This window comes from Bufo bufo, chromosome 9, assembly GCF_905171765.1.
Source record: "Bufo bufo chromosome 9, aBufBuf1.1, whole genome shotgun sequence".
Taxonomy (NCBI): Eukaryota; Metazoa; Chordata; class Amphibia; order Anura; family Bufonidae; genus Bufo; species Bufo bufo.
In genome coordinates, this window is record NC_053397.1 from 226,478,422 (window position 1) to 226,550,510 (window position 72,089).

At 48.8% G+C, this 72,089-nt stretch overlaps 3 protein-coding genes across 6 annotated transcripts; 1 reads left to right on the forward strand and 2 right to left on the reverse strand.

Moving 5' to 3' along the window:
* Positions 1–3,318: 3,318 nt before the first annotated feature.
* Positions 3,319–18,339, reverse strand: BTBD19 (BTB domain containing 19). 2 transcript variants are annotated; one of them, XR_005774284.1, is made up of 9 exons: positions 18,031–18,339; positions 14,557–14,770; positions 13,462–13,515; positions 6,626–6,685; positions 6,250–6,318; positions 4,787–4,918; positions 4,592–4,717; positions 4,100–4,516; positions 3,319–3,934 (listed from the first exon to the last, which is right to left on the reverse strand). XR_005774284.1 is itself a non-coding variant. In XM_040408202.1 (8 exons), the coding sequence occupies exons 1-8, from the start codon at positions 18,132–18,134 to the stop codon at positions 4,379–4,381; spliced, it is 897 nt and encodes a 298-aa protein (XP_040264136.1). In that variant the 5' UTR covers positions 18,135–18,339; the 3' UTR covers positions 3,319–4,378. The 2 variants fall into 2 exon arrangements, 1 of the variants encoding a protein (XP_040264136.1); XM_040408202.1 differs by having other exon boundaries at positions 3,319–4,516.
* Positions 13,836–28,459, forward strand: DYNLT4 (dynein light chain Tctex-type 4). 3 transcript variants are annotated; one of them, XM_040408208.1, is made up of 2 exons: positions 13,836–13,943; positions 26,948–28,459. In XM_040408208.1, exon 2 carries the CDS (start codon positions 26,957–26,959, stop codon positions 27,617–27,619), a length of 663 nt encoding a protein of 220 aa, XP_040264142.1. In that variant the 5' UTR covers positions 13,836–13,943; positions 26,948–26,956; the 3' UTR covers positions 27,620–28,459. The 3 variants fall into 3 exon arrangements, with proteins under 3 accessions (XP_040264142.1, XP_040264141.1, XP_040264140.1); XM_040408207.1 differs by lacking the exon at positions 13,836–13,943 and adding an exon at positions 20,180–20,683; XM_040408206.1 differs by lacking the exon at positions 13,836–13,943 and adding an exon at positions 26,581–26,710.
* Positions 28,460–28,936: 477 nt separating this feature from the next.
* Positions 28,937–41,962, reverse strand: PLK3 (polo like kinase 3). Its single transcript, XM_040408176.1, has 15 exons — positions 41,762–41,962; positions 38,546–38,653; positions 37,806–37,922; positions 36,951–37,080; positions 36,783–36,870; positions 36,511–36,606; positions 35,877–36,075; positions 35,668–35,794; positions 35,206–35,315; positions 34,710–34,824; positions 34,536–34,619; positions 34,286–34,448; positions 33,813–33,942; positions 31,153–31,263; positions 28,937–30,508 (listed from the first exon to the last, which is right to left on the reverse strand). Exons 1-15 carry the CDS (start codon positions 41,918–41,920, stop codon positions 30,314–30,316), a joined length of 1,932 nt encoding a protein of 643 aa, XP_040264110.1. The 5' UTR covers positions 41,921–41,962; the 3' UTR covers positions 28,937–30,313.
* Between the last annotated feature and the right edge of the window lie 30,127 nt (positions 41,963–72,089).

The following is a 72,089-nucleotide window of genomic DNA, read 5'->3' on the forward strand; positions in this document are numbered from 1 at the left end:
AACCAAAAGCTTATCAGATGAACACACCTTCCTAGTTTGGAACTTTCCAATCATTGTCGGATAGGTGTGTACATCGATAAGGAATGTGCTGTCATAACACGACCCAGAATGCACTTTTGCTACTGGTGTAGTGTTACCTACTCATACCTAGGTGGAACTGTTGTATAAGCTATAAGCATCATACCATTATGGGTTAATTCATACATGTCTGACATCTTCAACACTACACATACCTGACATCTAGAAGCCTTATCTCATAGCTGAGGGACAAACTTTGATACATGAACCGACTATAATATAGATTCAGAGGAACATCTTGACACTTCTCACATTGTGGAATTTATGTTCAGATAAGAAATCCAATGAAGCCTCTACTACCACAGGTGGGGTGTATCTTCTAACTGTCTAAATGACGATTGACTATTGGTTACAAAAACACAACTTCCTCCAAACAAAGTCTCATTCCTAAAAGTCCATACAAAAATAGTGACTATAAACTATCCATCATAACTAGAATAAGTAGATTTAACTGTTTACACTTCTGAAAAGGCACAACAGATGTCAAGCAACTCAATGTAGAGAACACTTCACAGTCAGGCTCCGCCTCCTGGACACTTGCAGGAGCAGAATCTGGCAGAATAAAACTTCCTATTCTCACTACTCCTGATGCTAAAAGCTCCACTAAAGGTATGTTTGTCTTAGGCCCCTTTCACGCGGGCGAGATTTCCGCGCGGGTGCGATGCGTGAGTTGAACGCATTGCACCCGCATTGAATCCGGACCCATTCATTTCTATGGGGCTGTGCACATGAGCGGCGATTTTCACGCATCACTTTTGCGTTGTGTGAAAATCGCAGCATGCTCTACTTTGTGCGTTTTTCACGTAACGCAGGCCCCATAGAAATGAATGGAGTTGCGTGAAAATCGCAAGCATCCGCAAGCAAGTGCGGATGCGGTGCGATTTTCACGCACGGTTGCTAGGTGACGATTGGGATGGGGACCCGATCATTATTATTTTCCCTTATAACATGGTGATGAGGGAAAATAATAGCATTCTGAATACAGAATGCATAGTACAATAGGGCTGGAGGGGTTAAAAAAATAATAATAATTAAACTCACCTTAATCCACTTGTTCGCGCAGCCGGCATCTCTTCTGTCTTTTTTTTGTGAGGAATAGGACCTTTGATGACGTCACTACGTTCATCACATGGTCCGTCACATGATCCATCACCATGTTATAAGGGAAAATAATACAATCTACACAACCTTTTTTTTAAATCAGATAATTTTTATTGTTTTTTCAAGAAAAATTGTAATACAATTACAATATAAACCCCCCCATTGGATCCGGTGCACTGACCCTCCAGACTCCCTGCAGTAAACCTGCTGCCCCACTCCCTTTAAGGAGTCAGTATACATGGTGTAAATAACATTGGATCCGGTACACTGACCCTCCAGGCTCCCTGCAGTAAACCTGCTGCCCCACTCCCTTTAAGGAGTCAGTATACGTGGTGTAAATAACATTGGATCCGGTGCGCTGACCCTCCAGACTCCCTGCAGTAAACCTGCTGCCCCACTCCCTTTAAGGAGTCAGTATACGTGGTGTAAATAACATTGGATCCGGTGCACTGACCCCCCAGACTCCCTGCAGTAAACCTGCTGCCCCACTCCCTTTAAGGAGTCAGTATACATGGTGTAAATAACATTGGATCCGGTGCACTGACCCTCCAGGCTCCCTGCAGTAAACCTGCTGATGTACTCCCTTTAAGGAGTCAGTATACATGGTGTAAATAACATTGGATCCGGTGCACTGACCCTCCAGACTCCCTGCAGTAAACCTGCTGCCCCACTCCCTTTAAGGAGTCAGTATACGTGGTGTAAATAACATTGGATCGGTGCACTGACCCTCCAGGCTCCCTGCAGTAAACCTGCTGCCCCACTCCCTTTAAGGAGTCAGTCTACATGGTGTAAATAACATTGGATCGGTGCACTGACCCTCCAGGCTCCCTGCAGTAAACCTGCCGCCCCACTCCCTTTAAGGAGTCAGTCTACATGGTGTAAATAACATTGGATCCGGTGCCCTGACCCTCCAGGCTCCCTGCAGTAAACCTGCTGCCCCACTCCCTTTAAGGAGTCAGTATACATGGTGTAAATAACATTGGATCCGGTGCACTGACCCTCCAGGCTCCCTGCAGTAAACCTGCTGCCCCACTCCCTTTAAGGAGTCAGTATACATGGTGTCAATAACATTGGATCCGGTGCCCTGACCCTCCAGGCTCCCTGCAGTAAACCTGCTGCCCCACTCCCTTTAAGGAGTCAGTATACGTGGTGTAAATAACATTGGATCGGTGCACTGACCCTCCAGACTCCCTGCAGTAAACCTGCTGCCCCACTCCCTTTAAGGAGTCAGTATACATGGTGTAAATAACATTGGATCCGGTGCACTGACCCTCCAGACTCCCTGCAGTAAACCTGCTGCCCCACTCCCTTTAAGGAGTCAGTATACATGGTGTAAATAACATTGGATCCGGTGCCCTGACCCTCCAGGCTCCCTGCAGTAAACCTGCTGCCCCTATCCCTTTAAGGAGTCAGTATACATGGTGTAAAATAACATTGGATCCGGTGCCCTGACCCTCCAGGCTCCTTGCAGTAAACCTGCTGCCCCACTCCCTTTAAGGAGTCAGTATACATGGTGTAAATAACATTGGATCCGGTGCGCTGACCCTCCAGGCTCCCTGCAGTAAACCTGCTGCCCCACTCCCTTTAAGGAGTCAGTATACATGGTGTAAATAACATTGGATCCGGTGCACTGACCCTCCAGACTCCCTGCAGTAAACCTGCTGCCCCACTCCCTTTAAGGAGTCAGTATACATGGTGTAAATAACATTGGATCCGGTGCGCTGACCCTCCAGGCTCCCTGCAGTAAACCTGCTGATGTACTCCCTTTAAGGAGTCAGTATACATGGTGTAAATAACATTGGATCCGGTGCCCTGACCCTCCAGACTCCCTGCAGTAAACCTGCTGCCCCACTCCCTTTAAGGAGTCAGTATACGTGGTGTAAATAACATTGGATCCGGTGCCCTGACCCTCCAGACTCCCTGCAGTAAACCTGCTGCCCCACTCCCTTTAAGGAGTCAGTATACATGGTGTAAATAACATTGGATCCGGTGCACTGACCCTCCAGGCTCCCTGCAGTAAACCTGCTGCCCCACTCCCTTTAAGGAGTCAGTATACGTGGTGTAAATAACATTGGATCGGTGCACTGACCCTCCAGGCTCCCTGCAGTAAACCTGCTGCCCCTATCCCTTTAAGGAGTCAGTATACATGGTGTAAATAACATTGGATCGGTGCACTGACCCTCCAGACTCCCTGTGCTTGCACCTCTCCGTTGTGTCCAGCAGGTGTCAGCACATGCACAGTGTTTCTGGCTCACAGGGCGCCCCCACTCCCCCCCCCTTCAGTACAGATTATGGACCGTTCCTTGGCATAGAGACTGCTGGGGCTGAGTCATTACGTTCCACACATGGAGGGGGGACTCTACCCAGGGATTCCCCATCTTCACCCACAGATCTTTGTACCCGGCTCCAGGGATTGTAACTGTCACCTCTGAGCTCATTAACCTTTTCGATCCCTGCGGGGCCATTGCTCAGTATTCTATAAACTATTTGCGCTGCAGTTCTGACTGTGACCTGCGGGGGACTCTCTATAACACATCTCATGTTTGACCTTGTATAGAGGCACCTGGCGCCTCATAAACGCTCTTATCAGTAACTGTTATAGTGGGGGTGGGGCCCTCTGGGGCAGGGTTCATCTTGCACGCCCGCAGGCCTGCTTTGCTTTTGGCTGATATTTGTTTCCCATTCCTTCATTTTTCAGATCATTGTTTGCTGTCAGTGAATTGAAGATTTACAGTCACATCCAGAGGCAGAAAATCTGTACAAAGGTCAGGAAAATCAGACTGAAGCATCGAAAAAGGGGAAATCCTGCCGAACCGTTTCCTACGGGTCATGAACCTCCAGAGACGCGGCGGCGGACTGGTGGATGATGGGAGCAGTAACTGCCCTAACAGCCAATCAGATCACTGCTTTTATCTCCTACCTGCATTAGAGCCGCAGGAATGCGATTGGCTGCCACGAGTCACATGTTCAGGCTGCCACGGTCGGAGTAACCTTCGTGTCTGCTCTCTGATTGGTCAGGAAGAAGAAACGCCCTAAAACGGGTGATGGGCCACAAAGGGTGCGTGGTGGGGCTTACAGCAGGGGGTTACTCCTATTATATCCGGGCCGATGCCCCGTTCTGGGCGAGGTCTCCCTCTACACCCCATTCCTTGCCCGGCTGTCACTTTCTTCTTCCTTTGGTCCCAAGAGCTGACGCTCTCTATCCCTTTGAGGGCGGGTCCAGGTAACGGTGATGCTCCCTCACGAGGGTCCCTCTCCTCCGCTGGAAATGATGGGGGTGGGAGTCGCTGACTTTCTTCAGGGCGTGAAATCTCCAGGCCTGCGCGATCTGCATCTCCTGATAATGAGAGGAAACAGTCAGCAGGACGAGGTTAGAATTTACCACGGTGTAATCCCCACCCCCGCCTCGTACCGGGATGAGGTCGTCTTTGGCGTTTTCCCTCTCTAGAGTGGCGAGCTCGTCCGGTGACAGGAGGAGGAGGCGCAGCTCCCTCACTGCGCCCTGAGCGACCGCGGACACCGGCACATCCAGGACCGCCTGACGGAGGAAGGGTAAATAGTAACAAGCCCAGGCGGTATTACAGTATGAGGTCACCGAGGCGCTCACCGAGCTGACGTACGCCCACTCCCGGACCGCCTGGATAAGAGGAACCTCATCGATCGCCAGCCGGTCGCTCTGCAGAATACTGACTATTCCCAGGTCGGAGAGCTCCCGGAAACTCTGCGCCTTAACCACTTCCTGTGAGGACGAGAGGTCGAAGGTCACCGCTGAGGACAGGGATGTCTGCCCACATCCTAAACCGCGAGCGGCGGTGTGTGGTAGTAATGTTAGGGCACCGTAGGGCAGTATTATGGGGGCACTCTATGGCAGTATTATGTTTGCAATGTATGGAAGTATTATTAGGGCATTGTATGGCAGTATTATGTGGGCAGTGTATGGCAGTATTAGGGATGTGTATGGCAGTATTAGGGATGTGTATGGCAGTATTAGGGATGTGTATGGCAGTATTAGGGATGTGTATGGCAGTATTATTAGGGCACCGTAGGGCAGTATTATGTAGGTACTCTATGGCAGTATTATGTTTGCAATGTATGGAAGTATTATTAGGGCATTGTATGGCAGTATTATGTGGGCAGTGTATGGCAGTATTAGGGATGTGTATGGCAGTATTAGGGATGTGTATGGCAGTATTATTAGGGCACTGTATGGCAGTATTATTAGGGATGTATATAGCAGTATTATGTGGGCAGTGTATGGCAGTATTAGGGATGTGTATGGCGGTATTATTAGGGCACTGTATGGCAGTATTAGGGATGTGTATGGCGGTATTATTAGGGCAGTGTATGGCAGTATTAGGGATGTGTATGGCAGTATTAGGGATGTGTATGGCAGTATTATTAGAGCACTGTATGGCAGTATTATTAGGGATGTGTATGGCGGTATTATTAGGGCACTGTATGGCAGTATTAGGGATGTGTATGGCAGTATTATGTGGGCAGTGTATTGCAGTATTAGGGATGTGTATGGCGGTATTATTAGAGCACTGTATGGCAGTATTAGGGATGTGTATGGCAGTATTATTAGGGATGTGTATAGGCTTTGCTATAAAAAGATGGCAGGAAAGGAGCCCGACCATCCTACACGTGTGAATGAGCCCTTACGCAGTCGATGTGAAGCCTCCCTCTTGCAGGCGGCCATGTCTAGGAATCACAGGGCCTGAGGTCTGGACTAGAACAATATGGCCGCCATCTGATGCTAAGTCTCCCTCCCTCCTCCCAGTGGTGTGTTGTCCTCGGCTCGTGCCCCCGGCAGATGTGCCGACCCGAACACAATAAGAGGTGAGGCCCAGCCGATCCGTCACAGCCTGGAGACCCCTGACCTTTGCTTTATGCCCAGGAGCCCCCATCCCCCAATATCCCAGAGCCCCATCCCCCGGGGGTGAGGAGATGGGAGACCCCTGAGCTGAATCCACATGAGCTGCTGTTTGGGGGTCCACTAATGTAATGATAATGGCCCCGTGTTCTCCCGCCAGATCAGTGGCGATGGCGGAGCGCCCGGGAGTCACTCACCTCAGTATGGCGCTCTATGAACGCCAGGCACTTCTGCCGCAAGTCGCTCTGACCATAAGTGACGGCCGCCTGAAACACAACGAGATAAGGATAATAATCAGCCTCCGACAACCACCCATGCCTGCCTTGTCCATGATGTCAGTCTTCACTGTAACTATCGGATTCTATTCCTGAGCTAGGGAGATCAGGATGAACAGAGGGGGGCTGTAAAGAATGAAGATTTGGTCTGCCCGGTGAAGGCGCCATCAAGTAACCGGCGGTGCGATTAGACCGCAAGATGATCGCTAACGAGCGTTACTGCGAGCACCCTTAACCGACCAATCGCAGAGGATCTTCATGTGACGTCATCACGCAGTCTCTGCCGCGGTCGTCCTACCTGTAAAGCTTCGCTGGCCACGTCCACCGTCAGCGTCCGACTGATGAAATCCACGCAAAGCTGGAAAACAAACAAGAAGAGTGAGAGATCGAGCTACAAGCTACTACACCCCTCATCATCTGCAGAGCGATAAGTCAGAAAGACTAAAGGAACAGTAACCCCCAGAGTGCGGCTGATAACGGGGAGCAATAGACTGCACCCCCAGAGTGCGGCTGATAACGGGGAGCAATAGACTGCACCCCCTGCCGAGAAACGGGGAGCGATAGACTGCACCCCCTGCCGAGAAACGGGGAGCAATAGACTGCACCCCCTGCCGAGAAACGGGGAGCGATAGACTGCACCCCCTGCTGAGAAACGGGGAGCAATAGACTGCACCCCCAGAGTGCGGCTGATAACGGGGAGCAATAGACTGCACCCCCAGCCGAGAAACGGGGAGCGATAGACTGCACCCCCTGCCGGGAAACGGGGAGCGATAGACTGCACCCCCAGCCGGGAAACGGGGAGCAATAGACTGCACCCCCAGAGTGCGGCTGATAACGGGGAGCGATAGACTGCACCCCCTGTCGGGAAACGGGGAGCGATAGACTGCACCCCCTGCCGGGAAACGGGGAGCGATAGACTGCACCCCCTGCCGGGAAACGGGGAGCAATAGACTGCACCCCCCGCCGAGAAACGGGGAGCAATAGACTGCACCCCCCGCCGGGAAACGGGGAGCAATAGACTGCACCCCCTGCCGGGAAACGGGGAGCAATAGACTGCACCCCCTGCCGAGAAACGGGGAGCAATAGACTGCACTATGGGGAGGGGGCATTATAAATACTGGGGCTACTACAGGGGGAATTAGAACTTCTGGGGATTCTATAATGGTGCCTAATAGAAGGGTTTTGTTACTGCTGGGGGCACCATGTTGCCATTATTTGTACTGGGGGCATGATTATTATTGGGCACAGTGTATGCAGAGGGCACTTCACAGTGAAGCTCCGCCTCCTGGACACTTGCTGAAGCAGCAGAATCAGAGAAAATAAAAGTCCATATTCTAACAAGTTCTGAGAAGGTCGGCCCTAGTCTCCCCAGACCCTCTCTAGCGCTGTCAGCAGTTTATGGTCAAACCGTCAAACCTGCTGACGGACTTCCTTTATGTAAAAATATAAAAATAAATGGTGTTAAAAAGGTGCAAATTTACACTGACTTTTCTGGTTTAATGTCAATAAAATAAAATTACACTTTCTGCAACTTTCCAACATTCTATGTATTTCAATTCTTCATTATCTTCAAGATATCTGCTTGCTGTCATTGAATGGGAACATTGGCTACTTATATCCAGAGGCTGACAGACCACCTTAGTCCAAAGTCCTCCGCTATAGTATATGTTATAGCAGCTGGAGCAGAGCTCCAAATCCCCTGCTGTATGTAGAAACATGAGAAATCCTGTCTGCCTGCAGCCGCCACTAGGGGGCGCTCCCTAAATATTTTCAATACAAGCTAAGGTAATGCAGTATGCAGAGAGCTCCCCCTAGTGGTCGCTGCTGATCTGTATCCAGAAAGATCTGACAGCTACAAACATATACTACAATATTAATGAAGCGGTGAAACCTCCAGACTCCTACATGACCACAATAGGGGGAGGGCGGGCGGGCATGTGGTGATCACGCCCGGGCGCCCCATTATTCAGGCTCACAGTCTGTAAATAACTTTACTGTTTACAAGTCTCCATAACAAAAACCACACAACCGTGACGCCCCGATGCTGACAGCTACGAGCGGCCATGGCAACGAGCGCTGATCTGTAATACAGTCACTGTCATCCCCTCCACAGATATGACTAATGACCCCCAGTGATCCCAGCAGCAGCTCCGCCACTTACAGCCAGCATAGCCCCCCCTCAGGTGAGATATATATATATATATACACACACACATATACTCACACAGATAATCGTAAGTGACAATGAAAAACGTAACTGCTTTTACTCCTGGTGAAAGTTACATTGTATCACTGCCAGAAAGTGTCATAAACACAAAGTATCAGCACAGACAGGAAGGAGGCGGAGCACAGAGAGCAGCCGGGGGGGAGGGAAGGAAAGTTATGTAGGGGGCTCTATATTTGGGGTTCCCCTGTGGTAATCCCCGCGGTGGTGACGCTGGGCACACTCATGTCAGGAGGATCGTGAGTCACAGAGACGCAGCTGACACTTCCCGAGGAGTCACAAATATCTGACTGGACCCCATGGAGAGGCCCATGTGATGAGCACGTGGCTTTCCATCCCCCCTCCCCCATGTTCTGCAACCCCCTGGGTACAAAATCGATGGAGGCAGCCATATTGTGTCATCTCTACAGGATCAATGTCACCACGAAAGGTGGAGAGGTCAGAGAAGAAGCTTGAACAATAATGTATAAGATATTATACATCCTCCCTCTATGTGATGTGCAGCTCAACAGTCTATTGCCCCCTGTTATCAGCCATGTCAGGGGAGAGGATGACTGTAGGACAGGAGAATACAATCTATTGCCCCCTGTTATCAGCCATTTCAGGGGAGAGGATGACTGTAGGACAGGAGAATACAATCTATTGCCCCCTGTTATCAGCCATTTCAGGGGAGAGGATGACTGTAGGACAGGAGAATACAGTCTATTGCCCCCTGTTATCAGCCATTTCAGGGAGAGGATGACTGTAGGACAGGAGAATACAGTCTATTGCCCCCTGTTATCAGCCATTTCAGGGGAGAGGATGACTGTAGGACAGGAGAATACAGTCTATTGCCCCCTGTTATCAGCCATTTCAGGGGAGAGGATGACTGTAGGACAGGAGAATACAGTCTATTGCTCCCTGTTATCAGCCATTTCAGGGGAGAGGATGACTGTAGGACAGGAGAATACAGTCTATTGCTCCCTGTTATCAGCCATTTCAGAGGAGAGGATGACTGTAGGACAGGAGAATACAGTCTATTGCCCCTGTTATCAGCCATTTCAGGGGAGAGGATGACTGTAGGACAGGAGAATACAGTCTATTGCCCCCTGTTATCAGCCATTTCAGGGGGAGGATGACTGTAGGACAGGAGAATACAGTCTATTGCTCCCTGTTATCAGCCATTTCAGAGGAGAGGATGACTGTAGGACAGGAGAATACAGTCTATTGCCCCTGTTATCAGCCATTTCAGGGGAGAGGATGACTGTAGGACAGGAGAATACAGTCTATTGCCCCCTGTTATCAGCCATTTCAGGGGAGAGGATGACTGTAGGACAGGAGAATACAGTCTATTGTCCCCTGTTATCAGCCATTTCTTGGGAGAGGATGACTGTAGGACAGGAGAATACAGTCTATTGCTCCCTGTTATCAGCCATTTCAGGGGAGAGGATGACTGTAGGACAGGAGAATACAGTATATTGTCCTCTGTTATCAGCCATTTCAGGGGAGAGGATGACTGTAGGACAGGAGAATACAGTCTATTGCCCCCTGTTATCAGCCATGTCAGGGGAGAGGATGACTGTAGGACAGGAGAATACAGTCTATTGCCCCCTGTTATCAGCCATGTCAGGGGAGAGGATGACTGTAGGACAGGAGAATACAGTCTATTGCCCCCTGTTATCAGCCATTTCAGGGGAGAGGATGACTGTAGGACAGGAGAATACAGTCTATTGCCCCCTGTTATCAGCCATTTCAGGGGAGAGGATGACTGTAGGACAGGAGAATACAGTCTATTGCCCCCTGTTATCAGCCATTTCAGGGGGGAGGATGACTGTAGGACAGGAGAATACAGTCTATTGCCCCTGTTATCAGCCATTTCAGGGGAGAGGATGACTGTAGGACAGGAGAATACAGTCTATTGCCCCCTGTTATCAGCCATTTCAGGGGGGAGGATGACTGTAGGACAGGAGAATACAGTCTATTGCCCCCTGTTATCAGCCATTTCAGGGGAGAGGATGACTGTAGGACAGGAGAATACAGTCTATTGCCCCCTGTTATCAGCCATTTCAGGGGAGAGGATGACTGTAGGACAGGAGAATACAGTCTATTGCCCCCTGTTATCAGCCATTTCAGGGGAGAGGATGACTGTAGGACAGGAGAATACAGTCTATTGTCCCCTGTTATCAGCCATTTCAGGGGAGAGGATGACTGTAGGACAGGAGAATACAGTCTATTGCTCCCTGTTATCAGCCATTTCAAGGGAGAAGATGACTGTAGGACAGGAGAATACAGTCTATTGCTCCCTGTTATCAGTCATTTCAGAGGAGAGGATGACTGTAGGACAGGAGAATACAGTCTATTGCTCCCTGTTATCAGCCATTTCAGGGGAGAGGATGACTGTAGGACAGGAGCATACAGTCTATTGCCCCCTGTTATCAGCCATTTCAGGGGAGAGGATGACTGTAGGACAGGAGAATACAATCTATTGCCTCCTGTTATCAGCCATTTCAGGGGAGAGGATGACTGTAGGACAGGAGAATACAGTCTATTGCCCCCTGTTATCAGCCATTTCCAGCACTATTATAAGCTTCCCAGTCATGGTCATAGACAATGATGAATGCAGGAAGTGTCATTACTCAATGGTTTCCAGTTTGGCGGTCATACTGGGCAGTGTGGACAAGACAATGGATCATCTCTGTAATGAGCAGCAGCTGGGAGTAAAGGAAGCAATGATCTCATGGGAGGGAGACCCCCGACCTCCGCTCTTCATGTATTTTTAGTCTTCCTGTTCTTGGAGACATCCGGCAGCAGGATTAGATCCCCATGATGTCAGTGCTGAGACCCAGTGATATAATATAGAATACACACTGTACACGGTATATACTGTATCAGTGCAGGTAAAGTGTATCAGTCTGGAGACCACATGCAATTCTCTGCACTGGATACAGAAAACAGGAGAGTACGCTGGACCAGGCCATGGGAGGTTTTATCACTTTACACACAAATAACAATATTCCTATTCACTGACAGCAAGCTTAAATCATGAAAATGTTGGGAATCTGAAATATAAAATCTGCTACTTATTTTTTTGAATGTCTGTTACACAATGATAATGTGTTGGCCTGGACTCTCTCACCGACATTGCCCATTACTGTGGTCATTTAAAATCATGTAGGGGTGTAAAACCAGGTGGGTGCGGGAGAGGGGACAGGACCTCTTCTGACGTCAGTTTCCAGGTCTGCAGCAGCAGAACATTCACCTGAGCTCAGGACTGAGGTGAGAAAATAACCTGCATCTCTGCAGCAGATCAGAGGTAGACTAAGGACAACCGATGACAGCGAAGAATTCAGACATCAGAAGAACGTCCAGAACCAGACAGGAGGATCCTGAACATCTCCTCAGGACAAGAGACCAAGAACCCAAGACACTTGAGACATCACTGAGAGCAACAGAGGCTGAGGATCGAGTGAGCGCGAGAGCATAATATCTATAAATGTCCCTGGATGAGACAGAGAACCTCCAGAGTCCAGACACATCACCAGATGACTCATCCTGCATTATACTCCAGAGCAGCGCTCACTATTCTGCTGGTGCAGTCACTGTGTACATACATTACTTATCCTGTACTGATCCTGAGTTACATCCTGTATTATACTCCAGAGCTGCACTCACTATTCTGCTGGTGCAGTCACTGTGTACATACATTACTTATCCTGTACTGGTCCTGAGTTACATCCTGTATTATACTCCAGAGCTGCACTCACTATTCTGCTGGTGCAGTCACTGTGTACATACATTACTTATCCTGTACTGATCCTGAGTTACATCCTGTATTATACTCCAGAGCTGCGCTCACTATTCTGCTGGTGCAGTCACTGTGTACATTACATTACTTATCCTGTACTGATCCTGAGTTACATCCTGTATTATACTCCAGAGCTGCACTCACTATTCTGCTGGTGCAGTCACTGTGTACATACATTACTTATCCTGTACTGATCCTGAGTTACATCCTGTATAATACTCCAGAGCTGCACTCACTGTTCTGCTGGTGCAGTCACTGTGTACATACATTACTTATCCTGTACTGATCCTGAGTTACATCCTGTATAATACTCCAGAGCTGCACTCACTATTCTGCTGGTGCAGTCACTGTGTACATACATTACTTATCCTGTACTGATCCTGAGTTACATCCTGTATTATACTCCAGAGCTGCACTCACTATTCTGCTGGTGCAGTCACTGTGTACATACATTACTTATCCTGTACTGATCCTGAGTTACATCCTGTATTATACTCCAGAGCTGCACTCACTATTCTGCTGGTGCAGTCACTGTGTACATACATTACTTATCCTGTACTGATCCTGAGTTACATCCTGTATTATACTGCAGAGCTGCACTCACTATTCTGCTGGTGCAGTCACTGTGTACATACATTACTTATCCTGTACTGACCCTGAGTTACATCCTGCATTATACTCCAGAGCTGCACTCACTATTCTGCTGGTGCAGTCACTGTGTACATACATTACTTATCCTGTACTGATCCTGAGTTACATCCTGTATAATACTCCAGAGCTGCACTCACTATTCTGCTGGTGCAGTCACTGTGTACATACATTACTTATCCTGTACTGATCCTGAGTTACATCCTGTATTATACTCCAGAGCTGCACTCACTATTCTGCTGGTGCAGTCACTGTGTACATACATTACTTATCCTGTACTGATCCTGAGTTACATCCTGTATTATACTCCAGAGCTGCACTTACTATTCTGCTGGTGCAGTCACTGTGTACATACATTACTAATCCTGTACTGATCCTAAGTTACATCCTGTATTATACTCCAGAGCTGCACTCACTATTCTGCTGGTGCAGTCACTGTGTACATACATTACGTCTCCCCCACTATCCGCAGTGTTACCTTTCTCAGGTCCGTGAGCCCGTACTCCACAGCAGCGGTCAGAACTTCCAGCGCCTGTGGAGGACAAAGGGTTAATTAATGTGAAGGATGTGAGTGACATAATGTGAAAACTGCTGATCTGTATTACCGTTACATCAATTTCTATGGTCATGTTCTGGGGGCCGCCCCTTCCAGGTAGTACATGGACTTGGGGGTCATACTAAGTGGACAATCCCTTTAAATACAGCGCTGTCATTAGGTCACATGACTGGTGGGAGGATATTACGCAGTAACCGGCTACGGTCTGACCCCCGCATGTGACTGCACAGTGAATAGAACTGCTGCACGGCTCTCATACAATATGGCCGCCTCTACACATCACTGCACGAACGCTACAACCGGAAAAAGAGATGGGGCGGGGCCTACTGCTCTGTGCATCCTGATTCATGAACAGAATACCAGAGCTATAGTAATGACTGACACACAGGAGGAGAGGGGAGAAGGTAACCGGCAGCTATACAAAATCTCAAGGTCATTCAAGATCTGACAACCCCTGGGTGCTGTAATGGCAGACATGTTGTCAGCAGAGTCCATGTTCAAGCTCCGGCATAGTAGTTCTTGCTGGGAGTTGTAGTAGCTGAAGAGTCATACTCTGCCCTACATGTACGCAGCACTTCCCTAGAGTGTCTGATAGAACCACGTGTGGCCCCTGGGGGTCTGAGAGATAACCCCCCCCCACTGTACAGTCATCCAGTCGATATTAATGATCACCCCCAGGACTGAGAGGTCAAAGGTCATCGTACCCTGACGACAGCATAATGTCACCATGGAGACGCACTGCGCAAAACCGCAGCGATGCCACAGGTGACCTCGGCTCCAGGCGCCCCCTGCACCGCGCGGAGGGTCTGCAGCAAACAGCGCTGCAACTTCCCAATCCATCTCCATCTTCAGGATCACTGAATAGGAACATTTTCTGTCAGAGGTTGTGGGGTTAACTCATCCTGACCTAGTCTTGCACGCACAGCTGAGGCCTCGTTACAGTGTGTCACGGTGGGGGACGAGACTGACACACTGTAACGCTCCACTGCTGTACAGTGCACCCCGGGGGATACTCACGATCAGGCGGTCAAGGGTCACGCTGTTGGTGTAGATGAACTCTATGACCGCCAGGAAGACCTCGGGCTGCACGTCCGCCAAAACGAAGGGGACCGGAGCGTCCTGGGGGGGCTGGCGGCTGAACATGGTGTGGAAGACCTTACAGCGGCACGTCAGGATACATCGATGGGCGTGGACCACCTGCCGCTGCCGGCCCACCACGAACGAGACGTCACTGCAAGACAAGAGCCCCTCATAACGTGTATCTAATCCTGACCTGTGTGATACCGACTGCTGAGCCGTGTATCTAATCCTGTGTGATACTGTCTGCTGAGCTGTGTATCTAATCCTATCCTGTGTGATACTGTCTGCAGAGCTGTGTATCTAATCCTGTGTGATACCGTCTGCTGAGCTGTGTATCTAATCCTATCCTGTGTGATACTGTCTGCTGAGCTGTGTATCTAATCCTATCCTGTGTGATACTGTCTGCTGAGCTGTGTATCTAATCCTGACCTGTGTGATACCGACTGCTGAGCCGTGTTTCTAATCCTGTGTGATACTGTCTGCTGAGCTGTGTATCTAATCCTATCCTGTGTGATACCGACTGCTGAGCTGTGTATCTAATCCTATCTGCTCAGCCCTGTATCTAATCCTATCCTGTGTGATACTGTCTGCTGAGCTGTGTATCTAATCCTGTCATGTGTGATACTGTCTGCTGAACTGTGTATCTAATCCTATCCTGTGTGATACTGTCTGCTGAGCTGTGTATCTAACCCTATCCTGTGTGATACCGACTGCTGAGCTGTGTATCTAATCCTATCCTGTGTGATACTGTCTGCTGAGCTGTGTATCTAATCCTATCCTGTGTGATACTGTCTGCTGAGCTGTGTATCTAATCCTGTCATGTGTGATACTGTCTGCTGAACTGTGTATCTAATCCTATCCTGTGTGATACTGTCTGCTGAGCTGTGTATCTAACCCTATCCTGTGTGATACCGACTGCTGAGCTGTGTATCTAATCCTATCCTGTGTGATACTGTCTGCTCAGCCCTGTATCTAATCCTGTGTGATACTGTCTGCTGAGCTGTGTATCTAATCCTACAATGTGTGATACTGTCTGCTGAGCTGTGTATCTAATCCTATCCTGTGTGATACAGTCTGCTGAGCTGTGTATCTAATTCATCCACAGCGCCCCCATAACAGTGACCTCCACAGCGCCCCCATAACAGTGACCTCCGCAGCGCCCCCATAACAGTGACCTCCGCAGCGCCCCCATAACAGTGACCTCCACAGAGCCCCCCATAACAGTGACCTCCACAGCGCCCCCATACCAGTGACCTCCACAGCGCCCCCATAACAGTGACCTCCACAGCGCCCCCATAACAGTGACCTCCACAGCGCCCCCATAACAGTGACATCCACAGTGCCCCCCTAATAGTGACCTCCACAGAGCCCCCCATAACAGTGACCTCCACAGCGCCCCCATAACAGTGACCTCCACAGCGCCCCCATAACACTGACCTCCACAGCGCCCCCATAACACTGACCTCCACAGCGCCCCCCATAACACTGACCTCCACAGCGCCCCCCATAACACTGACCTCCACAGCGCCCCCATAACACTGACCTCCACAGCGCCCCCATAACACTGACCTCCACAGCGCCCCCATAACACTGACCTCCACAGCGCCCCCATAACACTGACCTCCACAGCACCCCCCATAACACTGACCTCCACAGCACCCCCATAACACTGACCTCCACAGTGCTCCCTAACAGTGACCTCCACAGCGCCCCCCCTAACAGTGACCTCCACAGCGCCCCCATAACAGTGACCTCCGCAGCGCCCCCATAACACTGACCTCCACAGTGCTCCCTAACAGTGACCTCCACAGCGCCCCCCATAACACTGACCTCCACAGCGCCCCCCATAACACTGACCTCCACAGCGCCCCCCATAACACTGACCTCCACAGCGCCCCCATAACACTGACCTCCACAGCCCCCCCCTAACAGTGACCTCCACAGCGCCCCCATAACACTGACCTCCACAGCGCCCCCCATAACACTGACCTCCACAGCGCCCCCCCTAACAGTGACCTCCGCAGCGCCCCCATAACACTGACCTCCACAGTGCTCCCTAACAGTGACCTCCACAGTGCTCCCTAACAGTGACCTCCACAGCGCCCCCATAACAGTGACCTCCGCAGCGCCCCCATAACACTGACCTCCACAGTGCTCCCTAACAGTGACCTCCACAGCGCCCCCCATAACACTGACCTCCACAGCGCCCCCCATAACACTGACCTCCACAGCGCCCCCATAACACTGACCTCCACAGCCCCCCCTAACAGTGACCTCCACAGCGCCCCCCCTAACAGTGACCTCCACAGCGCCCCCCCTAACAGTGACCTCCACAGCGCCCCCATAACACTGACCTCCACAGCGCCCCCCCTAACAGTGACCTCCACAGCGCCCCCATAACACTGACCTCCACAGCGCCCCCCATAACACTGACCTCCACAGCGCCCCCCATAACACTGACCTCCACAGCGCCCCCATAACACTGACCTCCACAGCGCCCCCCTAACAGTGACCTCCACAGTGCTCCCTAACAGTGACCTCCACAGCGCCCCCATAACAGTGACCTCCGCAGCGCCCCCATAACACTGACCTCCACAGTGCTCCCTAACAGTGACCTCCACAGCGCCCCCCATAACACTGACCTCCACAGCGCCCCCCATAACACTGACCTCCACAGCGCCCCCATAACACTGACCTCCACAGCGCCCCCATAACACTGACCTCCACAGCGCCCCCATAACACTGACCTCCACAGTGCCCCCATAACACTGACCTCCACAGCGCCCCCCATAACACTGACCTCCACAGCGCCCCCCTAACAGTGACGTCCACAGCGCCCCCATAACACTGACCTCCACAGCGCCCCCCTAACAGTGACCTCCACAGCGCCCCCATAACACTGACCTCCACAGCGCCCCCATAACACTGACCTCCACAGCGCCCCCATAACAGTGCCGCCATATTGTCTCTTACTTTCCATCATGTACACAGCACAGAAACCGCAGTGAGAGCGACGGCAAACCGGAGGCGATTAACCCTCTCCTCACTGAAAGGTCACACACCATGCCGGTGGCCACCGCGGTCAGGTTGGATCTACTGTCCTCCGTGGCCACTGGCCGTGTCTGGTGGTCGCCTGTCAACCCACAGCCCTTAAAGGGGCGCTCCACCCACTTCTTAGAGGGTCGGACCCCAGTGACACCACAGACGCAGGACAAGACATTTTATAACAGGGTGACCCCGGCATTTCCTGTGACTATCACTCCCATCAGCCTCAGCCCGGCATTTCCTGTGACTATCACTCCCATCAGCCTCAGCCCGGCATTTCCTGTGACTATCACTCCCATCAGGGGCCCCTAGTGTGGAAGGATAAAGCGCTGCTCCTGCTGTGGCCCCAGGGCCCCGGTCACTTACCTGAACTGCGCGCTGTTGATGAGGCTCCTGAGGGCTACAGGGAGAGCCGAGGGGCCCCCGTGAAGGAGCTCGGAGCCCCCCGACTGCACCGGAGCCTGAGACATGGCGGCCAGAGACCCCCAGAAAGCGGGAGGAGGAAGAGAGGCCTGGGCGGACCCTGCAGCCGGGTATCCAAGCCGGACATGTGCGATACTGCCCGGCGAGCTGCTGTATCTAATCCTGTCCTGTGATACTGGCCGGCGAGCTGCTGTATCTAATCCTGTCCTGTGATACTGCCCGGCGAGCTGCTGTATCTAATCCTGTCCTGTGATACTGCCCGGAGCTGCTGTATCTAATCCTGTCCTGTGATACTGCCCGGCGAGCTGCTGTATCTAATCCTGTCCTGTGATACTGCCCAGCGAGCTGCTGTATCTAATCCTGTCCTGTGATACTGCCCGGCGAGCTGCTGTATCTAATCCTGTCCTGTGATACTGCCCGGAGCTGCTGTATCTAATCCTGTCCTGTGATACTGCCCGGAGCTGCTGTATCTAATCCTGTCCTGTGTGATACTGCCCAGAGCTGCTGTATCTAATCCTGTCCTGTGATACTGCCCAGCGAGCTGCTGTATCTAATCCTGTCCTGTGATACTGCCCGGCGAGCTGCTGTATCTAATCCTGTCCTGTGATACTGCCCGGAGCTGCTGTATCTAATCCTGTCCTGTGTGATACTGCCCGGAGCTGCTGTATCTAATCCTGTCCTGTGATACTGCCCAGCGAGCTGCTGTATCTAATCCTGTCCTGTGATACTGCCCGGCGAGCTGCTGTATCTAATCCTGTCCTGTGATACTGCCCGGCGAGCTGCTGTATCTAATCCTGTCCTGTGATACTGCCCGGAGCTGCTGTATCTAATCCTGTCCTGTGATACTGCCCGGCGAGCTGCTGTATCTAATCCTGTCCTGTGATACTGCCCAGCGAGCTGCTGTATCTAATCCTGTCCTGTGATACTGCCCGGCGAGCTGCTGTATCTAATCCTGTCCTGTGATACTGGCCGGCGAGCTGCTGTATCTAATCCTGTCCTGTGATACTGCCCGGCGAGCTGCTGTATCTAATCCTGTCCTGTGATACTGCCCGGCGAGCTGCTGTATCTAATCCTGTCCTGTGATACTGCCCAGATCTGCTGTATCTAATCCTGTCCTGTGTGATACTGCCCAGAGCTGCTGTATCTAATCCTGTCCTGTGATACTGCCCAGCGAGCTGCTGTATCTAATCCTGTCCTGTGATACTGCCCGGCGAGCTGCTGTATCTAATCCTGTCCTGTGATACTGCCCGGAGCTGCTGTATCTAATCCTGTCCTGTGTGATACTGCCCGGAGCTGCTGTATCTAATCCTGTCCTGTGATACTGCCCAGCGAGCTGCTGTATCTAATCCTGTCCTGTGATACTGCCCGGCGAGATGCTGTATCTAATCCTGTCCTGTGATACTGCCCGGAGCTGCTGTATCTAATCCTGTCCTGTGATACTGCCAGGAGCTGCTGTATCTAATCCTGTCCTGTGTGATACTGCCCGGAGCTGCTGTATCTAATCCTGTCCTATGATACTGCCCGGAGCTGCTGTATCTAATCCTGTCCTGTGTGATACTGTCTGGGACATGAGTGACTGCAGGATGATGGGGGTGATGTTCCGTGTCTCTGGTGGCGCAGGTTCGCACTGACTCCTTCAGCTCCATCAGTTTCTAGGAAGCTGTGTGGCCCCCAGTACAGTCCCTGTCAGGGGCCACCTCCATGAGGATAGGTGCAGACCCAGTCATCCAGCTCTGGGGGCACTTATCTCAGTTAACCCCTTCAGGACTGAAATTCTGACCCCTGTTACATAGTGGAAAGAGCAGGGTCCCAGCAGCACAGAGGATTTCAAGAAAGTGGGGCACAGGCTGTGGTGCAGGGTCCACTTTTTGTCTCATACAGAGGGCGTTAAGGGGTCCTCTCACCTCACTCAGTGGCATTTATCATGTAGAGAAGATTAATACCAGGCTCTTCCTAATGTATTGGGATTCTCCATGTCGCTTCCTTTGCTGGATTCATTTTTCCATCACATTATACACGGCTCGTTTCCATGGTTACGACCACCCTGCAATCCATCAGTGATGGTCGTGCTTGCACTATATAGGCAAAAGCACCGGCCCCTCTGGTGGCCAGGACCATAGGAACACACATAGGCCGGCGCTCTATCCTATAGTGTGCAAGCACGACCACCAATCCTGGATTGCAGGGTGGTCGTAACCATGGAAACGAGCCGTGTATAATGTGATGGAAAAATGAATCCAGCCAGCAAAGGAAGCAACATGGAGAATCCCAATACATTAGGAAGGGCCGGGTATTAATCTTCTCTACATGATAAATGCCATTTGCTGAAGTGAGACGACCCCTTTAATTTATTAACAGATTCTCAAATTAAAGGGATAGGACGCGCTGTCTCCATGGCGATGGTGTGTATGCGCTGGCACCGCTCCCGGGCTCTGCACGCTCAGCTGGCATCGAGCTGTCTCCTACTCCTGGCAATGATTTACAGCGGCCGGGGGAACGAGGGGCGAGCCCGGGCATGCTGCCGCCCCGCAGGCCCTATAAGACGGGGGCAGGATGGGCATTGTAGTAGCTGCGAGGAGGAGGAGGCCGCACACAGGTAACCAACTATCATCCCTATTATCCGTACAGGTGGCGAGGATGAGCGTGACTGACCGACTGTATCACACAGGGCAGGATTAGATACACAGCTGAGCAGACTGTATCACACAGGATGGGATTAGATACACAGCTCAGCAGGCAGTATCACACAGGAGAGGATTAGATACACAGCTCAGCAGACAGTATCACACAGGATAGGATTAGATACACAGCTCAGCAGTCAGTATCACACAGGATAGGATTAGATACACAGCTGAGCAGACTGTATCACACAGGATGGGATTAGATACACAGCTCAGCAGACTGTATCACACAGGAGAGGATTAGATACACAGCTCAGCAGGCTGTATCACACAGGATAGGATTAGATACACAGCTCAGCAGACAGTATCACACAGGATAGGATTAGATACACAGCTCAGCAGGCAGTATCACACAGGATAGGATTAGATACACAGCTCAGCAGACTGTATCACACAGGATAGGATTAGATACACAGCTCAGCAGACAGTATCACACAGGATAGGATTAGATACACAGCTCAGCAGACGGTATCACACAGGATAGGATTAGATACACAGCTCAGCAGACAGTATCACACAGGAGAGGATTAGATACACAGCTCAGCAGGCTGTATCACACAGGATTAGATACACAGCTCAGCAGGCTGTATCACACAGGATTAGATACACATCTCAGCAGACTGTATCACACAGGATAGGATTAGATACACAGCTCAGCAGACTGTATCACACAGGAGAGGATTAGATACACAGCTCAGCAGGCTGTATCACACAGGATTAGATACACATCTCAGCAGACTGTATCACACAGGATAGGATTAGATACACAGCTCAGCAGACTGTATCACACAGGATAGGATTAGATACACAGCTCAGCAGACAGTATCACACAGTACAGGATTAGATACACAGCTCAGTAGACTGTATCACACAGGATAGGATTAGATACACAGCTCAGCAGACAGTATCACACAGGATAGGATTAGATACACAGCTCAGCAGACAGTATCACACAGGATAGGATTAGATACACAGCTCAGCAGACAGTATCACACAGGATAGGATTAGATACACAGCTCAGCAGACAGTATCACACAGGAGAGGATTAGATACACAGCTCAGCAGGCAGTATCACACAGGATAGGATTAGATACACAGCTCAGCAGACTGTATCACACAGGATAGGATTAGATACACAGCTCAGCAGGCAGTATCACACAGGAGAGGATTAGATACACAGCTCAGCAGACAGTATCACACAGGATAGGATTAGATACACAGCTCAGCAGACAGTACCACACAGGATAGGATTAGATACACAGCTCAGCAGACAGTATCACACAGGATTAGATACACCGCTCAGCAGTCAGTATCACACAGGATAGGATTAGATACACAGCAGACAGTACCACACGGTGCAGGTTTAGATATAGGGGCTCAGTCCAGTGTATGTGGTGGTCTTCCTGTGGTTGGGGGTCCGCACACATTCTTTGTGGGATCCTGGGATGACATTGATATAACGGGGGCCGCGCTGTGGATCCGTGTAATGTCTTCTTTGTGAATAATGAACAGGTTGTGATTGGCTGAAGTCGCCTCCTATAGTAAACGTATCACAAGTAGAGATGAGCGAATGTTTGCGATTCATTTACTGGTAAAAGCTGAATTGCGCTATGGATTCCGTTACCACAGACCATAATGCAATTCTATGACGAAATGCATAACGGAAATGGGACGGATCCGTTTTGCAGCCCATAGACTTCTATTGTGACGGAATGAATAACGGAATGCTTCTCAAGGAATTCCGTCATAGAAATGCGTTATGGTCCGTGGTAACCAGTAAAGGAATCGCAAACGAATTTCATAACCGGAAATTCACTAATCTCTAATCGCAAGCTTAGATACCGAGGGAGCTGCACTCTACAGAGGTGGAGGTCACATGATATCAGGAATGTTCCCCTTCTACATCTGTCCTATACCTGCTGCCGGGTACCTACTGCCATCTCCCTGGTACTCACCGCCTTCCTGCTGCCATCTCCCTGGTACTCACCGCCTTCCTGCTGCCATCTCCCTGGTACTCGCCGCCTTCCTGCTGCCATCTCCCTGGTACTCACCGCCTTCCTACTCCCATCTCCCTGGTACTCACCGCCTTCCTGCTGCCATCTCCCTGGTACTCACCGCCTTCCTACTGCCATCTCCCTGGTACTCGCCGCCTTCCTGCTGGTACTCACCACCTTCCTGCTGCCATCTCCCTGGTACTCACCACCTTCCTACTGCCATCTCCCTGGTACTCACCACCTTCCTGCTGCCATCTCCCTGGTACTCACCACCTTCCTGCTGCCATCTCCCTGGTACTCACCACCTTCCTACTACCATCTCCCTGGTACTCGCCACCTTCCTGCTGCCATCTCCCTGGTACTCGCCACCTTCCTACTGCCATCTCCCTGGTACTCACCACCTTCCTGCTGTCATCTCCCTGGTACTCGCCGCCTTCCTGCTGGTACTCACCGCCTTCCTGCTGCCATCTCCCTGGTACTCGCCACCTTCCTGCTGTCATCTCCCTGGTACTCACCGCCTTCCTACTGCCATCTCCCTGGTACTCACCACCTTCCTGCTGCCATCTCCCTGGTACTCGCCACCTTCCTACTGCCATCTCCCTGGTACTCACCACCTTCCTACTGCCATCTCCCTGGTACTCGCCACCTTCCTGCTGTCATCTCCCTGGTACTCGCCACCTTCCTGCTGCCATCTCCCTGGTACTCGCCACCTTCCTGCTGCCATCTCCCTGGTACTCACCACCTTCCTGCTGCCATCTCCCTGGTACTCACCGCCTTCCTACTGTCATCTCCCTGGTACTCACCGCCTTCCTGCTGCCATCTCCCTGGTACTCACCGCCTTCCTGCTGTCATCTCCCTGGTACTCACCACCTTCCTACTGCCATCTCCCTGGTACTCGCCACCTTCCTGCTGTCATCTCCCTGGTACTCGCCACCTTCCTGCTGCCATCTCCCTGGTACTCGCCACCTTCCTGCTGTCATCTCCCTGGTACTCGCCACCTTCCTGCTGCCATCTCCCTGGTACTCACCGCCTTCCTACTGCCATCTCCCTGGTACTCACCGCCTTCCTGCTGCCATCTCCCTGGTACTCACCACCTTCCTACTACCATCTCCCTGGTACTCGCCGCCTTCCTGCTGGTACTCACCGCCTTCCTGCTGGTACTCACCGCCTTCCTGCTGCCATCTCCCTGGTACTCGCCACCTTCCTGCTGTCATCTCCCTGGTACTCACCGCCTTCCTACTGCCATCTCCCTGGTACTCACCACCTTCCTGCTGCCATCTCCCTGGTACTCGCCACCTTCCTACTGCCATCTCCCTGGTACTCACCACCTTCCTGCTGCCATCTCCCTGGTACTCACCACCTTCCTACTGCCATCTCCCTGGTACTCACCACCTTCCTGCTGTCATCTCCCTGGTACTCGCCACCTTCCTGCTGCCATCTCCCTGGTACTCGCCACCTTCCTGCTGTCATCTCCCTGGTACTCGCCACCTTCCTGCTGCCATCTCCCTGGTACTCACCACCTTCCTACTGCCATCTCCCTGGTACTCGCCACCTTCCTGCTGCCATCTCCCTGGTACTCGCCACCTTCCTGCTGTCATCTCCCTGGTACTCGCCACCTTCCTGCTGCCATCTCCCTGGTACTCACCGCCTTCCTGCTGCCATCTCCCTGGTACTCGCCACCTTCCTGCTGTCATCTCCCTGGTACTCACCACCTTCCTACTGCCATCTCCCTGGTACTCGCCACCTTCCTGCTGCCATCTCCCTGGTACTCACCACCTTCCTACTGCCATCTCCCTGGTACTCGCCGCCTTCCTGCTGGTACTCGCCACCTTCCTACTGCCATCTCCCTGGTACTCACCGCCTTCCTGCTGCCATCTCCCTGGTACTCACCACCTTCCTACTACCATCTCCCTGGTACTCGCCACCTTCCTGCTGCCATCTCCCTGGTACTCACCACCTTCCTACTGCCATCTCCCTGGTACTCGCCGCCTTCCTGCTGGTACTCGCCACCTTCCTACTGCCATCTCCCTGGTACTCACCGCCTTCCTGCTGCCATCTCTTTGGTACTCACCACCTTCCTGCTGCCATCTCCCTGGTACTCGCCACCTTCCTGCTGCCATCTCCCTGGTACTCGCCACCTTCCTGCTGCCAGCTCCCTGGTACTCACCGCCTTCCTGCTGCCATCTCCCTGGTACTCACCACCTTCCTGCTGCCATTTCCCTGGTACTCACCACCTTCCTGCTGCCATCTCCCTGGTACTCGCCACCTTCCTGCTGCCATCTCCCTGGTACTCACCGCCTTCCTGCTGCCATCTCCCTGGTACTCACCACCTTCCTGCTGCCATCTCCCTGGTATTAGCCACCTTCCTGCTGCCATCTCCCTGGTACTCACCACCTTCCTGCTGCCATCTCCCTGGTACTCGCCACCTTCCTGCTGCCATCTCCCTGGTACTCGCCACCTTCCTGCTGCCATCTCCCTGGTACTCACCACCTTCCTGCTGCCATCTCCCTGGTACTCGCCACCTTCCTGCTGCCATCTCCCTGGTACTCACCACCTTCCTGCTGCCATCTCCCTGGTACTCGCCGCCTTCCTGCTGCCATCTCCCTGGTACTCACCGCCTTCCTGCTGCCATCTCCCTGGTACTCGCCACCTTCCTGCTGCCATCTCCCTGGTATTAGCCACCTTCCTGCTGCCATCTCCCTGGTACTCACCACCTTCCTGCTGCCATCTCCCTGGTACTCGCCGCCTTCCTGCTGCCATCTCCCTGGTACTCACCGCCTTCCTGCTGCCATCTCCCTGGTACTCGCCACCTTCCTGCTGCCATCTCCCTGGTATTAGCCACCTTCCTGCTGCCATCTCCCTGGTACTCACCACCTTCCTGCTGCCATCTCCCTGGTACCCAACACCTTCCTGCTGCCATTTCCCTGGTACTCGCCACCTTCCTGCTGCCATCTCCCTGGTACTCGCCACCTTCCTGCTGCCATCTCCCTGGTACCCAACACCCAGGCACTGAGGCTCCCGCAGTTTCTGTGGGTTGCTGCTGTTACATTGTAGCAGACCCTCCCCCCTGTAAGTGTCCCTCTGTCTCCTGTGATTGCTGTTCTGTATATTTATTACAGTGAATTTTTCCGGAGATAAGCGGCATGAGTGCTGTGCGTCTACCGCTTATCCCTGTTATCGCCTCCTGCAGCTGTAGGTTTTGCCTTCTTGTCGTAGCTCGGTCGTCAGATATTTTCATGTTTTGTGACTGCAGTCAGGATAAGATAAAAGCTAAAGATGGCGGCTCCTAAATACGAGGAAAACCCCAACTGACTTCAAGATCTCTGCTTGCTCTTGGTGAACGGGGGCATTGATTGATTACAGTCTGAGGCTGTTTCCCTGCCGTGATCTAGTCCTGCTCTATAGCTGAGGGTTTGTTACAATGCATCAGTGTAGACAGTCCATAAGACAGCAGCACGGAGCTCTCTTCTGCCCTGACTCCAGGCTGACGGCTCATGGCGGCCGCACGACCTCCGCTCACCACTGCATCCCTCAGGCTACGTGCACACGACCATGTATTTTGCGGTCTGCAAAAATATGGATGTTGTCCGTGTGACATCCAGGTTACATCCGATTTTTTTTTTTTGCAGATCCGTGGTAACAGTGCCTCTACTTGTCTGTAAAACGGACAAGAATAGGACGTGCTTTACATTTTTTGCGGGGCTACAGAACGGACTTACGGATGCGGACAGAATACGGTGTGCTGTCCTCATTTTTTGCGGATCCGTTGAAATGAATGGGTCCACATCCTATCAGCAAAAAAAACGGAACAGACGCGGAAACAAAATACGTTTCTGTGCATGAGGCCTTACATTGACACAAACTCGGCAACAGGAAAAGCTTTCAGCCTCTGAATAGAAGCACTCATTTCTTCCTATTGAATGACAACAAGCGGAGATCTTGAAAATGGTGCGGAATGTGAGCGAAAAGTTGCTGAACTGCGCATTGTGCGCTGATGATTAGTATTGAGCGAACTTGTGTTCCAATTTCGGCCGGTTCGGGTTATCTAAGAATTCCGCTGCCATGGAGGATAACGTCGGGTCTGTGGTAGCGGAATCCATAACGGAATTCTTAGATAACCTGAAACACAAGTTCGCTCAACGCTACTGAAGACGTCTCATTTACGCCCTCGTTTTCTTTCCTCAGGGCAGGACGATGGCGGATCACCCTCCTCCTGAGGACGTCACGGCCGCCGCTGGAGACGCACATTCTAAGTCGGGTCCCCTCTCCAGCCGCTCTCACTCCATAGAAATGCCCGCACGTCAGCTGGCGCGGTTGAGAAGCATCGATCCGTACTCTCGCCGGAGCTCCGTCGTCAGTAACATGAACGTCCCATTCTCCCGCAAGAACTCGCTGTGCGCCCTGGGTCCAAACAAGCGCTTGTCCCTGGGGCCCTGGGCACATTATGGGCAGGTCAGTTTTTCGGGTCTCCCCCTCTATCAGCCCATTCAGGAGATTCAGTATGAAAACACGTACAAGATGGGCCCCGACCAGGACTGCAGGTTCAACCCAGGCAGGGCCCAGAAAGCTGTGGAGGGCATCCTGAGGGGCTACCTGGGGGATGCCAAGTACAACCCCCTCACCAGCGGGCAGCTGGCCCAGAACCTGTCCGACATCATCCGCAGCAAGCTAAAGGAGTTCAGCCCTGCCCGCTACAAGGTGGTCTGCAGCGTCTTCCTGGGCCAGATGTCCCACCAGGGGGTAAAGGTGTCCAGCCGCGCCCTATGGGACCCACAGAATGATAACGTGGCCTCCGCCTCATATTCTAACTCCACCTTGTTTGCAGTGGCTATGGTGCACGGGCTTTACTATGAATAATGGGGGTCATTCTCTGCATGTCATAAACTCCAGCTACCATGTACATTCATTGCGTATGCAGTGGGCCCCTCTACTGCTCACCCCCTTCCCATCATATTCCACATGATACAGTAGGCGAGTAATGTCTGACTGCTGGGACCACCTGCAATCCCTACAACATGGGGTACGCACATCGCTGCAGTCCTCCTCTGGGGCTGATGGAGGGCGCTGGGCACCTGCTGGGGGGGGAGGACTCCTGTAAAGGGGAATGCTACTGTCACAACTTATGACCGCAAGTCCAGGGTGCGGTTGGTTCAGTTTATACTCTGAATTCAGCTTTCTGTGCGAAGCATGCCCCAATCAGCTTCCTGCCCGTGTAAAAGGCCCTTTACCGAAGGAACCAACACAATGTTTATTTTCACTTTGGGTGTGATCGGAGAAGAAAACGTACAAAGTTGTCACACGGTTACTTGATATTTTATGTAGATTTGAATGGAAATCTTGCGCAGAGTTCCCCTTTAGAGTGAAAGAGGGGGGGGGGGGTCATTCCAGTGTGTATAATGCAGGATCTGTACATTAGTCTCAGTGCTGCACTCACAGCAGTGTATGGAAAGTCAGGGTTAAAGCAGGAGGTGAGCACCAGACCCAACCCAGCACCACCCCATTCACTTTAGAACAGCTACATTTTGAGTGTTTACTTCCACAGATGGAGCAGACTGTGTCAGCATGCATGTTTGACACCCACAATACATTGAGGATTAGATTAACCCAAAAACAATCAAAGAGTTCACATGAAAGAGCGGCCATTGCTTGGATTACACGAATCCTTTACATCAGACGAGGCGGCAGAATAAAGACAAACCCAACACTATGTGTATGTCGCCTGAGAGCAGGAGGAGCAAGAAAGCGCTATTATCCTGTATTATACCCCAGAGCTGCACTCCCTATTCTGCTGGTGCAGTCACTGTGTACATACATTACATATCCTGTACTGATCCTGAGTTACATCCTGTATTATACTCCAGAGCTGCCCTCACTATTCTGCTGGTGCAGTCACTGTGTACATACATTACTTATCCTGTACTGATCCTGAGTTACATCCTGTATTATACTCCAGAGCTGCACTCACTATTCTGCTGGTGCAGTCACATTATACTCCAGAGCTGCACTCACTATTCTGCTGGTGCAGTCATTGTGTACATACATTACTTATCCTGTACTGATCCTGAGTTACATCCTGTATTATACTCCAGAGCTGCACTCACTATTCTGCTTGTGCAGACATTACATCTATGGACTTCCTTTTGCTGAATGAAGCAGGAGACAGATTTTCTGCAGTTTTCAGATCAAAGTTTTTATTTCTCATTGTTTGTATAAAACTTTATTTCACTTTCATTCCGATTAATGTGAATGTAAGAAAACAATACATAAAAATAAATACATTTTCTATAAATAAAACATAAATAAAGTTATTATGCAATGGCAGAACAACAAAAAAAAAGAAGTTAATTTGTGGGGCCCGTACCATGAAACTAAGACAACACTTCAAGTAGCAGCCTGAACTCCGCCGTCCTCTTCTCAGCAGAGGTCCGATATGTAGCGTGTAAGTGGGGGGTGCATTAAAGTGCTGTGATTATATTGAGCTCCACTTAACCCTTATACAGGGAGCTCAGGATTCACAGATTTAACCCTACGCCTCCAGGGTCTTAGAGGACGTCGTGTTACATTTAGTGAGAAGTTAAAGATTCTGATGTTTTTTGCTTACAGCAGCAAAGTCAACCAAAAAAAAGAAAAAAAGGAAGCCTTTGGTAGGAACGTAGTGCAGTGTGTGGGGGAGGGGCCCGTGAGATTAGCTCCGCCCTGCAGTGTGCAGCCTCCATCGGACACCCCAGGCTGAAAGTTTTGCATCATGCCTGTATACAATTCCATTCATACAATCTGGGAATTGGTTTGTTAAGCAATCACCAAATTTGCAAAGCAGAACAGGAGGGGGCGCTACAGGGTGTCAGAGGGTGCCCCCCGGCCAGTGACAGCGCTGTGAACAGACTAGATGGAGGCAGATCCTGTCACATGGCATAAGGCGGATGTTCCAGCATAGAAAGCTAAAGATTCTCTTCCTGGTGATACATTGTTGCAAACAACAAACAAGGGAGAACAAACGATGACCGATCCAATATGGGCAATGTCACTTAACCCTTCAGGTGGTTGGTGGCCCCCAGCAGCTGGCTCCATTGTGCCAGTGACCCCTGATGGATGGGGCGGGGGAAGGGCGTCAGGCACAATAAATAAGTTTCACAGAAACAGAGGCAGCAAGTCAGAGGCTTAACCGTCGGAGCGGATCTGATTAATCCTCTTGTGTTGGGCTCAGTAAGTGAGCGTGCCGCCTGAAATCCACTGATCCTATGACTTGCGCCAAGTATGCAGTAGGGGCGTCACACATCCACCATTAAATGTGGGCAGCAGTGCAAATCCCATAACCTTATTGTCCCATGTGGCAATTCGTGTAGGACCAAGTGAAGGCAACGTCAAGAATTCAGCTACAGATAAGAGATTTTGCGTTTCGAGCACCAAAAAGCTCAGTGGAGCCTTGGATTGTGGAGTCACAGGGTCCAAGTCCCCCCCAGATAAGACTCTACCCATAACCCACAAGTCCAGCCACTGCAACAGGATGATGGCAGCTACTGGCATTACCAGCTCCATGGGTGGGCGCAGGGTCTACAATTCGGCCTTCTGCTCCAGCAGCTTCAGCGTGTACTTCAGGCGGTGGTACATGTCTGCCGCGCAGCCGCTCTCCACCAGGGAGCTGAGCAGGAAGGTCTGGGAGCTGCGGTCTCGGCTGATGTAGGTGAGAAGGTAGAGGTCCTGAGGTTTGCTGAGGATCAGCTTTGTGTGGTCGTTGTAGAAGTTCACCTAAGGGACAAGGAGACACCATCAGAACCCGAGGCTGGTAGGGGGCCTGCACGCATCGCCTATAACAGGGTCACTAAAGGGCCCTCTACCAGAATACAAGTTATCCTCTTTCCTGCTGGGAGGGCGGGAGTCCGACTCCATCCCCCCCCCAGATACGAGACCCCAGCCAGGAGCTGAATGGAGCAGCCGCCCAGGCACCATCTCATCGCCATAGACTGAATGGAGCCACAGCGAGCACTTCACTTCTCCTGGCTGCCGTCTTGCAGATGTAAATATAGGGACAGAAGACCCACATTCAGAACAGGGGGGTTGGTTCCTGAAGATGTTCGTTATCCCCTATCCAGAGGGCAGGGCATGACTTACAATTACAAGGAAAAGCCCTCCATGCATTTCATTCTGAACCATGTTAATCTGCTTGAAGTCAGGGAAACAGTGGTTCCATAAGAGGACATTCAAACCCCATCTTTAACTGCTCCTATTAAACACAGCTGATGGGCTGGTTACAAGGCATCCGTGCAAGAGAACCAACAGGTTGGACTCAGATTCCTGTTTAGCTCACACACTGTAACAAACCCTCAGCATGCATCAAGGACCATTCTGCAATGGAGGGCAGACATACAGCGCACGCTGCCCCCTGGGCTCACCTGGAGGGTGCCATTGTTGAAGAGCATCAGCAGGGCATGTTCGGTCTTCACCCACTGTAGGAGCAGCAGCAGCGGCCGGCTCCCCTCCTCCTGACACGGCAGATCTCCCCCCTGAGGGCACAGGAATGTGTTAGTCAAGTGTGAAGTTCTTTGCAGCCAGAAGATTGAGACGTGAATGGCAGCGATCCAAGTGTTAAAGGGGAGTAAGGGTGGCGAGGAGCCTCCAGTGTGAAGCCTGCACTTCCATAGGAACTGGTTATGTCACATTCCTGACCTATGAACACCAGAAACTGCCGACACCAGGCAAAACGGCAACTGCCGACCGCACCCAAAGCTGCCTCGTAGTCAGGGAATCCCTATTATGGGAAATCAGAAATGCATCATGGGCCATCCTAGATCAGTGTGGGGGAAATGGCCTAGGGACTCCCCCCTCTGTACTCTGCTGCAGGGAGTCCCTAGGCCATTTCCCCCACACTGATCTAGGATGGCCCATGATGCATTTCTGATTTCCCATAATAGGGATTCCCTGACTACGAGGCAGCAGAGTACAGAGGGGGAGACTACTGACACCCTGCAGAATGGCAACTGCCGACCGCACCCAAAGCTGCCTCATAGTCGGGGAATCATCCGAAGTGCAGCACCAGGGGCCATTATACAGCACCAGGGAGATCTTTCACCATTTGAGGCGCTTTGCACCCAAACATCTGGTGTCTCTGATCTACGGGCTGCTCCAGGGGAGAGATGATGCCATATCTGACCTTCCCTTTGTGAAGGCTTGGGAACGTGACTTGGGGAAATCTTTTCCTACTGACATATGGGAGAAGGCATTTGAGATATCCTTTAAATCATCAATAAGCAGTAGTCTTCAGGAGAAGAATTTTTAAATTATGTCCAGATGGTACAGGACTCCGGTCCTACTGCACTCTTTTTTTCCCTTCTTGTCCTAGTTCCTGTTGGCGATGTGGCCAGGGGGAGGGTAACATGTCTCATATCTGGTGGTCCTGCAACAAAATCACTCCATTTTGGGAGGCTATTAATGATCTATACCAGTGTTTCCCAACCAGTGTGCCTCCAGCTGTTGCAAAACTACAACTCCCAGAATGCCTGGACAGCCTTTGGCTGTGCGGGCATGCTGGGAGTTGTAGTTTTGCAACAGGTGGAGGCACACTGGTTGGGAAACACTGATCTATACGATATGGTTTGTGGCAGTTCCTCCAGATGGACTCTGGAAGGCGCTTTGCTTTCTATGTTCCCTAGCACTTTATCTACCCTGAAAAAGGGTCTTTTGAGGTTCTTTGTTCAGGCTGCACGTCTGGTTATCCCTAGATTTTGGAAATCCACGCGTGCCCCTCTCCCTGGGGACTGGCTCTCCACTTTTGAAAAAATATATAGAATGGAGGAACTTTGGGCGGAAGACATGGGCAATACTAATAAGTTCCTGAAAATCTGGACTCCTTGGATTCTATTTAAGGGTTCTCCTGATTTTATCACGTGGCTGAACAGGGGGTCGTCAGTCCCCAGGGAGATTGCACATCCCATTGGATCTTAACCCACATGTACTCGGCACGCCTTAACAAATTTTATTTTACATAGTCCTTTCTACCTCGACTTGTCAGTTCAGGGATCCCCCCCTGTTTTCCCCCCTGTGTCCGGTCTTGTTTGTCTAAATTTGTTATGTATCCTATGTAGGAGCTCTTGATACCTCTTTCCCACAACTGGGTCTTTAAGATGCTTTTATTCTGATGTTGGGATCATATGTTATTTCTTTGCTCATATCCATGTTCACATGGTTTTTGCATACTTTTACTGTGACCATCTACCTGTATGATGATATTCTATTTGGTCCTGATTTATGTTCAGGCTATCCTTAAATGTAATGTGTTTATTTTGGCTCTTGATAATAAAAGTATTTGAACAACATTATACAGCACCAGGGGCAGGTAGACTAGTGACTCCCTGCAGAACAGATGAGGCCATTATAAAGCAGTATGGAGGGGGAGACCAGAGACAACCGGCAGCACTGAGGAGGAGATAACGGTATACAGGAGATACCGTGGTAATAAACAGCAATATCAGTTTTAGTTACAGTGGGATGTTGTGACGCCATGAAGCAGTAGAACGATGCAGGAGGTTGTGATGACACCATTGCTGGTCTCACACACAGCGGGATGATGTAGGCACGTGACCACATCATCCTGCATCGGGGAGAGTCAATTAAGGCTCTGCGGCCTGAAGACAGAAGCCTGCAGGCGAGCATGTATGGGACTACTTCTCCAGCAGCACTCTCTACTGCGGGACAGATGCAACAGTCGTGGTTGGTTTCTCCAGGCAACAGCCTTATGGCACCTCCGCACTTCCTCTACTTTGGGGGGGGGAGGGGTGTAGTAGTATATATTGGGTCATTATACTAGAGGGAGAGAGAATTATATCAATGGAATATTTTTGATATCGCCTACCCCTACTGGGAACACAGGGCTGTAGGAATTAGTGATGCAGTGCAGAGTCCAGGTGAACAGCTTTGCATACGTTCTGCTGCCCATGATGTAAATCTGATATTTGAGATGCAAATTCAGAGCATTCAAATCACTCAGTAAGACGAAGACCAACACCAAGTCCTCTCACAAATGGCTGATGCCCCCTCCCCTCCCCCCCAAACACACCTTCATGAGGTTCTTCTCCATGTAGGTGGCAAAATACTGCAAGATGCTCATCTGGCCCTGAAGCTGCTCCGGGACGGCTGAGGCGGGGAACACATAATGGCGGCTGTTTGTCAGGTTGTAATGGACGTTTCTGTGGAAAGAAAGAAACCAGATGATTAAACAAACTATTCCCAGATAGTTCTTAGAGGGCACGTCCAGCCTCTAGCCACCCCCCAAACAATTATATGATCACTTTCGCCAGCAACCTCTGGCACTCTAGCCGTTTGTGAAACTACACCTCCCAGCATGCACACTTGCTCAGCTCCCATAGAAGTGAATGGAGCATGCTGGGAGTTAGTGTCACAACAGCTGGAGAGTCAGGGGTTGCCGACATGGTGGCATGGAGAGGGGGCTGTCTACTATATGGGGGCTGTCCACAATGCTAGGGTTCAACACCTACCCATTAATAGGAGACAGAAGAGTCAGAAGCTCACCTGCGACTGGCTGGTAGAACCATGTGGGTGCCATTGTTGAAGAGCACCCCAATGCTGCGGTTGGACAATTGATACCCAAATCCGTACTTATTGGAATAATCGACCCACTTGGACACCCACATGAAGTCTTCATGTCTGGAGAGCGGGATGGGCTTCCCTTCACCTGCAGGGACACCAGAATGGGTCAATTAACAATCCCATTCATAGGGCTGTGGGCAAAATCCTGGGGACCAGTATACAGGGTAGTCACCTGTCGGCATGGAAGACAAACAGTCCTTAAGAACCTCTAGAGCCGTCTCCATAATTCCAGACGCAGTGACACAATCTTCAAAACCTGTGAGGAAGTGAGGAAGCCGGAGCGATCAGAGACCCCATTGTAAAGAAGCATCACAAGCAGCGGTGCACAGAAGACGCCGGCACTTACCGTCACTGCTGACCAGGCTCCCACGGATCGATCTGGACACAGATTTCCCAGAAGCCTCTTCTGTCAAGGTCTCCACTGGGCTGCCGCTGAGGGCATGACCACTGACTGGGGCAGCCTGCAGGTAGAAGATGGGGCACAAGGTTAAGGGGTGATCAGACCTTACAGCAGCCCAATGCGAACCCTGGACATCAGATGATTACAGCATCCAGAAGGTTATTATGGTGCATTATGTACATGACAATGTGAAGAACGTAAACTCAGCGTCCACATATATACATCACTACCCGACAGGATGAAGACATTGATGTGGATGGTGATTTGGACCTACACAAGATCCACTGCGGTAATTCACCGAACCACTAAGAGCTGCAGCTTCAAGTTGTCAGATCTCAGCACAGGACCAGCATGGACAATAAACATCATGAATTTATCCAAGTCACATAGGACCACAAATGGTGGGAGTCTTTAAATGAACCTTCTGACTGACAGGACTCACCTCATTTCCCTCCACAGTTTTATAGCTGAGCTGTCGACAGATGGAAGTTTTCATCAGACCCGTCACCAGCTTAGATATGTCTTCCTTCTCCTCGGAGGAACATTTCTTTGCTGCAAAGAGAACCAGATATTTGAGTTTCCAGATGGCGCTGAATATTCAGCAGTTTCAGGTCTCAATCAGTGCAGTGGAAATGGGGCATCGATACTGAGGGACTCATAGGATCTGCAAAAAAATGAGGGTGCAAGGGAGTATTCAGAGGAGCTGGAAGGGGGGGGGGGTGAAGCAATACCAGGCGTGACTGCCGTTACCAAACACTGCAGTGGTAAAAGCAAGAATTGTGCAACAGACTGACACTGGTAGACGTGGTGGTGCAGGAGCCCCTCAATGCCAATTCCAGGAAGCAATGGAGTTACCAAACCCATGATAGCAGGCGGGCGACAGGTCCAATTTCACCCTCATTACCTTTTGACTTTCCTTTTCCAAACAAGCTCTTGGCGACTTTGGTGAGGAGGCTCTTGGCAGGGTTGGGTGGGTGCAGCTCTGGGACCATCACACAGCTACTTGGAGGCAACTTTTCTGGGGTGTAACCCTGAAAGAAAACACAAGGGTTAATATCTTTCCTACTGTCAGCAGCCCGAGTGACTGAACACCATGCGGAGGGGAGAAGATACCTTGGAGAAGAATTCATGCTCAATGATTTGGTCGAGCGTCAGCCGCTCACTAGGAGTGCGCTTCAAGATGCCCAGGATCAGCTGCTTGGCAGAGGACGAGAGGCAGGCTGGTAAGGTGTACTTCACCTGCTTGATACAGCGGTAGGTCTCCTTTAAATCGGATGTCTCGAAGGGTGGAGTGCCACAAAGCAGCGTGTACCTGGAAGGAACAAGGGTCATTTCATAAAACCATTGACACCCTACACATCTCATGCAATACACAGTCCCAGGAGGCATTTCTGGCAGCTGGAGGGGCTGTCCGCCTGATGTTTCCTGCATCTTCACTGACGTCTATACAAATCTCATGCATTAAGATAAAAATGGGTCAATTAACCACATGAGAAACAGACATTAGGAACATTTACTCCCCACAGGTTAGAGCGTCATCTCAGCACATGGGCCAAGTGACGCTTGCACTCCCAGGGGCAGCGGACAGTCTGTGCACTGGAGGAAGCAGAGCAACACCACAGATTTCCTGTGTGACACTAAACAAGATGCAGCAGAATGTTCCAGCAATGCTGGCGGCTGCTGCTCCCCCGCACAATGCAGAAGACTTTCCTTTCCCTTTTAACAGCCAATAAAGAGCTGCACCTACATGACGCATCCCAGGGACCAGACGTCCGACTCCGGGCCGTGACCGTGCCTGTGGAGAACTTCAGGGGCCAAGTAATTCGGGGTCCCACAGATTGTTCTAAAAGACCAAAAAGAACAAGTTACCATATAACTATATACACAGCAGCTGCATCCAGTAACACCCTCCCCAGACACTACTCACCCCATCCCCCCCATCCTACATCCTGTGTCCAATCCCCCTTCCCCCATATAATGCAGTTTGTATCCTGTGTCCCCCAGGCACTAGACACTCACTTCTTCCTGTGTTCCGGTGGCTCCAGCCTTGTCGCCAGCCCGAAATCACCAACTTTCAGCTCCATGTTGTCACTGATGAAGAAGTTTCCTGTAGAGAGAAGCGGCAGATCAGCACCAGCCACACAGCGCGCCGCTACAGTTGGCGAGACGGCAGAGCGCCATACGTACCCAGCTTCAGGTCCCGATGAATAATTCCCCTCATGTGCAGATACTTGAGGCCAGAGATGATCTGCTTCAGGTAGTACCTGACCTCGGGCTCCAGCAGCGTGTGACGCGCCTTCCAGATATGTGCGAGAGACTGCAAAAGACACATTCACTTACTGAAGCAACAAAACCTCAAAACCTCAAGCCCCAGAGGCAAACAATCCACGCGGCCTGTGCAAACAACTAGCATGAAACAATGACAAACATGACAGTTTGCATCCTGTCACACAGTAACGCTGCTGCAGCTGCTCCTCAACTAGTTGGGGCCCAAGATGTAGGCTATAAAACCAGCATAATCTGAGGTCCACAGTCCTGACACCCGTCTTCTCTGTAGACTTTAGGTGGCGGCCATGAATCAGGGCTCACAGCAGGTGGCTCTAGGTAACATCTGTACAGAGTCCGGAGGACCCCGGGGCCACAGAAGAGCTGGGATTTATTTTTGGAGTCTGAGAGCAGCTGCTGTGAAGCCTCTTTGTAGTGGGGGACGTACAGCTGCCTGCAGCCCGGGTTGGGTTACATATTTCCACAGGGGTGGGGGCCATGTACATGTAACCTGCACAAAGGGGCAATTCTAGGAGCGGCCCCTCTCATCCGGCAGACTCCTCTGCACAAAGCCGACAGCTGCCTCAATGCATCTGAATAGAGCCAACCACCGCGCTGGAGAAACCGTCCGTGACCGGAGCACAAGGCCACAGCCGGGCGGTATAAAGACTAAAGTGCGCAGTGCAAAGAACAGCGCCCCCACAGGAGGAGAACGTACAGCCGTCAGACACCCGCTGCACGTTAAGGTGACGTTTTCTCCATAAAACTTGTACTTACTTTGCGACTGCAGATCTCGAGGAAGATGTAAATGTTCTCAGAGTCTTCAAAATGGTGGGAGAACTTCACGATGTGTTTGTGATGAAGCTGCTGGTGAAGGTCGATTTCATTCACAATCTGAGGAGAGAAAGCAGAAGGTTAAGTATAATGTGAACGAGCAGAAGACTCCTTTAATCCGGCAGTCCGATGCAGAGAACGGCAGATGCCAGATTAAAGGAATTTTATGGTCGGCTGTAGAGGTTGATTCTCTGGGCTGTAAAGAACGTAGATTTAACGCCTCAGCGCATCGCAGGCGTCCTCTCATCCACAGGGGTGTCGGCCGCAATAAATGAATTACGATGTTTAGTGGCGGATTCCTTTGAACATCCCTTTGTCCTATAATTGCCGTCACAGACGCTGGGCTCCTGACAAGCCCATGAAACCGGCGCTGGGCTCCTGACAAGCCCATGAAACCGGCGCTGGGCTCCTGACAAGCCCATGAAACCGGCGCTGGGCTCCTGACAAGCCCATGAAACCAGCGCCGGGCTCCTGACAAGCCCATGAAACCGGCGCTGGGCTCCTGACAAGCCCATGAAACCGGCGCTGGGCTCCTGACAAGCCCATGAAACCGGCGCTGGGCTCCGCATTCTGAACTTTATGCTATTAACCCCTTCCTGGCCAACATGGGAGGCAGCTGGCGGCTCCATACAGGGTTACCAGTATTCTCGGCATCCATGTTGGCTCGCTATAGCGACATTCACCTTTTCACGTTGATGAGGTTTCGCCACGCGACTGTGTGGAACGACTTTCACAGCAAAGGTTTTATTGGTGGAAACTTCAGTCATTTCATAGCATCGAGCGAATCCTCCCTGCAAGATGAAGGACATTTATATTGTAAAGGGTTAATACAGTTAGTACAATACACTAACAAAAGACCTTCAATTCACTGACAGCAAGACCTTTTGGAGAACTGAAGTCTATCAATCATAGATCAGGTTTTGGCGCCCCCTTATAACCAGGGAAGGGTGCGGAGTCAGGGACGAGCCGCAGCATCCAGACGTTAATCAATGGCCGAGCTTAAAATAACAGTTTGACCGCAGAGCTTCCTCTGAGACATTTATAGCCTTATAGCCCCCCCCCCCCCCCATAAGTGATCGCAGGCCCCAGCTACAACAATGGAGGATGCTGCAGACAACGCGCCGATTGATAACAGCTGCTCGGTCCACTGCTGCAGAGTGCGGATCACAGCGGACGGGGCGCAGGAAACACCGCTGCGCAGCCACCATGTGCTCTAATGCCGGGCCTGTCCCTTTAATGGCCAATGTCAGTATAAATGACAAAGCCGGTTGGATCCGGGGGGGGGGCAGCTCAAAGCCACGGACGTCTGGTGAAGACCCCACAACTGGTTGCAGATTTCTGGACCTACACGGAGCGGGCTGTAAGGGCAGAGTTCGGCACAGACTCCCAAAACGCTCGTCTCCACCGAACTGGAGAAGCTGCTTGTTAACGGCGATAAAACTAAATCCCGAGTCAACATCAGGTTTTTTCCAACACAAAAAAAATAAAAAAATATATAAAATAATATCCATCTGAACCAACCCCAACTCAGCGCAGACCTCGTGCATCAGCAACACTCCACACTATGAGGCAGTAGTATCATCCTCCACATCAGGAGGCAGTAGTATCCTCATCATCCTCCACACCTCGCACTCAGAAAGGCCGTGACTCAGACCTTTGCCCTCGATCACACAGTCTAGTAGTGTCAGAGCCTGCCAGCTGAATGCCAACCGTGCCCGTCACTGCGAACACCAGGTGTGAACTGCAGGAACCGTGCCAGACCGGGGGCACCACCTGCGGGTGCGCCGACCCCGAGAAGGTGGGGGACATTATCATCCAGGCATCACAATACCGCACAGTACACAGGAGCCGCTCTGCAGCACTCGCCCGGGGGCTCCTCCGGCTCCTGCAGGGGCGCATTGATATTCCAGACCCGTCCCCACTGGATGAGGGACAGCAGAGCGACGTCACACACCTACAGCAGTGCACTTCAGTCATACTGGGACTTGTAGTACCACAGCAGTGGTCCATCAGTGGCCCCGACCTCTAGTGTAATACAAGGGCCACACTATGTAGGGCAATAGGGGCTCAGAAGATACCACTATGAAGAGAGGAGGGGGGTATAGAAAACAAGTTTACTCAAATCTCTAAGCTATGGGGGAAGGGGGGGTGCAGAGACTGGGTTCAGGGGCACCGTCATAAATAACAGGGTTCATCCCCAGTCACACACACACACTGGGGTCTTCTCCTCCTCCTCCAGTCTCACACACACACACACACACTGGGGTCTTCTCCTCCTCCTCCTCCTCCAGTCACACACACACACTGGGGTCTTCTCCTCCTCCTCCTCCAGTCACACACACACACACTGGGGTCTTCTCCTCCTCCTCCTCCAGTCACACACACACACACTGGGGTCTTCTCCTCCTCCAGTCACACACACACACACACACACACACACACAGGGGTCTTCTCCTCCTCCAGTCACACACACAGGGGTCTTCTCCTCCTCCAGTCACACACACAGGGGTCTTCTCCTCCTCCAGTCACACACACAGGGGTCTTCTCCTCCTCCAGTCACACACACACACACACACACACTGGGGTCTTCTCCTCCTCCTCCTCCAGTCACACACACACACACTGGGGTCTTCTCCTCCTCCTCCTCCAGTCACACACACACACACACACTGGGGTCTTCTCCTCCTCCTCCTCCAGTCACACACACACACACAAACTGGGGTCTTCTCCTCCTCCTCCTCCAGTCACACACACACACACAGGGGTCTTCTCCTCCTCCAGTCACACACACAGGGGTCTTCTCCTCCTCCAGTCACACACACAGGGGTCTTCTCCTCCTCCAGTCACACACATATTGGGGTCTTCTCCTCCTCCAGTCACACACACATTGGGGTCTTCTCCTCCTCCTCCAGTCACACACATATTGGGGTCTTCTCCTCCTCCAGTCACACACACACTGGGGTCTTCTCCTCCTCCAGTCACACACACACTGGGGTCTTCTCCTCCTCCTCCAGTCACACACACACTGGGGTCTTCTCCTCCTCCAGTCACACACACACTGGGGTCTTCTCCTCCTCCAGTCACACACACACACTGGGGTCTTCTCCTCCAGTCACACACACACATTGGGGTCTTCTCCTCCTCCAGTCACACACACACATTGGGGTCTTCTCCTCCTCCAGTCACACACACACATTGGGGTCTTCTCCTCCTCCAGACACACACACATATTGGGGTCTTCTCCGCCTCCAGTCACACACATATTGGGGTCTTCTCCTCCTCCAGTCACACACACACATTGGGGTCTTCTCCTCCTCCAGTCACACACACACATTGGGGTCTTCTCCTCCTCCAGTCACACACACACATTGGGGTCTTCTCCTCCTCCAGTCACACACACACATTGGGGTCTTCTCCTCCTCCTCCAGTCACACACACATTGGGGTCTTCTCCTCCTCCTCCAGTCACACACACATTGGGGTCTTCTCCTCCTCCTCCAGTCACACACACATTGGGGTCTTCTCCTCCTCCTCCAGTCACACACACACTGGGGTCTTCTCCTCCTCCTCCAGTCACACACACACTGGGGTCTTCTCCTCCTCCTCCAGTCACACACACATTGGGGTCTTCTCCTCCTCCTCCAGTCACACACACATTGGGGTCTTCTCCTCCTCCTCCAGTCACACACACATTGGGGTCTTCTCCTCCTCCAGTCACACACACATTGGGGTCTTCTCCTCCTCCAGTCACACACATATTGGGGTCTTCTCCTCCAGTCACACACACACTGGGGTCTTCTCCGCCTCCAGTCACACACATTGGGGTCTTCTCCCCCTCCAGTCACACACACTGGGGTCTTCTCCCCCTCCAGTCACACATATATTCCAGGGGGCTCTCACCTTGCCCAGGGTCCTGCCCCTCGTATAGCTCCGTCCTGTCAGGGGGTCAGTGATGACCTTGCAGGGGCTCGGCTGCCTAGGCCGGAAGGACTCCGGTTTGGGGGTGGCCAGCAGAGTGCCGGGGTACTGGTGTGCCTGAATATGATAAGCGGCCTCCATGCTGCTCGTCTCCTCCGCCGCCCGCAGCTCATCTACCCCGCCCGCCCGGCTGCAGCTTTATGAATGAGAACGACGTGACGTCAGACGCATGCGCGCCGTCCTGGGGGCGGAGACAAATCAGAGACACGTGTCTCCTGCCTCCTCCTGCTCCGCGCTCCTGGTCGACAGGCCCCGCCCACCCGTATACCCCGTTGTCAGTGCCAGACTGCCAGTATATAATATACAGCCTCATACCAGTATATAATATACAGCCTCATACCAGTATATAATATACAGCCTCACACCAGTATATAATATACAGCCTCACACCAGTGTATAATATACAGCCTCATACCAGTGTATAATATACAGCCTCACACCAGTGTATAATATACAGCCTCACACCAGTGTATAATATACAGCCTCATACCAGTGTATAATATACAGCCTCACACCAGTGTATAATATACAGCCTCACACCAGTATATAATATACAGCCTCACACCAGTATATAATATACAGCCTCATACCAGTGTATAATATACAGCCTCATACCAGTGTATAATATACAGCCTCACACCAGTGTATAATATACAGCCTCACACCAGTATATAATATACAGCCTCACACCAGTATATAATATACAGCCTCATACCAGTGTATAATATACAGCCTCATACCAGTGTATAATATACAGCCTCACACCAGTGTATAATATACAGCCTCACACCAGTGTATAATATACAGCCTCATACCAGTATATAATATACAGCCTCATACCAGTATATAATATACAGCCTCACACCAGTATATAATATACAGCCTCATACCAGTATATAATATACAGCCTCATACCAGTATATAATATACAGCCTCACACCAGTATATAATATACAGCCTCACACCAGTGTATAATATACAGCCTCATACCAGTATATAATATACAGCCTCATACCAGTATATAATATACAGCCTCACACCAGTATATAATATACAGCCTCACACCAGTGTATAATATACAGCCTCATACCAGTATATAATATACAGCCTCATACCAGTATATAATATACAGCCTCACACCAGTGTATAATATACAGCCTCACACCAGTGTATAATATACAGCCTCATACCAGTGTATAATATACAGCCTCACACCAGTGTATAATATACAGCCTCACACCAGTATATAATATACAGCCTCACACCAGTATATAATATACAGCCTCATACCAGTGTATAATATACAGCCTCATACCAGTGTATAATATACAGCCTCACACCAGTGTATAATATACAGCCTCATACCAGTATATAATATACAGCCTCACACCAGTATATAATATACAGCCTCATACCAGTATATAATATACAGCCTCACACCAGTATATAATATACAGCCTCATACCAGTGTATAATATACAGCCTCACACCAGTGTATAATATACAGCCTCACACCAGTGTATAATATACAGCCTCATACCAGTATATAATATACAGCCTCATACCAGTATATAATATACAGCCTCACACCAGTATATAATATACAGCCTCATACCAGTGTATAATATACAGCCTCATACCAGTGTATAATATACAGCCTCACACCAGTGTATAATATACAGCCTCACACCAGTGTATAATATACAGCCTCATACCAGTATATAATATACAGCCTCATACCAGTATATAATATACAGCCTCACACCAGTATATAATATACAGCCTCACACCAGTATATAATATACAGCCTCATACCAGTATATAATATACAGCCTCATACCAGTGTATAATATACAGCCTCATACCAGTGTATAATATACAGCCTCATACCAGTGTATAATATACAGCCTCACACCAGTGTATAATATACAGCCTCACACCAGTATATAATATACAGCCTCATACCAGTGTATAATATACAGCCTCATACCAGTGTATAATATACAGCCTCACACCAGTGTATAATATACAGCCTCACACCAGTGTATAATATACAGCCTCACACCAGTGTATAATATACAGCCTCACACCAGTATATAATCTACAGCCTCATACCAGTATATAATATACAGCCTCATACCAGTATATAATATACAGCCTCATACCAGTATATAATATACAGCCTCACACCAGTATATAATATACAGCCTCATACCAGTATATAATATACAGCCTCATACCAGTATATAATATACAGCCTCATACCAGTATATAATATACAGCCTCATACCAGTATATAATATACAGCCTCACACCAGTATATAATATACAGCCTCATACCAGTATATAATATACAGCCTCATACCAGTATATAATATACAGCCTCATACCAGTATATAATATACAGCCTCACACCAGTATATAATATACAGCCTCATACCAGTATATAATATACAGCCTCATACCAGTATATAATATACAGCCTCATACCAGTGTATAATATACAGCCTCATACCAGTGTATAATATACAGCCTCATACCAGTATATAATATACAGCCTCATACCAGTATATAATATACAGCCTCATACCAGTGTATAATATACAGCCTCACACCAGTATATAATATACAGCCTCATACCAGTATATAATATACAGCCTCACACCAGTATATAATATACAGCCTCATACCAGTATATAATCTACAGCCTCATACCAGTATATAATATACAGCCTCATACCAGTGTATAATATACAGCCTCATACCAGTGTATAATATACAGCCTCACACCAGTGTATAATATACAGCCTCACACCAGTATATAATATACAGCCTCATACCAGTGTATAATATACAGCCTCATACCAGTGTATAATATACAGCCTCACACCAGTGTATAATATACAGCCTCATACCGGTATATAATATACAGCCTCATACTAGTATATAATATAAAGCCTCACACCAGTATATAATATACAGCCTCATACCAGTATATAATCTACAGCCTCATACCATTATATAATATACAGCCTCACACCAGTATATAATATACAGCCTCATACCGGTATATAATATACAGCCTCATACTAGTATATAATATAAAGCCTCACACCAGTATATAATATACAGCCTCATACCAGTATATAATCTACAGCCTCATACCAGTGTATAATATACAGCCTCATACCAGTATATAATCTACAGCCTCACACCAGTATATAATATACAGCCTCATACCAGTATATAATATACAGCCTCATACCAGTATATAATATACAGCCTCATACCAGTATATAATATACAGCCTCATACCAGTATATAATATGCAGCCTCACACCAGTGTATAATATACAGCCTCACACCAGTATATAATATACAGCCTCATACCAGTATATAATATATAGCCTCACACCAGTATATAATATACAGCCTCACACCAGTGTATAATATACAGCCTCATACCAGTATATAATATACAGCCTCATACCAGTGTATAATATACAGCCTCATACCAGTGTATAATATACAGCCTCACACCAGTATATAATATACAGCCTCATACCAGTATATAATATACAGCCTCACACCAGTATATAATATACAGCCTCACACCAGTATATAATATACAGCCTCACACCAGTATATAATACACAGTCTCATACCAGTATATAATATACAGCCTCACACCAGTATATAATATACAGCCTCATACCAGTATATAATATACAGTCTCAAACCAGTATATAATATACAGCCTCATACCAGTGTATAATATACAGCCTCATACCAGTGTATAATATACAGCCTCATACCAGTATATAATATACAGCCTCATACCAGTATATAATATACAGCCTCATACCAGTATATAATATACAGCCTCACACCAGTATATAATATACAGCCTCAAACCAGTATATAATATACAGCCTCATACCAGTATATAATATACAGCCTCATACCAGTATATAATATACAGCCTCATACCAGTATATAATCTACAGCCTCATACCAGTATATAATATACAGCCTCACACCAGTATATAATCTACAGCCTCATACCAGTATATAATATACAGCCTCACACCAGTATATAATATACAGCCTCATACCAGTATATAATATACAGCCTCACACAAGTATATAATATACAGCCTCACACCAGTATATAATATACAGCCTCACACCAGTATATAATATACAGCCTCACACCAGTATATAATATACAGCCTCACACCAGTATATAATATACAGCCTCATACCAGTATATAATATACAGTCTCATACTAGTATATAATATACAGCCTCACACCAGTGTATAAAATACAGCCTCGTACCAGTATATAATATACAGCCTCATACCAGTGTATAATATACAGCCTCACACCAGTATATAATATACAGCCTCATACCAGTATATAATATACAGCCTCATACCAGTGTATAATATACAGCCTCATACCAGTGTATAATATACAGCCTCACACCAGTATATAATATACAGCCTCATACCAGTATATAATATACAGCCTCATACCAGTATATAATCTACAGCCTCATACCAGTATATAATATACAGCCTCATACCAGTATATAATATACAGCCTCATACCAGTATATAATCTACAGCCTCATACCAGTATATAATATACAGCCTCACACCAGTATATAATATACAGCCTCATACCAGTATATAATATACAGCCTCATACAAGTATATAATATACAGCCTCACACCAGTATATAATATACAGCCTCACACCAGTATATAATATACAGCCTCACACCGGTATATAATATACAGCCTCACACCAGTATATAATATACAGCCTCATACCAGTATATAATATACAGTCTCATACTAGTATATAATATACAGCCTCACACCAGTATATAATATACAGCCTCGTACCAGTATATAATATACAGCCTCATACCAGTGTATAATATACAGCCTCACACCAGTATATAATATACAGCCTCATACCAGTATATAATATACAGCCTCATACCAGTATATAATATACAGCCTCATACCAGTATATAATATACAGCCTCATACCAGTATATAATATACAGCCTCATACCAGTATATAATCTACAGCCTCATACCAGTATATAATCTACAGCCTCATACCAGTATATAATATACAGCCTCACACCAGTGTATAATATACAGCCTCACACCAGTGTATAATATACAGTCTCATACCAGTATATAATATACAGCCTCACACCAGTGTATAATATTGTCACGAGGGTATCAAGAGCCACGTCTGACTCCGTTATACCCGGGGTCAGGAGGTCGCAGCGGGTGGCTGCGCGCTCTATGTCTAAAGATCACGTTGTTTCTTAGTGATTGTTTTCTGTGTTTGCCTTGCTATCCTTTTTGTCTCAATCAGGGATCCGTAGCTTCTCCTCCTCAGCTGTTTCTTGTCTGCCACTCCCAACCTCCTTATATTCTCCCCTCACACTTCTCTAGTTGCCAGTTATAGAGCTTCCTGCCTGGACATCTATACTGACCCACTGGAGTGGTGAATCCTGGTTGTCGTTCCTGTGTGCTTCCCTCTGGATCCCTGTTGGGCTTCTTGTTGTCTCCTGTTGTCGCCCACCTGGGATTATATGTTGAGTTTGTATTGTCTGTCCTCCCCTTGGTGTTTTCTCTTAGAGTTAGTGGTGCGGACTAGTGTTCCCACCGCCCTGTTCACTATCTAGGGCTCAGCTCAGGGAAAGCCAGGGCTTTAGGCACGTGATCGGCGTACGGGTGAGGAACCCGTCTAGGGACGTCAGGGCAGCCAGGCGCCAGCCGCTAGGTGAGTCAGGGGTCACCATCTTCCCTCTCACTTGGGCAGGGCCTTCCTCGTTCCCTCCCTCTGCGTCACGTATGTGATAGCCACGCCGACCGTGATAAATATACAGCCTCACACCAGTATATAATATACAGCCTCACACCAGTATATAATATACAGCCTCACACCAGTATATAATATACAGCCTCACACCAGTATATAATATACAGCCTCAAACCAGTATATAATATACAGCCTCATACCAGTATATAATATACAGCCTCATACCAGTATATAATATACAGCCTCATACCAGTATATAATATACAGTCTCATACCAGTATATAATATACAGCCTCACACCAGTATATAATATACAGCCTCACACCAGTATATAATATACAGCCTCACACCAGTATATAATATACAGCCTCACACCAGTATATAATATACAGCCTCACACCAGTATATAATATACAGCCTCACACCAGTATATAATATACAGCCTCACACCAGTATATAATATACAGCCTCACACCAGTATATAATATACAGCCTCACACCAGTATATAATATACAGCCTAACACCAGTATATAATATACAGCCTCACACCAGTATATAATATACAGCCTCACACCAGTGTATAATATACAGCTTAACACCAGTATATAATATACAGCCTCACACCAGTATATAATATACAGCCTCATACCAGTATATAATATACAGCCTCATACCAGTATATAATATACAGCCTCATACCAGTATATAATATACAGCCTCATACCAGTATATAATATACAGCCTAACACCAGTATATAATATACAGCCTCACACCAGTATATAATCTACAGCCTCATACCAGTATATAATATACAGCCTCATACCAGTATATAATATACAGCCTCACACCAGTGTATAATATACAGCCTCACACCAGTGTATAATATACAGCCTCACACCAGTGTATAATATACAGCCTCACACCAGTGTATAATATACAGCCTCACACCAGTATATAATATACAGCCTCACACCAGTATATAATATACAGCCTCACACCAGTGTATAATATACAGCCTCATACCAGTGTATAATATACAGCCTCACACCAGTGTATAATATACAGCCTCACACCAGTGTATAATATACAGCCTCACACCAGTGTATAATATACAGCCTCACACCAGTGTATAATATACAGCCTCACACCAGTGTATAATATACAGCCTCACACCAGTGTATAATATACAGCCTCACACCAGTGTATAATATACAGCCTCACACCAGTATATAATATACAGCCTCACACCAGTATATAATATACAGCCTCACACCAGTGTATAATATACAGCCTCACACCAGTGTATAATATACAGCCTCACACCAGTATATAATATACAGCCTCATACCAGTATATAATATACAGCCTCACACCAGTATATAATATACAGCCTCACACCAGTGTATAATATACAGCCTCACACCAGTGTATAATATACAGCCTCACACCAGTGTATAATATACAGCCTCACACCAGTGTATAATATACAGCCTCACACCAGTATATAATATACAGCCTCACACCAGTATATAATATACAGCCTCACACCAGTGTATAATATACAGCCTCATACCAGTATATAATATACAGCCTCACACCAGTGTATAATATACAGCCTCACACCAGTGTATAATATACAGCCTCACACCAGTGTATAATATACAGCCTCACACCAGTGTATAATATACAGCCTCACACCAGTGTATAATATACAGCCTCACACCAGTGTATAATATACAGCCTCACACCAGTGTATAATATACAGCCTCACACCAGTGTATAATATACAGCCTCACACCAGTGTATAATATACAGCCTCACACCAGTGTATAATATACAGCCTCACACCAGTGTATAATATACAGCCTCACACCAGTGTATAATATACAGCCTCACACCAGTGTATAATATACAGCCTCACACCAGTATATAATATACAGCCTCACACCAGTGTATAATATACAGCCTCACACCAGTGTATAATATACAGCCTCACACCAGTATATAATATACAGCCTCACACCAGTATATAATATACAGCCTCACACCAGTGTATAATATACAGCCTCACACCAGTATATAATATACAGCCTCACACCAGTATATAATATACAGCCTCACACCAGTATATAATATACAGCCTCACACCAGTATATAATATACAGCCTCACACCAGTATATAATATACAGCCTCACACCAGTATATAATATACAGCCTCACACCAGTGTATAATATACAGCCTCACACCAGTGTATAATATACAGCCTCACACCAGTGTATAATATACAGCCTCACACCAGTATATAATATACAGCCTCATACCAGTATATAATATACAGCCTCACACCAGTGTATAATATACAGCCTCACACCAGTGTATAATATACAGCCTCATACCAGTATATAATATACAGCCTCATACCAGTGTATAATATACAGCCTCACACCAGTGTATAATATACAGCCTCACACCAGTGTATAATATACAGCCTCACACCAGTATATAATATACAGCCTCATACCAGTGTATAATATACAGCCTCATACCAGTGTATAATATACAGCCTCACACCAGTATATAATATACAGCCTCATACCAGTATATAATATACAGCCTCACACCAGTATATAATATACAGCCTCACACCAGTATATAATATACAGCCTCACACCAGTATATAATATACAGCCTCACACCAGTATATAATATACAGCCTCACACCAGTATATAATATACAGCCTCACACCAGTATATAATATACAGCCTCACACCAGTATGCAGCTGCAGATATTTCTGCACGGTTTTCGAGTCCGCATTAAGGCCTCATGCACACGACCGTTGGGCGGCCGTGGCCGTATTGCGGCCCGCAAACGGCAGGTCGGCAATCCACGGCCGCGTGTGACGCGCATCATGGATGCGGGCCCATTCACTTGAATGGGTCCGCGATTCCGGAGATGCGGAACGGAGTCACGGAACACCAGAAGCACTACGTTGTTCCGCACCGCAAATAAATATGCCATTTTGCGGTGCATACAGACCACAGACCCATTCAAGTTGATCCGGCCCGCTGCACGGATGTTGCCCGTGCGTTGGGGACCGCAATTGCAGGGTGTACACAGCTGGCAGCCATGGATTTCCGACCCGCCGTTTCTGGGCCGCTCAAAGTGCTCAAGAATTTCATGGGGAATGTGACTTTTTACTAAAACAGTCAGCTGTATAAGCGGAGGGGACATAACGTGGACAGTGGCGGCGCAATCTGGCCGCCATGTTGTATTATGTTCCCCTCCCCCCAGCTAGAAATGACTGGGCCCCACAGCAAATTAATGAATGGGGCCCCCCTCCCCAGTAAGTTTTTCACATCCCCTTCCTTCATGCCGCCCCCATTCCTGTGGCCGGTAAAGGTCGCTCTCTCAGGCCCGGCCCGGCCGCTGTTCCATCCGTTTTCTACACCGTCTTTACCGTCACTGTATATAATGTCATTGTGTAATACTGTTAAGGGGCTCTGACTAAAGCCTTTATTCCTCCTCCTCCTGGATGGGCCCCTTCTGGGTCAGGGCCCCGAAGCAGCCGCTGTATCCAGTTGTAGACTGATACATGTGACCTGCGCTGATACATTGTAACAACCTTTTCTGGACAGGAGATGCACTTGTGCTGCTGATGTATAGTATTGAAAATAACCCTTCATTGACTGCAAGCAGAGGTCTTCACAGTGATAAAGAATAAAAAAAACAAATTTCCTTACACATTCGTAGAAATTGTAATTATACAAAAAAAATACAGATTTAGTTTTTACTTTTGAAGTCTTTTTTTCCAGTAAATTATCAAGAAGAGGAAGCACAGAATGAGTGACTGCAGGATCCGACTACACAAGGATTGTTTGTGGTCTGTAACCATGGACACGCATTGACCTGCACAGGAGCTGCGAACACGAAACGGTAGGGGATTTTTCATGGTATTTTTTACATTCTAGATGTATTGCCCTTTATGTTTATTCACAGAAGACTTGATTATCATTATCCATTGCTTCTATGGAGATCGGATTTAATCAACTGAATTGTTCATTCAGTTTTTGGGGGTTATCTGGGTGACCCCTGAATCAGATAGCGCTGAGGCAACTCAGCCGCAGAACATAATGGAACTGAACCGGTTTACGACACAACTCACAATTTGCTGCGAACCCCAGAATCTCAAAAAATGCTAAACTTCTGTGACCCCATTGAGTTCCATAAGGTTCTGCGGCGGCAGTGCTGCACAGCGGTGTCTGGTCGTGCGACGGTTATGTCCTGCCATGTGGCCTAAGGCCTCGTGCACATGAACTTTTTTTTTTCCTTTTACCGTTCTGTTTTTGTGTTCCGTATACGGAACCATTAATTTAAATTGGTCCGCAAAAAAAAAAAATAATGTACTCTGTATGCTTCCGTTTCCGTATTTCCGTTCCGTTCAAAGATAGAACATGTCCTATTATTGTCCGCATAACGGACAAGGATAGTACTGTTCTATCAGGGGCCGGCTGTTCCGTTCCGCTAAAAACTGAATGCACACGGACGTCATCCGTATTTTTTGCAGATCAATTTTTTACGGACCGCAAAATACTGAAAAAGCCATACGGTCGTGTGCAACGGGCCTTAATCCACAGACACCGCTTGAATGTGTAAAGTCGCCCTCATTGGGGCATGTATGGGTTGTGCACTCCAAGGGTTAATATTGGCCGCCATGTTGACCCCTGTGGTTGTAATCATTCTGATTTAGTAGACATGAGAAAGCAGCAGAGGAATGTGACAAAATCCCATAACCTCATCCTGCAAACATCCTGGGAAATCTTCATGGCCTCCTGACTGTGTCCCCTCCGCTGTCCGACTGTCCGTCCGCTCCAGCGCTGAGACTTTAGGACTTTGTGTTTGACATCTGCAGGTGAAGTATTGCTGCATCCTCCATTACAATAAAGGGGGGCCCCACATTAGTCTCCCCGCAGCCCCTCTTATTCATTTTCATGGTGAATTATTAAAAGGTCAAAAAATATTTGATGATATTTTACAAAATGAGTTAAAACAATACTAATAACAATGTAACCTGTAACGGAATCCAATGGAATTAGTCGATTCTGCTGGCAGGTGATGTAACGTCTGGGGGGTGCATCCTTTGGTTTGTGACCGCGCTCATTGGTCATCCATGAGTAGTCAGTGGGTTTCAGTGGAAATGCAGGTACATTGAAAGGCAGGGAGCGGGTAGTGGCAGGTCTCGGGGGCGTTGGTGTCACCTTGTCACCTTCCTCTCGTTTATCGCTCACTGGTCACAGATCCGGTTTCTAAACCTGTTATTTCAGTTACTGGACATTTTTTGTGACGCTTTTTAGGCAGAAACTTCTCATTTTTTATTCCAGTGAAGGGAAGATTTATCAAAACTGGTGTAAAGGAGAACTGTTAGTCGCCCAGGGCAACCAATCGGATTCCACCTTTAATTTCTCACAGCTCCTTTGGAATCTGATTGGTTGCTCTGGGCAACTAAGCCAGTTCTCCTTTACACCAGTTTTGATAAATCTCCTCCATAGTCTTCACACTGTGATAAGGGGTCACATCTGCGCACTGGATCCATTATGGCGGGCGGTCATGATTGTGACATTGCATAGTACTAGGATGCACGTACTCTGCACCCTCAAGGGCCACTCACAAGCACGGGGCCACAGAAGCTTAGGGAGACCTTCCACGCCTTGGTTAATTCCAAAACCTTCACCGAGGCTCTGGGCACGGTGCACGATATTCATGGCCAGGGGCAGATTGGCCATAGACCCTACAGGAAAATTTCCCAGTGGGCCAATGTCTGGGAGGGCCACCTGTAACGCCCCACTAGGGGGCATTACCACTCTTTACACCCCATCACTATCTTTAATGGTGTACCCTGTGTAATCCTGCACATTTATTGCCATGTCCTGTATAAGGTGTATATGTATTTCCTATTTTGCAACTGTTAACATGTAATGTGCCTGGTCTACCAGCAGATGGCGGCAATCTTGGCAGAGTCAGTTTTCCTGGACCATTCCAGTCCTCTTTAGAGAGGGAGGTGTTAGTTAGGAGTGAGAGCAGCCCCTGCCAGGGGAAGGCTGTGTGCCAGCCAGCAGAGGAAGGCTGTGTGCCAGCCAGCAGAGGAAGGCTGTGTGCCAGCCAGCAGAGGAAGGCTGTGTGCCAGCCAGCAGAGGAAGGCTGTGTGCCAGCGCTTCAGAGCCAGGAGGAAAGATTCCCTGGATAAAGATAAAGCTAAAGATACAGAACAAGATAAAGACAGAGTCAGACTACAGAAAGATAAGTTGCAGCCTACAGCAGAAGAGGAAAAGTTCCTATTTAATTTAGTCAGCATAGCAGAGCTGAAAGAGTGACAGATGTAGCAGAGCCAAAGGTGTTTGCCTGCAAATAATGCCAAAACCTGCTGATAGCCAAGATGAAGTTGGAAGATTGTTCCTTGATGGAAGTTTATGCAAAGTAAAGCTGTGTTCAACGTTAATACAAGTATGGACTCAAGTTATTTCACCCTCGTCCTCACCACCTAACCATTTCAGTTGCACTGCTGTAGACGACTATGCCTGGGGTTCCAGGTTATCCAGGTAGGAGCACCGTGACAAGTGCAAAGGCCACAACACCTAAGAGACATTTTAGGCAACCCTCATACCACCCTAGCATTCCTACACTGGGTTCCACCACCACCTACTTAGGGGGACCTAGTCCCTCATTGCTGAAATGCAACTGGCGTCACAGCAAACTTTCAACCCATCCATGACATCTTAAAGGGACCCATTGGTTGACGTCGCACCCAGTAGAGCGCTGCACACCCACCTCATGGCTGCAAGCTGGCTACATAATGATCTGTTTCTCTGCTACTCACCGGGCAGCAGCCGCAGGTGATCGACGTCCTCAGAACAGCCCTACAGTTGAATCCTGCGGCGCAGGTGGCAGTATTTTGTGCCGCACTGTGGTATTTGGTTCAGCTGGGGAAGTACGGTATATTGCTCTGCCCCATTGTACTGCTGGCTCTGCCTAATTATGTTGCCTTCCATCAATTTGGACCCGCCTGCAACATGGGGCCACTTTTAAGTTTTTTTCCAGGGCCACTTTTAGTTCGCAGTCAGCCCCTGTTCACGTCTCTGTGTAGAGCGGACTGAACACCAACCCACAAGCCCGATGTTTGCACGGGCCGCCATTCTAGAGCCTGCAGTATTTTAGTCCAACTTTTGTGCAAGATACATCCATTCAAGCCAATAAGTGCACAATAACAACGGACGGCAGACAGGCGCCATCAGCGTGCATCTGTGAGCGTGCAGAACACGGACTGGTCTGAAAGAGCCTTTACAGTTGTCATCATCAGAGCCAGGTGAACGTTCAGGTGAGTCAGTGGGCTCCAGGGGCCACTTTGGTTCCTGACCACATGGTCTTGATTGTGGTGGCCCCTGGTCGGCTGCAGTGCAGATGGGGCTTTAAGCTTGAATACATTCATGTTCTTGGCGTGTTATTAGGACCTGATCCTCGGCGCTCGTCTCCCTGTATAATAATCCAGGGCGTAGGAAAACTGGGTGACGTTCACTGTGGGAGCCGGCCCGTGCACCCAACTATTATTATCCTCGTGCCCAGAAACAGAGGAGTCCTGGACTTTTTAAGGGGGATTTTATTTTAGAGGGGAATATTCAGTACAGTTTGTCAGCCTCTGAATAAGGGAAGATGGAGTGCAGCCACCGTCTGTGGAAATCAGGGACACCAGTGAAGGTCCTGGGAGGGGAAATCCGGTCCGACGAGGTGGGTGAGGCTGAAACACCAAATCTACAAAGAAAAGAATGAAAGTTCTACAAGCAGCTATGGAGGAGGCCCTGCAGGACCCTTAGGCTATGTTCACACACAGTGGATTAGATGTGGATTGTGAGACCAGAATCTGCACCAGGTACAATACAAAACCCACATGCTGCGGGACAAATCCATCAGGAAGATCGCTCGGCGTCTGGTTCACTCCCCTGCTGGACACACAATATGAAGTTTCTGCTGATCCCTTGGGACCGACTCATTAGAGGGATCTGTCTCGTCCTCCGGAGCAGCATCAATGACAGCTGATCATGGCGGTTCCGCACAGGAACGCTGCTCTGCTATCCAGTCCCCTAAGGGCAGGTTCACATGTCTGCGGCTGTAATCCAAGGTTGCCCCTGGGAATTCTGAGCGGATTTGCAGTGGTATTCGCATGTACAAAGCAGAGAAACAGGCGCAGAACAAACTACAGCGCAGATTCCCATTGACTACAATAGGAGGCGGATTTTGTGAGGATTCCATGCTTATTTCAGGACTCGAGGAAAGCTGGGTGACAGCCAAAATGCTGGTGGATTGGTCGTCACCCAGCTTTCCCAGAAGCAGATGTGACTGAAATGCAGCTGATTCTTATCATCTTTCCCTTGTTTTCAGTAACTTTGTGGTGGTTACAAATAATCACAGAGAAACCTCCATTTTTTCTTTGAAATATTCAGGCGGGAGGTTTCAGCTGCAGAGCGTGGACCTGTCATGTCTGAGACAATAGGAAGGGAAGTGAAAGAGAGAAATGAGAGCAGTGGCGGTGTGCGCCGGGAGTTTCTCTGCATCATAGGCGGTGAAACCTGGAAAAGTCATGCAGCGCAGCAGGTGAAGCAGCGCAGCCGCAGATGTTACAGATAAAACAGCGCAGCAGATGTTACAGATGAAGCAGCGCAGCAGATGTTACAGATGAAGCAGCGCAGCAGATGTTACAGATGAAGCAGCGCAGCAGATGTTACAGATGAAGCAGCGCAGCAGCAGATGTTACAGATAAAACAGCGCAGCAGATGTTACAGATGAAGCAGCGCAGCCGCAGATGTTACAGATAAAACAGCGCAGCAGATGTTACAGATGAAGCAGCGCAGCCGCAGATGTTACAGATGAAGCAGCGCAGCCGCAGATGTTACAGATGAAGCAGCGCAACAGCAGATGTTACAGATGAAGCAGCGTAGCAGATGTTACAGATGAAGCAGCGCAGCAGATGTTACAGATGAAGCAGCGCAGCCGCAGATGTTACAGATGAAGCAGCGCAGCAGATGTTACAGATGAAGCAGCGCAGCCGCAGATGTTACAGATAAAACAGCGCAGCAGATGTTACAGATAAAACAGCGCAGCAGATGTTACAGATGAAGCAGCCGCAGATGTTACAGATGAAGCAGCGCAGAAGATGTTACAGATGAAGCAGCGCAGCCGCAGATGTTACAGATGAAGCAGCGCAGCAGCAGATGTTACAGATAAAGCAGCGCAGCAGGAACAGATGTTACAGATAAAGCAGCGCAGCAGCAGCAGATGTTACAGATAAAGCAGCGCAGCAGCAGCAGATGTTACAGATAAAGCAGCGCAGCAGCAGCAGATGTTACAGATAAAGCAGCGCAGCAGCAGCAGATGTTACAGATGAAGCAGCGCAGCAGCAGATGTTACAGATAAAGCAGCGCAGCAGCAGCAGATGTTACAGATAAAGCAGCGCAGCAGCAGCAGATGTTACAGATAAAGCAGCGCAGCAGCAGCAGATGTTACAGATAAAGCAGCGCAGCAGCAGCAGATGTTACAGATAAAGCAGTGCAGCAGCAGCAGATGTTACAGATGAAGCAGCGCAGCAGCAGATGTTACAGATGAAGCAGCGCAGCCGCAGATGTTACAGATGAAGCAGCGCAGCACCAGAAGATGTTACAGATAAAGCAGCGCAGCAGCAGCAGATGTTACAGATGAAGCAGCGCAGCCGCAGATGTTACAGATAAAGCAGCGCAGCAGCAGATGTTACAGATAAAGCAGCGCAGCAGCAGCAGATGTTACAGATGAAGCTGCGCAGCAGCAGCAGATGTTACAGATGAAGCAGCGCAGCAGCAGATGTTACAGATGAAGCAGCGCAGCCGCAGATGTTACAGATGAAGCAGCGCAGCACCAGAAGATGTTACAGATAAAGCAGCGCAGCAGCAGCAGATGTTACAGATGAAGCAGCGCAGCCGCAGATGTTACAGATAAAGCAGCGCAGCCGCAGATGTTACAGATAAAGCAGCGCAGCAGCAGATGTTACAGATAAAGCAGCGCAGCAGCAGCAGATGTTACAGATGAAGCTGCGCAGCAGCAGCAGATGTTACAGATGAAGCAGCGCAGCAGCAGATGTTACAGATGAAGCAGCGCAGCCGCAGATGTTACAGATGAAGCAGCGCAGCACCAGAAGATGTTACAGATAAAGCAGCGCAGCAGCAGCAGATGTTACAGATGAAGCAGCGCAGCCGCAGATGTTACAGATAAAGCAGCGCAGCAGCAGATGTTACAGATAAAGCAGCGCAGCAGCAGCAGATGTTACAGATGAAGCTGCGCAGCAGCAGCAGATGTTACAGATGAAGCAGCGCAGCAGCAGATGTTACAGATGAAGCAGCGCAGCCGCAGATGTTACAGATAAAGCAGCGCAGCAGCAGCAGATGTTACAGATGAAGCAGCGCAGCACCAGAAGATGTTACAGATGAAGCAGCTCAGCAGCAGAAGATGTAACTAAAGGCTTAGCACAGAGGAGTCTTGGCGGGGGTAGGGACAGAGGAGTCTGGGGGGGGGGGAAGAGGAGTCTGGGGGGGGGACAGAGGAGTCTTGGTTAGACAGAAGATTCTGGTGCAGACAGAGAAGAGTTTGGGGAACAGAAGAGTCTAGGGAACAGAGGAGTCTGGGGACAGAGGAGTCTGGAGGACAGAGGAGTCTGGGGACTGAGGAGTCTGGGGGACTGGAGTCTGGGGGAGAGAGGAGTCTGGGGAACAGAGGAGTCTGGGGGACAGAGGAGTCTAGGAGAACAGAGGAGTCTGGAAGAACAGAGGAGTCTGGGATAACAGAGGAGTCTGGGATAACAGAGGAGTCTGGGATAACAGAGGAGTCTGGGAGAACAGAGGAGTCTGGGGACTGAGGAGTCTGGGGGATAGAGGAGTCTGGGGACAGAGGAGTCTGGGGGACTGGAGTCTGGGGGAGAGAGGAGTCTGGGGAACAGAGGAGTCTGGGGGACAGAGGAGTCTAGGAGAACAGAGGAGTCTGGAAGAACAGAGGAGTCTGGGATAACAGAGGAGTCTGGGATAACAGAGGAGTCTGGAAAAACAGAGGAGTCTGGGAGAACAGAGGAGTCTGGAAAAACAGAGGAGTCTGGGGGACAGAGGAGTCTGGGGGACAGAGGAGTCTGGGGAACAGAGGAGTCTGGGGGACAGAGGAGTCTGGAGGACAGAGGAGTCTGGGGAACAGAGGAGTCTGGGGGACAGAGGAGTGTGGGGGACAGAGGAGTCTGGGGGACAGAGGAGTCTGGGGGACAGAGGAGTCTAGGAGAACAGAAGAGTCTGGAAAAACAGAGGAGTCTGGAAAAACAGAGGAGTCTGGAAAAACAGAGGAGTCTGGAAAAACAGAGGAGTCTGGAAAAACAGAGGAGTCTGGAAAAACAGAGGAGTCTGGGAGAACAGAGGAGTCTGGGAGAACAGAGGAGTCTGGGAGAACAGAGGAGTCTGGGAGAACAGAGGAGTCTGGGAGAACAGAGGAGTCTGGGAGAACAGAGGAGTCTGGGAGAACAGAAAAGTCTGGAAGAACAGAGGAGTCTGGGGACAGCTTTCTCCGCTCCCCCAGCATGCATGTGCATGGGGGGATTGGGAGAGGTAGGTGTCAGTCTTCTAACATAGGCTCCATATCTCTACCAGACGGACATATTACTTTGACTCAGGATCTTAGATGTGATTTCAGCAGCAGATAACCTTATAATAAAAACTGTAACTGACATCTCAATGTGAACCAGGCCCAATAGATGGGAGTATCGGGGGAGCGCCCCTGCGTGCAGTGATCGCTCTCATTGTTGGGATCAGGCGAGGAGATGGATTTAGCAGATACAAGGTGTTCAGGTGGATTACTGTCCGTTATCAGGTTTGGGGGGGGGGGGGGGGCGTTATAATGAATCTGCTGCTGCGTATTACACCTAGTGAAGGTGTCGGGCGTGTAATTGAGGGCGACACAAAGACTCAGCCCGGCTCGCCCAGCAGGGAAGCCATTTAAGAAGGATAATCTCGTTTGTGCTTCTGAGTGAAAACCACCCGATGTTTGTCCCTCACAATGGACGCTTTGTGTTTATGTAAACGACCACAAGGATGAGGAGGGAGCAGGGGCCCGGACGTGGGCCCTATGTATCAATAGGGTGTCCTTCAGCATCCTAGGAAAGCCGGGTAATTGTCACCCAGCTACTCTGCCCCAAGTCTACAGATGGATGGTTACCCTGCGGGAGAGGGCGGCCATATTGGTAGTCACCCAGATTTCCCAGAAAGGGTGAGTGTGATTGAGGAGGATGTGAGGGTCACCTGAGTCCACACCGAGTCTTCATATGGAAATACTGAGGTGTAATCACATCCTATTCATGACAATGGCGGCCATTCCCCGGACAGGTGGACGGGTCATCTCCCTAATTATTTCCTCATTACCTCACTCCCATGACGCAGTCGTAAACATGGCGGCGCCCAGCACCCATCACCTGGAATATGTGGATTGAAGACAGGATGTGGCATAAACTGCGCCCAAAAAAAGTTTTCTAAAGCACAAATTTCAGTCTTTTTTGTCATTTCTTCTCAGTATGAGGCTCAGAGAATCATATTTGTCCCCCAGGGGCCACACAGGTCCCCATGCAGCCCGGGGCTTCCACTGCAGCTAAATTCACCATGTCGGGCGGCCGAGCCCTTATCCCTGCTGACAACCCTCAACCACCGTTATAATGAAGCCGCCAGCAAGATGGAGGCTCCTAGGGGCCGCGTTACAGCTGTAGGCCTCGCATTCAAACATTAGTACAGACATATTGGGGAAAAGTTGCCGTAGCAACACAGACCTTGTAGACCAATCAGATTCTGGCTTTCATTTTTCCATTTTGTTGCATCGGTGATCTCATTGGACGCTGTGGGAGAAAATAGAATCAGTCATCTGATTTGATGTTACAGTCAACTCCCCTTAATGAGTCTCAGATACCAGAGCTGTCCTACTTGTTCCAAGCAGCCAATCAGAATTCAGCTTTCATCTTCCCAACAAATCTGTACAAAGAAAACACGGAGACTGGTTCCTGCTTGTTCATTGTCTGCACAGAGCTTTCTAGCTGTGATCTGTACACCTGACATCAGACCAAACAGCAGAATAGTGAGTGCAGCTCTGGAGTATCATACAGGATGTAACTCAGCATCAGTACAGGATAAGTAATGTATGTACACAGTGACTGCACCAGCAGAATAGTGAGTGCAGCTCTGGAGTATAATACAGGATGTAACTGAGGATCAGTACAGGATAAGTAATGTATGTACACAGTGACTGCACCAGCAGAATAGTGAGTGCAGCTCTGGAGTATAATACAGGATGTAACTCAGGATCAGTACAGGATAAGTAATGTATGTACACAGTGACTGCACCAGCAGAATAGTGAGTGCAGCTCTGGAGTATAATACAGGATGTAACTCAGGATCTGTACAGGATAAGTAATGTATGTACACAGTGACTGCACCAGCAGAATAGTGAGTGCAGCTCTGGAGTATAATACAGGATGTAACTCAGCATTAGTACAGGATAAGTAATGTATGTACACAGTGACTGCACCAGCAGAATAGTGAGTGCAGCTCTGGAGTATAATACAGGATGTAACTCAGCATCAGTACAGGATAAGTAATGTATGTACACAGTGACTGCACCAGCAGAATAGTGAGTGCAGCTCTGGAGTATAATACAGGATGTAACTCAGCATCAGTACAGGATAAGTAATGTATGTACACAGTGACTGCACCAGCAGAATAGTGAGTGCAGCTCTGGAGTGTAATACAGGATGTAACTCAGGATCAGTACAGGATAAGTAATGTATGTACACAGTGACTGCACCAGCAGAATAGTGAGTGCAGCTCTGGAGTATAATACAGGATGTAACTCAGGATCAGTACAGGATAAGTAATGTATGTACACAGTGACTGCACCAGCAGAATAGTGAGTGCAGCTCTGGAGTATAATACAGGATGTAACTCAGGATAAGTACATGATAAGTAATGTATGTACACAGTGACTGCACCAGCAGAATAGTGAGTGCAGCTCTGGAGTATAATACAGGATGTAACTCAGCATCAGTACAGGATAAGTAATGTATGTACACAGTGACTGCACCAGCAGAATAGTGAGTGCAGCTCTGGAGTATAATACAGGATGTAACTCAGGATCAGTACAGGATAAGTAATGTATGTACACAGTGACTGCACCAGCAGAATAGTGAGTGCAGCTCTGGAGTGTAATACAGGATGTAACTGAGGATCAGTACAGGATAAGTAATGTATGTACACAGTGACTGCACCAGCAGAATAGTGAGTGCAGCTCTGGAGTATAATACAGGATGCATCTCAGGATCAGTACAGGATAAGTAATGTATGTACACAGTGACTGCACCAGCAGAATAGTGAGTGCAGCTCTGGAGTATAATACAGGATGCATCTCAGTATCAGTACAGGATAAGTAATGTATGTACACAGTGACTGTACCAGCAGAATAGTGAGTGCAGCTCTGGAGTATAATACAGGATGTAACTCAGGATCAGTACAGGATAAGTAATGTATGTACACAGTGACTGCACCAGCAGAATAGTGAGTGCAGCTCTGGGGTATAATACAGGATGCATCTCAGGATCAGTACAGGATAAGTAATGTATGTACACAGTGACTGCACCAGCAGAATAGTGAGTGCAGCTCTGGAGTATCATACAGGATGTAACTCAGCATCAGTACAGGATAAGTAATGTATGTACACAGTGACTGCACCAGCAGAATAGTGAGTGCAGCTCTGGAGTATTATACAGGATGTTATTCAGGACCAGTACAGGATAAGTAATGTATGTACACAGTGACTGCACCAGCAGAATAGTGAGTGCAGCTCTGCAGTATAATACAGGATGTAACTCAGGATCAGTACAGGATAAGTAATGTATGTACACAGTGACTGCACCAGCAGAATAGTGAGTGCAGCTCTGGAGCATCATACAGGATGTAACTCAGGATCAGTACAGGATAAGTAATGTATGTACACAGTGACTGCACCAGCAGAATAGTGAGTGCAGCTCTGGAGTATAATACAGGATGTAACTCAGGATCAGTACAGGATAAGTAATGTATGTGCACAGTGACTGCACCAGCAGAATAGTGAGTGCAGCTCTGGAGTATAATACAGGATGTAACTCAGGATCAGTACAGGATAAGTAATGTATGTACACAGTGACTGCACCAGCAGAATAGTGAGTGCAGCTCTGGAGTATAATACAGGATGTAACTCAGGATCAGTACAGGATAAGTAATGTATGTACACAGTGACTGCACCAGCAGAATAGTGAGTGCAGCTCTGGAGTATAATACAGGATGTAACTCAGCATCAGTACAGGATAAGTAATGTATGTACACAGTGACTGCACCAGCAGAATAGTGAGTGCAGCTCTGGAGTATAATACAGGATGTAACTCAGCATTAGTACAGGATAAGTAATGTATGTACACAGTGACTGCACCAGCAGAATAGTGAGTGCAGCTCTGGAGTATAATACAGGATGTAACTCAGCATCAGTACAGGATAAGTAATGTATGTACACAGTGACTGCACCAGCAGAATAGTGAGTGCAGCTCTGGAGTGTAATACAGGATGTAACTCAGGATCAGTACAGGATAAGTAATGTATGTACACAGTGACTGCACCAGCAGAATAGTGAGTGCAGCTCTGGAGTATAATACAGGATGTAACTCAGCATCAGTACAGGATAAGTAATGTATGTACACAGTGACTGCACCAGCAGAATAGTGAGTGCAGCTCTGGAGTATAATACAGGATGTAACTCAGGATCAGTACAGGATAAGTAATGTATGTACACAGTGACTGCACCAGCAGAATAGTGAGTGCAGCTCTGGAGTGTAATACAGGATGTAACTGAGGATCAGTACAGGATAAGTAATGTATGTACACAGTGACTGCACCAGCAGAATAGTGAGTGCAGCTCTGGAGTATAATACAGGATGCATCTCAGGATCAGTACAGGATAAGTAATGTATGTACACAGTGACTGCACCAGCAGAATAGTGAGTGCAGCTCTGGAGTATAATACAGGATGCATCTCAGGATCAGTATAGGATAAGTAATGTATGTACACAGTGACTGTACCAGCAGAATAGTGAGTGCAGCTCTGGAGTATAATACAGGATGTAACTCAGGATCAGTACAGGATAAGTAATGTATGTACACAGTGACTGCACCAGCAGAATAGTGAGTGCAGCTCTGGGGTATAATACAGGATGCATCTCAGGATCAGTACAGGATAAGTAATGTATGTACACAGTGACTGCACCAGCAGAATAGTGAGTGCAGCTCTGGGGTATAATACAGGATGCATCTCAGGATCAGTACAGGATAAGTAATGTATGTACACAGTGACTGCACCAGCAGAATAGTGAGTGCAGCTCTGGAGTGTAATACAGGATGTAACTCAGGATCAGTACAGGATAAGTAATGTATGTACACAGTGACTGCACCAGCAGAATAGTGAGTGCAGCTCTGGAGTATAATACAGGATGTAACTCAGGATCAGTACAGGATAAGTAATGTATGCACACAGTGACTGCAACAGCAGAATAGTGAGTGCAGCTCTGGAGTATAATACAGGATGTAACTCAGGATCAGTACAGGATAAGTAATGTATGTACACAGTGACTGCACCAGCAGAATAGTGAGTGCAGCTCTGGAGTATAATACAGGATGTATCTCAGGATCAGTACAGGATAAGTAATATATGTATTGTAGGAAGGCGCAAGGGGCCGTCATTGATGGAAGGTATGTGTCACTGAGTTTCCTGGCCTCGGAGAGGTAAGTGCCGGTAGTTTTAAGTGTTAGCGGCAGCTGGTGCTGACTGACACTGTTTGTTGTTAGTGCGGCTGTAAAGCCGATCCGGGCCGGCTCTTACTGGGAGCAGCCAGAGTGCTGGGTGTGCTTTGTCCCCCGGCTGAGCGCCGCCTGCTGTGGACTGCGGGTGGAAACTGCCAACCAGGTGAAGATTTTGTACTATGGACATTGCATGGTGTGAACAAACACCAAGACTGTGAACGGTCATCTTGTGTTTCCTTATGTGTGAATAAACACCGAACTGTTTAAGGGGTTAAAGGGTTTCTGTCACCAGAAGAATGGTTCTGTATCTGGCGGATATTAGGATGTGCTGATGTCAGCAGAACATAACTGTATGAGTTTTAACTCCTTGCCTGCCGCCGTCCCCTCAAAATAAAGACTTGTGGGGCGTTGCTGCAGCACCGAGAGGCTCCGTCTTCTCACCCTTTGGCACGCCCATGTACACTTGATTGACGTCCTAGTTCTTCTCAGTGCCCTGTAAATCCCGTTTAGTATTCGGCGCAGGCGCAGTGAGTGAAGCCGGCGGAAGGAGAGTGTCCTTCACCCACTGCGCCTGCATCGAATACTAAACGGGACGGCGCAGGGACCCCGTTTATGTCCAAGGTCAGGAGGGAACTGTGTAAGTTGCTCCACATAAAACAGTTACGGACGTCCGTGTATCATCCGCAAACGGACGGTCTGGTAGAGAGGTTTAATCAAACATTAAAAAATATGTTAAAACGAGCGGTGTCTAAGGATGGGAGGACTGCGACCTCCGTCCGCCCTATCTCATGTTCGCAGTGCGAGAGGTGCCCCCGGCCTCTACTGGGTTCTCGCCCTTCCAGCTGCTGTACGGCGGACACCCTCGCGGTCTGTTGGACGTCGCCAAGGAGTCGTGATAACAGCCCCCACCGCACAGAAGTGTCAGTGAGAACGTCACCCAGATGCGAGGACGGATGGAGACAGTGTTACCTCGGTCAGGGAGCACATGGAGGCCGCGCAGCGAGCCCAGAGCCGGGTCTATAATCGGCAGGCTCGGGTCCGGATCTTTAACCCAGTTGATCGGGTGTTGGTTCTGGTGCCGACCGTGGACAGTAAGTTCGTAGCCAGGTGGCAGGGGCCCTACGAGGTACTTTAAAAAATTTGAGATGTAAACTACAAGGTACAGCAGCCAGGACGGCGAAAGCCGGAGCAGGTTTACCGTGTGAATCTGCTCAAACCCTGGAAAGATAGGGAAACCTGTACGGAAGACCGCGGTGGCCGGGGATCCTAGGGGAAGCGATTTCGGCCCCTCGGTCTGAAGCAGGGGAAGCGGCTGCCACAGTGAAGATTGCTGACAGCCTCTCCTCTAAACAGACTCAGGAGGCCGGGGAGTTCGTTAGTCGGAACACGGATGTGTTCTCGGACCTCCCTGGACGCACGTCCGTAATCCGGCATGACATTGTCACTGAGCCTCAGGGAAAAGTCCGGTTATAACCGCACCGGGAACCCGAGGCTCGGCGACAAGCCATCGCGGAGGAAGTGCAGCTGATGCTACAACTAGGTGTCATCGAGGAGTCAAAAAGTGAGTGGCCAGTCCGACAGTATTGATACCCAAGCCGGACGGGACATTGCGCTTCTGTAACGACTTCCGCAAACTGAATGAGGTGTCCAGGTTTGACGCGTATCCCATGCCCCGAGTAGATGGGCTTATTGAGAAGTTGGGCCAAGCCCGGTATTTTTCTGTGTTGGACCTCACCAAAGGGTACTGACAGGTGCCCTTCACGGAGGCTGCCAAGGAAAAAACGGCTTTCGTCACGCCAGAGGGGCTGTATCAGTACAAGGTGTTACCCTTTGGTCTACATGGCGCTCCCGCCACGTTTCATAGGCTAATGGACATTGTACTACGGCCACATCGTCGGTACGCTTCGGCATACCTGGACGATATCGTTATCCATAGCACCGACTGGGAAAGTCACCTACCCAAAGTGCAGGCTGGAGTGGACCCCTTTAGGAAGGCTGGACTAACCGCTGGGTGGGTGGCTGCTCCCCACGCTCCAGGCCGGGTCTTTTTGGCCTATATAAAAAAAAACAGCCAGCAGTCTCAGCTGAGTGTGGACGATCCTCCATCTGACGGGGAAGCTGCGGAGGTCTGGGATCTGGGAAGTTGTGCCGTACTGAAGGGCTGAGAGCCGCATGGCCGGAAACGGGCCCTAAAGCGGGTGGAAAACTGCCGACCAGGCGAAGATTATGTTCTGTGGACCTTTTATGGCGCGAACAAACACCAAGACTGCGAACAGGTACTTTTTGAATTTCCTTTTGTGTGAATAAACACTGAACTGTTAAAGACTTTGTGAGTGCCTCTCTATACTGCGTCCGCCAGCCTGTCTACCAGAGCAAAACTCCACAGTACACAGGGACTGCACCAGCAGAACAGTGAGTGCAGCTCTGGAGTATAATACAGGATGTAACTCAGGATCAGTACAGGATAAGTAATATATGTGCACAGTGACTGCACCAGCAGAATAGTGAGTGCAGCTCTGGAGTATAATACAGGATGTAACTCAGGATCAGTACAGGATAAGTAATGTATGTACACAGGGACTGCACCAGCAGAACAGTGAGTGCAGCTCTGGAATATAATACAGGATGTAACTCAGGATCGGTACAGGATATGTAATGTATGTACACAGTGACTGCACCAGCAGAATAGTGAGTGCAGCTCTGGAGTATAATACAGGATGTAACTCAGGATCAGTACAGGATAAGTAATGTATGTACACAGTGACTGCACCAGCAGAATAGTGAGTGCAGCTCTGGAGTATAATACAGGATGTAACTCAGGATCAGTACAGGATAAGTAATGTATGTACACAGTGACTGCACCAGCAGAATAGTGAGTGCAGCTCTGGAGTATAATACAGGATGTAACTCAGGATCAGTACAGGATAAGTAATGTATGTACAAAGTGACTGCACCAGCAGAATAGTGAGTGCAGCTCTGGAGTATAATACAGGATGTAACTCAGGATCGGTACAGGATATGTAATGTATGTACACAGTGACTGCACCAGCAGAATAGTGAGTGCAGCTCTGGAGTATAATACAAGATGTAACTCAGGATCAGTACAGGATAAATAATGTATGTACACAGTGACTGCACCAGCAGAATAGTGAGTGCAGCTCTGGAGTATAATACAGGATGTAACTCAGGATCAGTACAGGATAAGTAACTTATGTACACTGACTGTACCAGCAGAATAGTGAGTGCAGCTCTGGAGTATAATACAGGATGTAACTCAGGATCAGTACAGGATAAGTAATGTATGTACACAGTGACTGCACCAGCAGAATAGTGAGTGCAGCTCTGGAGTATAATACAGGATGTAACCCAGGATCAGTACAGGATAAGTAATGTATGTACACAGTGACTGCACCAGCAGAATAGTGAGTGCAGCTCTGGAGTATAATACAGGATGTAACTCAGGATCAGTACAGGCTAAGTAATGTATGTACACAGTGACTGCACCAGCAGAATAGTGAGTGCAGCTCTGGGGTATTATACAGGATGTAACTCAGGATCAGTACAGGATAAGTAATGTATGTACACAGTGACTGCACCAGCAGAATAGTGAGTGCAGCTCTGGAGTATAATACAGGATGTAACTCAGGATCAGTACAGGATAAGTAATGTATGTACACAGTGACTGCACCAGCAGAATAGTGAGTGCAGCTCTGGAGTATAATACAGGATGTAACTCAGGATCAGTACAGGATAAGTAATGTATGTACAAAGTGACTGCACCAGCAGAATAGTGAGTGCAGCTCTGGAGTATAATACAGGATGTAACTCAGGATCAGTACAGGATAAGTAATGTATGTACAAAGTGACTGCACCAGCAGAATAGTGAGTGCAGCTCTGGAGTATAATACAGGATGTAACTCAGGATCGGTACAGGATATGTAATGTATGTACACAGTGACTGCACCAGCAGAATAGTGAGTGCAGCTCTGGAGTATAATACAGGATGTAACTCAGGATCAGTACAGGATAAGTAATGTATGTACACTGACTGTACCAGCAGAATAGTGAGTGCAGCTCTGGAGTATAATACAGGATGTAACTCAGGATCAGTACAGGATAAGTAATGTATGTACACAGTGACTGCACCAGCAGAATAGTGAGTGCAGCTCTGGAGTATAATACAGGATGTAACCCAGGATCAGTACAGGATAAGTAATGTATGTACACAGTGACTGCACCAGCAGAATAGTGAGTGCAGCTCTGGAGTATAATACAGGATGTAACTCAGGATCAGTACAGGCTAAGTAATGTATGTACACAGTGACTGCACCAGCAGAATAGTGAGTGCAGCTCTGGAGTATAATACAGGATGTAACTCAGGATCAGTACAGGATAAGTAATGTATGTACACAGTGACTGCACCAGCAGAATAGTGAGTGCAGCTCTGGAGTATAATACAGGATGTAACTCAGGATCAGTACAGGATAAGTAATGTATGTACACAGTGACTGCACCAGCAGAATAGTGAGTGCAGCTCTGGAGTATAATACAGGATGTAACTGAGGGTCAGTACAGGATAAGTAATGTATGTATACAGTGATTGCACCAGCAGAATAGTGAGTGCAGCTCTGGAGTATAATACAGGATGTAACTCAGGATCAGTACAGGATAAGTAATGTATGTACACAGTGACTGCACCAGCAGAATAGTGAGTGCAGCTCTGGAGTATAATACAGGATGTAACTCAGGATCAATACAGGATAAGTAATGTATGTACACAGTGACTGCACCAGCAGAATAGTGAGTGCAGCTCTGGAGTATAATACAGGATGTAACTCAGGATCAGTACAGGATAAGTAATGTATGTACACAGTGACTCCTCCAGCAGAATAGTGAGTGCAGCTCTGGAGTATAATACAGGATGTAACTCAGGACCAGTACAGGATAAGTAATGTATGTACACAGTGACTGCACCAGCAGAATAGTGAGTGCAGCTCTGGAATATAATACAGGATGTAACTCAGGATCGGTACAGGATAAGTAATGTATGTACACAGTGACTGCACCAGCAGAATAGTGAGTGCAGCTCTGGAGTATAATACAGGATGTAACTCAGGATCAGTACAGGATAAGTAATGTATGTACACAGTGACTGCACCAGCAGAATAGTGAGTGCAGCTCTGGAGTATAATACAGGATGTAACTCAGGATCAGTACAGGATAAGTAATGTATGTACACAGTGACTACACCAGCAGAATAGTGAGCGCAGCTCTGGAGTATAATACAGGATGCAATGTATGTGCACAGTGGCCACCTTCTTCCCTCTTGGTCATGAAGGATGTTACTTGGTCCCAGTGACACATTATACGTTATAATCATACACGGGGGGGGGGGGGGGGGGTATCTTATGTTTGGAGCGCAGCGGATGCTTCGTTGTGTAATGATTATAATTTGCAGGAGTCGCCCAGTCTCCTCTCCTGTGGACTCAGAGACAAATCCTTCATTGTGATCCTGTTTGTGGACGGTCATGTGGCCGACTCTTTGACCCCGGGGACTTCATTTGCTTATAGTCACGCGGTGATCACTCGACTGCAGCTTTCTCCTGTTTTATGGTTCCTCTCAGACTTCTAGAGCTCATTCACTGCTCTGGGGTTCTGGAATTTTCCCTTCGAGGGGAAGTAAAACTCACGAAGATTTTTCTATAGAAGCCACAAAACTGTTTGTTATGGTGACGAGCCATTCGCATGTGCACTTAAATCCACGGCGATTCTGCAGGGAAATTGACCTGTGATGCGGATTTTATATCTTCTGTATTTTTTTGCCACAGATTTCATCCTTTGCAGAGTAACATCCGCTGGGTGTTTGAGCGCTGAGACCCCTCCGATCTCTAGAACGAGGGGAGAGACCTGTTCGTAGAGCGCCCGCTGTCTCTCCGCGCTGCTCGAAGCCGGAGCAAGATGGGCCCATGGACTTTCTATTGAGTCCATCTCGCTTTCTGTCCTGCAACGAGGAGAGAGAGAGCGAACTATGTGAACACATCTCTCCTCTCGTGCTAGAGATCGGTGGGGGTCTCAGAACTCTGACCCCCACCAATATAATATGTCCCAATGAGATATTAAAGTTTACAGAAAGTAAATGAGAGACTGCTGATTCTGCCTCAGTCTAAACAGTAAAGCTAACAAGTGAACTGCAGAAGAAGGTAATGTCAGCCCACTGTCGGCTCTAATGGCCGGGCTGAGAGCTGCAGCATTATAAGATACTTTTTATGTGAATCACCATGTCAATTATAAAAATGTTCCAGGGATAATAGGCATTACACATCCTCAGACCACAGATGGTGATAACCACTGAGCCACTGAAAGCCTCAGGGGGATCACCATCAACTGCAATATTGCAAAGTGCAAAGAACTTGCAGGCCCTTCTCACTGCATTCTACAATTTCACCACCAGAGGGAGGCAAACTACAAGCAATGTGTCCTGTGGAACCTGAATAATGTATCTGTCAGTAGGTAGAGAGGAGAGAGCGATGTTCTGCAGATCTCTAGAGGGGACAGTGGTGTAATAATCTGCAGGATATATCACTATGTATCTGTCAGGAGGTGGAAAGAACAGAGCGATGTTCTGCACATCTCTAGAGGGGACAGTGGTATAATGATCTGCAGGATATATCACTATGTATCTGTCAGGAGGTAGAGAGGAGAGAGCGATGTTCTGCAGATCTCTAGAGGGGACAGTGGTGTAATAATCTGCAGGATATATCACTATGTATCTGTCAGGAGGTAGAGAGGAGAGAGCGATGTTCTGCAGATCTCTAGAGGGGACAGTGGTGTAATAATCTGCAGCATATATCACTATGTATCTGTCAGGAGGTGGAAAGAACAGAGTGATGTTCTGCAGATCTCTAGAGGGGACAGTGGTGTAATAATCTGCAGGATATATCACTATGTATCTGTCAGTAGGTAGAGAGGAGAGAGCGATGTTCTGCAGATCTATAGAGGGGACAGTGGTGTAATAATCTGCAGGATATATCACTATGTATCTGTCAGGAGGTAGAGAGGGCAGAGCGATGTTCTGCAGATCTCTAGAGAGGTCAGTGGTGTAATAATCTGCAGGATATATCACTGTATCTGTCAGGAGGTAGAGAGGACAGAGCGATGATCTGCAGATCTCTAGAGAGGACAGTGGTGTAATAATCTGCAGGATATATCACTATGTATCTGTCAGGAGGTAGAGAGGAGAGAGCGATGTTCTGCAGATCTCTAGAGGGGACAGTGGTGTAATAATCTGCAGGATATATCACTATGTATCTGTCAGGAGGTAGAGAGGACAGAGCGATGTTCTGCAGATCTCTAGAGGGGACAGTGGTTTAATAATCTGCAGGATATATCACTATGTATCTGTCAGTAGGTAGAGAGGAGAGAGCGATGTTCTGCAGATCTATAGAGGGGACAGTGGTGTAATAATCTGCAGCATATATCACT

Bases quoted from the DNA above. Each gene is read 5' to 3' on its own strand.
- BTBD19 (XM_040408202.1), bottom strand. From the start codon at position 18,134: ATGTCTCAGGCTCCGGTGCAGTCGGGGGGCTCCGAGCTCCTTCACGGG. The intron at 14,771-18,030 runs GTAAGTGACCGG...CTTGTCTTGCAG, and splicing joins ATCAACAGCGCGCAGTTCAG to TGACGTCTCGTTCGTGGTGG. The intron at 4,919-6,249 runs GTGAGTGACTCC...TCGTCCTCACAG, and splicing joins TCATAGAGCGCCATACTGAG to GAAGTGGTTAAGGCGCAGAG.
- PLK3 (XM_040408176.1), bottom strand. From the start codon at position 41,920: ATGGAGGCCGCTTATCATATTCAGGCACACCAGTACCCCGGCACTCTG. The intron at 38,654-41,761 runs GTGAGAGCCCCC...TTCATCTTGCAG, and splicing joins GGGGCAGGACCCTGGGCAAG to GGAGGATTCGCTCGATGCTA. The intron at 36,076-36,510 runs GTAGGTGCAGCT...TGTTCCTTCCAG, and splicing joins TGGTCCCTGGGATGCGTCAT to GTACACGCTGCTTTGTGGCA.